At 49.3% G+C, this 70,458-nt stretch overlaps 1 protein-coding gene across 2 annotated transcripts, besides 5 other annotated features; it reads right to left on the bottom strand.

Annotated features, from left to right (window-relative positions):
- On the bottom strand, positions 10,470 to 45,537 carry SHOX (SHOX homeobox). 2 transcript variants are annotated; one of them, NM_006883.2, is made up of 6 exons: positions 45,279 to 45,537; positions 38,707 to 39,415; positions 35,055 to 35,263; positions 29,003 to 29,060; positions 28,794 to 28,882; positions 10,470 to 11,096 (listed from the first exon to the last, which is right to left on the bottom strand). In NM_006883.2, exons 2-6 carry the CDS (start codon positions 38,981 to 38,983, stop codon positions 11,052 to 11,054), a joined length of 678 nt encoding a protein of 225 aa, NP_006874.1. In that variant the 5' UTR covers positions 38,984 to 39,415; positions 45,279 to 45,537; the 3' UTR covers positions 10,470 to 11,051. The 2 variants fall into 2 exon arrangements, with proteins under 2 accessions (NP_006874.1, NP_000442.1); NM_000451.4 differs by lacking the exons at positions 10,470 to 11,096; positions 45,279 to 45,537 and adding an exon at positions 18,297 to 25,490 and having other exon boundaries at positions 38,707 to 39,090.
- Positions 33,606 to 36,605: a meiotic recombination region, noted in NCBI's record as "crossovers mapped in sperm cells of males of northern European ancestry". NCBI's record gives the evidence for it as "EXISTENCE:DNA detection assay evidence [ECO:0005519][PMID:12089524]".
- Positions 33,606 to 36,828: a biological region, named in NCBI's record as "meiotic recombination hotspot SHOX".
- Positions 33,747 to 36,828: a meiotic recombination region, noted in NCBI's record as "meiotic double-strand break mapped by DNA meiotic recombinase 1 chromatin immunoprecipitation followed by single-stranded DNA enrichment and sequencing in the germ cells of some male individuals with the PRDM9 A/A, PRDM9 A/B and PRDM9 A/C genotypes". NCBI's record gives the evidence for it as "EXISTENCE:chromatin immunoprecipitation-seq evidence [ECO:0000229][PMID:25395542]".
- Positions 35,511 to 35,527: a nucleotide motif, noted in NCBI's record as "nucleotide motif; similarity to the predicted 16-mer PRDM9 C-type binding motif, CCNCNNTNNNCNTNNC".
- Positions 45,702 to 46,569: an enhancer, noted in NCBI's record as "OCT4-NANOG-H3K4me1 hESC enhancer chrY:534047-534914 (GRCh37/hg19 assembly coordinates)". NCBI's record gives its function as "activates a minimal SCP1, AML or CMV promoter by ChIP-STARR-seq in primed H9 embryonic stem cells {active_cell/tissue: H9 hESC(primed)}" and the evidence as "EXISTENCE:reporter gene assay evidence [ECO:0000049][PMID:30033119]".

Below are 70,458 nucleotides of genomic sequence, written 5' to 3'. Positions count from 1 at the left end.
TTTACTTTAAGTTCTGGGGTACAAGTGCAGAACGTGCAGGTTTGTTACATAGGTATGCATGTGTCATGGTGGTTTGCTGCACCCATCAACCCATCATCTACATTAGGTATTTGTCCTAATGCCCTCCATCCCCTAGCCCCTCACCCCCCAACAGGCCCCCAGTGTGTGATGTTCCCCTCCCTGTGTCCATGTGTTGTCATTGTTTGACTCCCACTTATGAGTGAGAACACGTGGCGTTTGGTTTTCTGTTCCTGTGTGAGTTTGCTGAGAATGATGGTTTCCAGCTTCATCCATGTCCCTGCAAAGGACATGAACTCATCCTTTTTCATGGCTGCATAGTATTCCATGGTGTCTGTGTGCCACATTTTCTTTATCCAGTCTATTGTTGATGGACATTTGGGTTGGTTCCAAGTCTTTGCTATTGTGAATAGTGCCTCAATAAACATACGTGTGCATGTGTCTTTATAGCAGCATGATTTACAATCCTTTCGGTATATACCCAGTAATGGGATGGCTGGGTCCAATGTTACTTCTTGTTCTAGATCCTCAAGGAATCATCACACTGCCTTCCACAATGGTTGAACTTATTCACCTCCCACCATCGAGAGTAAAAGCTTTCCTATTTTTCCGCATCCTCAGAAAACCAAACACTGCATGTTCTCACTCGTAAGTGGGAGTTGAACAGTGAGAACACATGGACACAGGGAGGGGAACATCACACACCAGGGCCTGTGGGGGGATAGAAGGCAAGAGGATGGAGAGCATTAGGACAAATACCTAGTGCATGTGGGGCTTAAAACTTAGATAATGGGTTGATAGGAGCAGCAAACCACCATGGCACATGTATACATATGTAACTAACCTGCGCTTTGTGCACATGTACCCCAGAATGTGTTTAGTTAACACACATTTACTTACTTTTACTTAAGTAAAGTATGACTTTTTTAAAGTAAAATTTAAAAAATTAATTAATTAGCACATGTATCTCAGAAGTTAAAGTAAAATGTAAAAAATTAATTAGGCTGGGCGCGGTGGCTCATGCCTGTCATACCAGCATTTTGGGAGGCTGAGGAGGGCAGATCATGAGGTCAGGAGACCGAGATCATCCTGGCTAACACGGTGAAATCCCGTCTCTACTAAAAATACAAAAATTAGTCGGGTGTGGTGACGGGTGCCTGTAGTCCCAGTTACCCGGGAGGCTGAGGCAGGAGAATGGCGTGAACCCAGGAGGTGGAGCTTGCAGTGAGCCGAGGTAGCGCCACTGCACTCCAGACTGGGCAACAGAGCCAGACTCCATCTCAAAAAAAAGATTAATTAATTAATTAAAAAAATAAAAATAAGTAACAGAATCAGAAGGATGAGGTGGAAGGATCTCTTGAGCCAGAGAGGTGGAGGCTGCAGTGAGCCAAGATCGCACCACTGCACTCCAGCCTGGGTGACAGAGGAAGACCATTAGAAAAAAAAAAAAGAAGAAGAAAAAAAAGAAAAGAAGAGAAAAGAAGAGAAGAGAAGAGGAGGGGAGGGGATGGGAGGGGGGAGGAGAGTGAGAAGTGGGGGAGGGGAGGGGAGGGGAAGAGAGGAGGGGAGGGGAGGGGAAGATGGGAGGGAGGGGAGGATGGGAGGGGATGGGAAGGGGGAGGGGGAAAGGGGAGGAGAGGGAGGAGGGGAGGGGAGGGGAAGAGAAGAGGGGAGGGGAGGAGGGGACGGGAGGAGGGGAGGAGAGTAGGGGAGGAGGGGAGTGGAGGAGGGGATGGGAGGGGGGAGTGGGAAAGGAGAGGGGAGGGGAGGAGGGGAGGGGAGGAGGGGAGGGGAGGAGGGGAGGAACAGAGGGAAGGGGAGGAGGGGAGGGGGGAAGGGGAAGGAGAGGGGAGGAGGGGAGGGTAGGAGGGGAGGGGAGGGGATGTGAGGGGGTGAAGGAGAGGGGAGGGGAAGAGGGGAGGGGAGGGGAGGACGGGAGGGATGGGATGGGGGAGGGGGAAAGGAGATGGGATGGGAGGAGGGGGAGTAGAGGGGGAGGGGGAGGGGATGGGGAGGGCAGGGGAGGGGAGGGGGGAGGTCAGGGGAGGGGAGTGGGGAGGGCAGGGGAGGGGAGGAATTCAGCACTTGAACGGTAAATGTAGTAGCCGCAGGGAATAAAATCAATTTCGTGGCATCATTGTGAGGAAAGAGGAAATAGGGTGTGTAGCCCCACGTAAACTTTGCACACAAAAAAATCCTGCATTTTCCCTTGTGCATATCAAACGCTTTGGCTTCCCATTCCATTCATTCTTGGCAAAATAAAACTTCCTGTTTTTCAGGAAAACAAGCAAGCCGAAGACCTTCTTTTGCCAGGGTTACAAACTGACGGAGAAATGTGGGCTCTGACTTCGGATGTGAGAAGCACTGGAGACCTTCGAACTTCACTGCCAAGTTCACGACCCCCCCAAAGACGTCTACGGTTTTGTTTGCAGGATGACAGTGTCCACGTATCAAAAAGATAGACATTCAGCTTCCCTTGGAATTCATAGGATTGCAAGACTCAAGAACAAAAAGTACTTGGGAAAGAGGAAAAAAAAAATGGGCTTGGAATTCCATTCAAGCCAAAACCATTTGAAAACAGTAAGAAGCATGAGATGTATCCAAAATGTGGCCGGCCCATCATTCCGTGGGCTGCCGAAAGAGACTTTTCCATGGTTCTGCTCCCAAAGATGATCCTCTTTCGGAATAAAAATGCTTTCACAGCAGGACTCTTCCTCACAGAGAGCCACGATGCAAATGTTTTCGTTGGTCCTTGCGTCTTCCGGCTGCAGCTCTGGGAGGCAACCGAAATTCTCTGCACCATTACTCCCCGTAAGAGTGTCAGCCGCAGAGAAGATGGAAAAGCAACAAATCCACAGCCGGAGAAGCCACCATCCTGATGGGCAAAACCCCGCAGGTCAGTTTCTTAGATTCCTGAGTCAGCCGTAACAAAGGACCAGGAATGACGATGCATGCCGCAGGAATTCATCCCCGTCAAGTCCTGGAGACCAAGAGTCTGAGGTCAAGGAGTCTCAGGACCATGTTCCCTCCAGAGGCTCTAAGGGAGGGTCCTTCCTGCCTCTCCCAGGCCTGGAGACCAGGAGTCTGAGGTCAAGGAGTCTCAGGGCCATGCTCCCTCCAGAGGCTCTTGAGGAGGAGACTTCCTGCCTCTCCCAGCCATAGAGACCAGAAGTCTGAGGTCCAGGTGTCTCAGGGCCATGCTCCCTCCAGAGGCTCTAAGGGAGGGTCCTTCCTGCCTCTCCCAGTCCTGGAGACCAGGAGTCTGAGGTCAACGTGTCTCAGGGCCATGCTCCCTCCAGAGGCTCTAAGGGAGGGTCCTTCCTGCCTCTCCCAGTCCTGGAGACCAGGAGTCTGAGGTCAAGGAGTCTCAGGGCTGTGCTCCCTCTGGAGACTCTAAGGGAGGATCCTTCCTGCCTCTCCCAGCTCCTGGGGGCTCCAGGCATCCCTGGGCTTGTGGCTGCATCACTCCAGTCTCTGCCTCTGTCTCCACGTGGCCTCCTCCTCTGTGTCTGTGTCTCCTCTTCTGTCTCTTAGAAGGACACCTGTCATTAGATTTATGGTCCACCCTAATCTAGGATGATCTCATCTCCAGATCTTCCACTTAATCACATCTGCAGAGACCGTATTTCCAAATAATGTCCCATTCACAGATTCCAGATGATCAATACATGGACAGGTCTTTTGAGGGGCCACGGTTCACTTCACTTCAGTTGTATCCAGTTCCTTCTGGAGGCTCTAGGGGAGGATCCTTCCTGCCTCTCCCAGCTTCTGGGTGCTCCAGGTATCCCTGGGCTTGTGGCCCCATCACTCCAGTCTCTACCTCCTTTCACAGGTTCTTGGGTTAGAATATGAACATATTTTTGGGGGGTACCATAGTTCAATCCACTTCAACCATAAGAAGTTCCCTCTGGAGGCTCTAGGGGAGGATCCTTCCTGCCTCTCCCAGCTCCTGGGGGCTCCAGGCGTCCCTGGGCTTGTGGCCGGATCACTCCAGTCGCTGCCTCCGTCTCCACGTGGCCTTCTCCTCTGTGTCTGTGCCTGTGTCTATGTCTCCTCTTCCATCTCTTAGGAGGACCGTAGTCATTAGATTTATGGTCCTCTTCTGTCCCTTACAAGGACACCTGTTATTGGATTTAAGACCCACCCTAATCCAGGATGACCTCATTTCAGATCCTTCCCTTAAAGACATCTGCAAAGACCCGGTTTCTACATCAAGTCCAGAAGCTTAGAGTCCTCATCCCATTCCTCCTGTGGAATTTGGCTATAGATGTTTTGAACACACCTCAACAAACGGTTATGGTGATGAACTGACACACTCCGAGTGGAAGGACCCAAGGTCTTCCACTGGGGCTACGCTTTTTGAGAATGAATTTGTTGTCCATGAAACGGCACCACCCAGGATCTGGAGAAGGTCTCCCTTAAGACAGGCTGTGAGCATGAGCTCTTACTAAAAACTCCATGAGCCTGGGCTGGGTGCAGTGGCTCACATTTGTAATCCTAGCACTTTGGGAGGCTCAGGTGGGTGGATCACAAGGTCAGGAGTTCGAGACCAGCCTGGCCAACATGGTGAAACCCCATCTGTACTAAAGATACAAAAATTAGCCAGGTGTAGTGGTTCACGCCTGTAATCCCAGCACTTTGGGAGGCCGAGGCAGGCGGATCACAAGGTCAGGAGATCGAGACCATCCCGGCTAACATGGTGAAACCCCGTCTCTACTAAAAATACAAAAAATTAGCCGGGCGTGGTGGCGGGCGCCTGTAGTCCCAGCTACTCAGGAGGCTGAGGCAGAAGAATGGCGTGAACCCAGGAGGCACAGGTTGCAGTGAGCCAAGATGGATCCATTGCACTCCAGCCTGGGGGACAGAGCAAGACTTGGTCTCAAAAACAAAGGAAAAAATTAGGCAGGTGACGGGCGCCTGTAATCCCAGCTACTCGGGAGGCTGAGGCAGGAGAATCACTTGAGCCTGGGAGGCAGAGGTTGCAGTGAGCCAAGATCGTGCCATTGCACTCCAGCCTGGGCGACAGAGTGAGACGCCATCTCAAAAAAAAATAAAAAAAATAAAAATAAAAAACTCCGTGAGCCTGACCCAGGCGCAGTGGCTCACACTTGTAATCCCAGCACTTTGGGAGGCTGAGGCAAGATAATTGCTTGAGGCTGGGAGATCCAGATCAGCCTCAGCAATATAACAGGACCCCATCTCTATGAAAATTTAAAAATGACACACCTGTAATCCCAGCTCTTTGGGAGGATTATTTGAGGTCAGGAGTTCGAGACCAGCCTGACCAACATGGTGAAACCCCGTCTCTACTAAAAATACAAAAAAAAAAATTAGCCAGGTGCGGTGGCGGGTGCCTGTAATCCCAGCACTTTGGGAGGCCGAGGCAGGTGGATCACGAGGTCAAGAGATCGAGACCTTTCTGGCTAACATGGTGAAACCCCATCTCTACTAAAAATACAAAAATTAGCCGGGCGTGGTGGCGGATGCCTGTAGTACCAGCTACTCAGGAGGCTGAGGCAGGAGAATCGCTTGAACCCGGGAGGTGGAGGTTGCAGTGAGCTGAGATTGCACCACTGCACTCCAGCCTGGGTGACAGAGTGAGACACTGTCTCAAAAATAAATAAATGAATAATAATTAAAATAAGAGAAAATGACAGACCCCATGACCCGCCACAACATTCTAAGCTCCATGCCAGAGGAGAAGGTGCTTTTCAGAAACAGACCAAGTGGATGAAGTTAAGAGGCAAAAATGTGAAGCCGAACGCTGCTCCGTGCAGAGAAAACTGGCAAAGGCCATTCGAACCGGTGGCAACGCGGTCCAAGCTCATCATTAACTTGCCCTGGACCTAGAGGTGTCAATTAGAAGGAGCATCGTATCACCCATCTTCCCCGTGGTTCTCCCAGCGTCATCCACGCCACCCGTCACACCGCCATCGGGAGCCTGGCTGGCCGGCTCTCTTAACTGCATTTTCCGCTCACGGTAAGAGATCTTGCAAAGCTGACTTTTTTTTTTTTTTTCTTTTTGCCTGGGGAGACGTCCCTTCTGAAAGAAGGAGGGTTTGCATTGGCTGGCTTCAGAAATATGATTGCCTCATTTCGCAGTCTACATATTTCTTAATATAAATGAACATGGCCTGCCTCGTACTTATAGGCTGAATGGGAAAAAAAAGTGCATATATATACATATGTGCATATACATACATATGTACATATATATACACACATATATACACTATATATACATATATACACACATATATACACAGATATACATATATACACAGATATACATATATACACATATATACACTGATATATATACATATATACACATATATACATATATACACACATATATACACAGATATACATATATACACAGATATACACTGATATATAAACATATATACACATATATACATATATACACACATACATACACTGATATATATACATATATACACATATATACATATATACACACATACATACACTGATATATATACATATATACACATATATACATATATACACACATACATACACTGATATATATACATATATACACATATATACATATATACACATATATACACACTATATACACATACACACAAATATATACATATGTCCACACATATATACATATAAGCAGACATATATACACTATATATATGCATATATACATATATACACATATATTTACATGTACACACACATAGATGCACATATATACACACTATATATACACACATATACACATATATACATATACACATATATTTACACGTACACACACACATAGATGCACATATATACACTATATATACACACATATACACATATATACATATATACACATATATTTACATGTACACACACACATAGATGCACATATATACACACTATATATACACACATATACACATATATACATATACACATATATTTACATGTACACACACACATAGATTCACATATGTATACACACGTATATACAGATATATACACACTATATATACCCACATATATACACATATACACACATATATTTACATGTACACACACACATAGATGCACATATATATACACACGTATATATACATATTCAGAGTAGGAGAGGTGTAGAGAGATGGGAAGCAGGTTAATGGTTGCCCAGGCTAAATGGAGAAACCTGAGACTGATGGCGGAATGGGCTTGCGGTTTCTTTTCAGCGTGATAAAAACGCTCTGGAGTCTAACAGATGGTTACACCCTGTTGCAAATATCCTAAAAGCTACTGATCACGGTTTCCTACGTTATATGAATGATGCTGTAACAACAACAACAAAAAAAGAAATTTAAAAAATGTTGTTAAGATCAGGCAGGGCTGTCTGCCTCAGAGTATCATTAATGAGGTCATTAGCACACATGAGTCTGGGGTTCTCCGTGACGGCTAAAATAACCCAGAAAACGCGTCTCGTGTTTCTCCATCCGTATTGAGAAACAGGATATTCTGCAAAGCTGTGAAGGTTCGAGACAGATGCAGACGGCACGGCCACCCAAACAGATGGGACGCTTGCGTGAACAACAGAGTGCTGGGAAGATTTTAAAAGGCAGGACCCTAAACTCAGGGGGTCGGCGAAGGCGACCTTCAGCCTCACGTTCCTCAACGTCCAAACGCCTGACATTTAAAACAGACATCCACACCTGTGCCACGTCCCCGAGAGCCACACTTTCAGAACGGCAGCTTCTGGGAACCCCAGAAAATAGGCACGGGGTCCCAGACACTCAAAGTGTCATCAGATAGGCATGAGGGAGATCCAATATCCCGTGGGATTTCTGAGACAATTTTAAGTTTGCTCTTTGTTATTTATTTATTTATTTATTTGAGAAGGAGTCTCGCTCTGTCGCCCAGGCTGGAGTGCAGGGGCGCGATCTCGGCTCACTGCAACCTCCACCTCCCAGGTTCATGCCATTCTCCTGCCTCAGCCTCCTGAGTGGCTGGGACTACAGGCACCTGCCACAGCACCTGGCTGATTTTTTGTATTTTTAGTAGAGATGGGGTTTCACCATGTTGGCCAGGATGGTCTCGATCTCCCAACCTCGTGATCCACCCACCTCGGCCTCCCAAAGTGCCGGGATGACAGGCGTGAGCCACCGCGCCCGGCCTTAAGTGTGCTCTTTGCAAATGGTTCTCCAAGGAAATATATATTTGGGACCTGGCTCTCTTTTCTTTCCTTTTTGCTTTTTGTTTTGTTTTCCGGTGTGTGTGGGTTTTTTGTTTGTTTCTTTGTTTTGTTTTTTGTTTTTGTTTTTTGAGACAAGGTTTTGCTATGTCATCCAGGCTAGAGTACAGTGGCTGGATCACGGTTCACTGCAGCCTCTACCTCCCAGCCTCCAGCAATCCTCCCACCTCAGCCTCCTGAGTAGCTACAACTACAGACATGCGCCACCGCGTCCGGCTAATTTTTGTGTATTTATTTTAGAAATGGGGTCTTGCTGGCCGGGTACGGTGGCTCACGTACAGGTGAGCTACAGGTGAGCTGCTGCAGGTGAGGTACAGGTGAGGTACAGGTGAGCTGCTGCAGGTGAGCTACCAGTGAGCTGCTACAAGTGAGCTACACGTGAGCTACAGGTGAGCCGCTGCAGGTGAGCTATACCTGAGCTATGGGTGAGCTGCTTCAAGTGAGCTGCTGTAGGTGAGCTACAGGGTATCACTAGTAGTCAGATGGCCTCTTGCTGCAGCATGGTTTCCAAGGAATATCACTTGCATTTACGTCAGAAAAGAAGAAGAAATGTGGGGCACAAACACAAAAGTTAGGTGCCACCATTGGTGGTGTTGGGACAGGCGTGGCCAATGTACCATCTACACTTAGAGTAAAATACTCTGGCCCCTCATGGTTCCTTAAGATGTAACAAACATCTCCATGTCATTCTTTCTGTAACACTGAGTAACCCATGACCCTTGTCCGTAGCCTGGAGAAAGGCTTTGGAAATCTATAACTTCTCAGCATTAACAATTACTTAGATATTCTGTTTACAAGACAAGAAGTTACAGATTCCCAAAGCATCTTCCCCATGCTCCCTCCAGAGACTCTTGGCGAGAAGAGATGGGGAGGGAGACTGGAGCAAAGTCCACTGCACCGTATTTTATGTTCCCTTCCAACCCCAGCCCTGCCCACCCCAATGGTCTCCTGAGTTCAGTATGATTTCATTATATTAATTAATTGATTAATTAATTGTTTTCAGACAAGGTCGTGCTCTGTCACCCAGGCTGGAGTGCAGTAGCTTGGAGAGCTTCTCAGCATTAACAAGTACTTAGACATTCTGTTGAGAAGCTTGCCTGGCCAAATGAAGCACCCTCAGTTTCTGGCAATTGGCTCACTCACGATTGAGAACAGGCTACAGACAAGAGGAGACATCCTTTCACTCTCCTTTCTCTTCGCTGGACGTCTCTTTTTCTCCTCAGAGTGCGGAAACTACCCACTTTCTGATTTCCTAAGACATGACGTCTGGCCGGGCACCGTGGCTCACGCCTGTAATCCCAACACTCTGGGAGGCTGAGGCAGGAGGATCATCTGAAGTCAGGAGTTCAAGACCAGCCTGGCCAATGTGGTGAAGCCCCGTCTCTACCAAAAAAATACAAACATTAGGTGGGTGTGGTGGCGGGCACCTGTAGTCCCAGCTACTCGGGAGGCTGAGGCAAAAGAATTTCTTGAACCTGGGAGGTGGAGGTTGCAGGGAGCCGAGATTGCACCACTGCACTCCAGCCTGGGCAACAGAGTGAAACTCCATCTTAAAAAAAAAAAAAAGAAGAAGAAGAAGAAGGCTGGACGCGGTGGCCCTCGCCTGTCATCCCAGCACTTTGGGAGGCCCAGGTGGGTGGATCACCCGAGGTTGGGAGTTCAAGACCAGTCTGGTCAACATGGAGAAACCCCGTCTCTACTACCAATAAAAAATTAGCCAGGTGTGGCGGTGGGCGCCTGTAATCCCAGCTACTTGGGAGGCTGAGGCAGGAGAATCGCTTGAATCCAGGAGGCAGAGGTTGCAGTGAGCCAGGATCACGCCACTGCACTGCAGCCTGCAACAGAGCGAGACTCCGTCTCAAAACAAAACTAGCCGGGTGTGGTGGTGTGTGCCTGTAATCTCAGCTACTCGGGAGGCTGAGGCAGGAGAATCGCTTGAACCCAGGAGGCAAAGGTTGCTGTGAGCTGAGATCATGCCACTAGCCTGGGCAACAGAGTGAGACTCTGCCTCAAAAATACAAATAAATAAATATAAATAAATAAAATTTAAAAACAACATGTATCTTTACACAGTGAGGGTAAGAAGGAATGAGAGATGGAGGTGGTGGTAATAACAATTAAATACATGAAATCAGGAGACTGCACACACACACGCGCGCACACGCACACACACCCTCAAACTGTACAATTAACAAAGAAAAGACGAGAACAGGAAGCTAGAACATCCACGTAACAGTCCTTTTTTTGGAGACCACGGGCAGTGGTTCATGCTTGTAATTCTAACACTTTGGGAGGTGGAGGTGAGAGGATCTTTGGAGCTCAGGAGCTCAAGACCAGCCTCAGCAGCAAAGCAAGATCCCGTCTCTAGTAAAAATCAAAAAAATTAGCTGGGTGTGGTGGTGGGTGCCTGTAGTCCCAGCTACTCAGGAGGCTGAGGTGGGAGGATTGCTTGAGCCCAGGAGTTTGAGGCTGCAGTGAGCTATGATCGCACCAGTGTGCTCCAGCCTGGGTGACAGAGCAAGACTCTGTCTTTCTTAAAAAAAAAAAAAAAATTAAAAATAAAGTTACAAAGGCCGGGCGCAGGGGCTCACGCCTGTCATCCCAGCACTTTGGGAGGCTAAGGCGGGTGGATCACCTGAGGTCAGGAGTTCGAGACCAGCCTGGCCAACATGGTCAAACCCCATCTCTACTGAAAATACAAACATTATCTTGACATGGTGGTGGGCACCTGTAATCCCAGCTACTCGGGAGGCTGAGGCAGGAGAATCGCTTGAACTCGGGAGGCGGAGGTTGCAGTGAGTCGAGATCATGCCATTATACTCCAGCCCGGGCGACAAGAGCAAAACTCCATCTAAAAAAAAAAAAAGGCCAAGTGCAGTGGCTCACGCCTGTAGTCCCAGCACTTTGGGAGGCTGAGGCGGACGGATCATGAGGTCAGGAGATCGAGACCTTCCTGGCTAACACGGTGAAACCCCGTCTCTACTAAAAATACAAAAAATTAGCCGGGCGCGGTGGCGGGCGCCTGTAGTCCCAGCTACTGGGGAGGCTGAGGCAGGAGAATGGCGTGAACCCGGGAAGAGGAGCTTGCAGTGAGCGGAGATCGTGCCACTGCACTCCAGCCTGGGTGACAGAGCGAGACTCCGTCTCAAAAAAAAAAAAAAAAAGAGTTCTTTTTGAGAACATGCCTTATCCTAATATTGCATGCAACTGCTACAAAAAATACTAACCATCAATGATAGGTCGACTTTTTCTTATTTTTATAAAATTACAACTCTAAAACCCATACACTGAGTCTGTCTATCTTCATGGTTTAAGGCTCAGAGAGAAAGCTGCTTTAATACCCGCTAAAAAGACCACCTGGGGCCGGGCGTGCTGGCTCATGTCTGTCATCCCAGCACTTTGGGAGGCCGAGGCAGGCGGATCACCTGAGGTCAGGAGTTCAAGACCAGCCTGGCCAACATGGTAAAACCTCATCTCTACTGAAAATACAAACATTAGCCAGGCGTGGTGGTGCACACCTGTGATCCCAGCTACTCGGGAGGCTGAGGCAGGAGAATCGCTTGTACCTGGGAGGCTGAGGTTGCAGTGAGCCGAGATCACGCCATTGCACTGCAGCCTGGGTGACAGAGTGAGACTCTGTCTCAAAAAAAGAGAGAGAGAGAGAGACCACCTGGAGAAGCTAAACTTCCAAAGTAATCCTCTTGGTATTCCCATATATGGCCTTCCAAAGGAAAACAGCAGTATTCATTTCCATCTGCCCCTTCCACTCGTCAAATAAATCAACCCAAATGTGTGGTCATACCCCATTTAGCTTCCTGAATGTGTTCCATTCAAACACATAATTTGCATGGGTGACATTTCTCTACTCTGTGTGTGCACGTCGTATTTTATCTTTTCCAACAATCGTTCAACTCGCTTCTGAGAAGGGCATCTTTTCAGACGGGTTACGGTTCCCTGGGGAAAGAGAAGGTTTTTGTACATCTTTGCATATGGCCAAATCCTCAGAGAGTGCATAGGAAACAAACCTGTGCTTTTATGATAAAACATACATCCTGTTAATTCACCTGTGTGTGGGGGTGTGGGGGGAGCAGGTTCTTTGTGCAGGTTCTTCTCTGAAAAAAACTGGTTCTTGTGATGTATTTTGTGTGGCTTTTGTCTTCTAGAAGGATGGGCAGCATTTTCTCACCATAACATCCACTCCCTTTAAATACATATCTTCCTCCCAAGGGTGCATTGTGATTCCAAGAATGTGGGACAGATACAGGAGCTTCCAGACAGACCCCATGCAGAGGCTGGAAGCTTTATTTAAACAGGCATCAGTGAGTAAATCTGCCCTGCAGTTACAGGGATGTGTTCTTCTGAATGGGGCTCAGAAACAGTTCCTCAGGTGGAAAACTCATTGGTTTTCTGAAGAGGTCACTGCACGATGCACTGATTTCTGTGTGAATTGCTTTCTTGGTTGTGGAGATGGCAGAAAGCTGAGGCTTGCTCTGTTGCCCAGGCTGGAGGGCAGTGGTGCAAACACAGCTTGGGCAGCATTTTTTTTTTTTTTGAGACGGAGTCTTGCTCTGTTGCCCAGGCTGGAGGGCAGTGGTGCAAACACAGCTTGGGCAGCATTTTTTTTTTTTTTGAGACAGAGTCTTGCTCTGTTGCCCAGGCTGGAGGGCAGTGGTGCAAACACAGCTTGGGCAGCATTTTTTTTTTTTTTTTGAGACGGAGTCTTGCTCTGTTGCCCAGGCTGGAGGGCAGTGGTGCAAACACAGCTTGGGCAGCAGTTTTTTTTTTTTTTTTTTGAGACGGAGTCTTGCTCTGTGGCCCAGGCTGGAGGGCAGTGGCGCGATCTCGACTCACTGCATGGTCCGCCTCCCAGGCTCACGGCATTCTCCTGCCTCAGCCTCCTGAGTAGCTGGGACTACAGGCGCCCGCCACCACGCCCGGCTAATTTTCTTTGTATTTTTAGTAGAGACGGGGTTTCACCGTGTTAGCCAGGATGGTCTCGATCTCATGACCTCGTGATCCGCCCGCCTCGGCCTCCCAAAATGCTGGGATCACAGGCTTGAGCCACCACAGCTGACTAAATGTTTTATTTTTTGGAGAAACAAGATCTCACTTTGTTGCTGAGGCTGGTCTTGAACTCCTGGGCTCAAGCAATTCCGCCTCAGCCTCCCAGAGTACCGGGATTACAGGCATCAGCCAGCACAGCTGGCTAAATTTTTGATTTTTTTGGAGAAACAAGATCTCACTTTGTTGCTGAGGTTGGTCTCGAACTCCTGGGCTCAAACGATTCTGCCTCAGCCTCCCAGAGTACCGGGATTACAGGCATGAGCCAGCACAGCTGGCTAAATTTTTGATTTTTTGGAGAAACAAGATCTCACTTTGTTGCTGAGGTTGGTCTCGAACTCCTGGGCTCAAGCCATTCTGCCCCAGCCTCCCAGAGTACTGAGATTACAGGCATGAGTCACCACAGCTGGCTAAATGTTTTATTTTTTGGAGAGACAGGGTCTCACTTTGTTGCCGAGGCTGGTCTTGAACTCCTGGGCTCAAGCAACTCTGCCTCAGCCTCCCAGAATACCGGGATTACAGGCATGAGTCACCACATCTGGCTAAATGTTTTATTTTTTGGAGAGACAGGGTTTCACCATGTGGCACGGGCTGGTCTTGAACTCCTGGGCTCAAGTGATCCTCCTGCCTCAGCCTCCCAGAGTGCTGAGATTACAACAAGCGTGAGCTACCACGTCCAGCCTAACTTGCTTTCCAATTTCTGAATTACAAATCCTGGTCTCCTTTCTCAGCGTGTCTTTTGGAAGTGCAGTTTTATGGGAAACACGGCAAACGCACTGCAGCTCTTTAAACACGAACAGATTGAGTTTGTTTCTCATTCAATACAACTTCCTTGGAAATCTTCAATACATGACAATTTCACTTTCCCAAGGGGAAAACCAGTAGATGAGCTGGTCACCCAGCAATTTTTGAAACTCATATATATATATATATATATATATATATATATATATATATATAGAGAGAGAGAGAGAGAGAGAGAGAGAGAGAGAGAGAGAGAGAGAGACAGAGAGAGAGTCCTTTTTGCTGAGGTTGGTCTCGAACTCCTGGGCTCAAGCAATTCTGCCTCAGCCTCCCACAGTACTGGGATCACGGGCAGGAGCCACCACAGCTGGCTAAATTTTTGATTTTTTGGAGAGAAAAGGTCTCACTTTGTTGCTGAGGCTGGTCTTGAACTCCTGGGCTCATGCCTGTAATCCCAGCACTTTGGGAGGCTGAGGCAGGCAGATCACAAAGTCAAGAGATCAAGACCATCCTGGCTAACACGGTGAAATCCCGTCTCTACTAAACATACAAAAAATTAGCCGGGCGTGGTGGCGGGCACCTGTAATCCCAGCTACTCGGGAGGCTGAGGCAGGAGGATTGCTTGAACCCAGGAGGTGGAGGTTGCAGTGAGCTGAGATGGCACCACTGCACTCCTGCCTGGTGACAGAGCAAGACTCCATCAAAACAAAACAAAAAAAGTTTCTGCCTGTATTTATTCATTTATTTAGAGATGTGGTCTCACTCTGTCAGCCAGGCTGGAGTGCAGTGGTGCAATCATGGCTTCCTGCAGCCTCCACCTCCTGGGATCAAATAATCCTCCTGGGCCAGGCGCGGTGGCTCACGCCTGTCATCCCAGCACTTTGGGAGGCTGAGGCGGGTGGATCACCCGAGGTCGGGAGCTCAAAACCAGCCTGGCCAACATGGGGAAACCTCGTCTCTACTAAAAATACAAAAGAAATTAGCCAGGTGTGGTGGCGGGCACCTGTAATCCCAGCTACTCGGGAGGCTGGGGCAGGAAAATCGCTTGAACCCGGGAGGCAGAAATTACAGTGAGCTGAGATCACGCCACTGCACTCCAGCCTGGCAACAGAGCGAGACTCTGTCTCAAAAAAAATTAAAAAACAAAAACAAAGTATCCTCTTGCCTGCTGAATAGCTTCAACCGTAGGAGAGCACCACCATGCCTGCCTAATTATTTGACTTTTTTTAATTGTTATAAAATGTTTATTCATTTTGTAATTTTTATTGGCTGCATTATATTTCAGCACAGGATGCCCAACAATGATTTATTCAATTTTTTATAGCCTTTTTAGAAATCAGTTTATTATACTGTCTTCTCAGAATACTTTCAAGGATTCTTCCATTGAATTGTTTTATAAGTTTATGCAAGTCCTTATGTGTTAGGTGAGTCTCTTGAAGGCACCAGCAGGCAGTTGATTGGTGAATTTTTTTTTAATTTTTTTATTATTATACTTTAAGTTTTAGGGTACATGTGCACAATGTGCAGGTTTGTTACATATGTAACAAACCTTTTTTGTAGAGATGAGGGTCTCGCTATGTTGCCCAGGCTGGTCTCAATCTCCTGGGCTCAAGGGATCTGGCTGTTTCGCCTCCAAAAGTGCTTTGATTACAGGTGTGAGCCACCGAGCCCAGCCTGTATTTTTCTTATTATGCTATAGTGCAAAAGTAACTGTGGTTTTGGCCACTATTGTTCATGACAAAAATTTAACTTTTAACTCTCAGCATCTGTGAGTTCAAACAAAAGAAATTAAAATACGTCTGTTTTGGGAAAACGTGTAGAGTAGACGACCGACACTATTTTTCTTGGCTCTCTTGCTTATGAGTTCAATATAGGCATGCTTGCAAAGTTTAAAACAACTTTTTTTTTTTAACGACAACTCCAAGAACAAAGGCTTTAGAAAGCTTATCTCCGTGTGTTTGGTCAGTGTTTTTGCTTTCTCTGCATTTTTCTTTAAATCCCTACATTGTCTGCTATTAAACATGAAAGTCTAACACCAACAGAAGCCTCAGAAACAGAAGGACATGTTAGCAGGAGGCGAAGTCCGTGGCTTTTTGTGTGTAATTTGGGAATCTGAGAACTGATGGTAAGAATCTGTTACATAAAAACTCAAAGATCTCATTCCTATTGAAACCGTGTCCGTGTGAAAAAGTTAATTTTTTTTTTTTTAAATGTGGTCAAGTCCAGAGAAGTCTGCAAGACAACCCATGGAAAAATCAGAAAGAAATTCAGGGCTGAGACACTTACTTTTCAGGTTGAACTATGCAAAAAAAATGAAGATCTGGAAGCGATATCCAGGAAGATTCCATTCATTTTTGAAAAACATTCTTTGTGATTGGCAACAAGCTATTTCTAAGGGAAAAGATCTCTCAAACCATTTGAATATTCTGTTCATTTTTGAAACAGATTCATTACAATTGGCAACAAACATCTATTTCTAAGGGACAGAGTCTCTCAAACCACGTAAAACAATAGGAGTGGATTTGCAGAACAAAGCTGAACGTTTTATTTTATTTAGTTCCTGTTATTTTATTTTATTATTCATTTTTTTGAGACAGCGTCTGGCTCTGTCGCCCAGGCTGGAGTGCAATGGCGCGATCTCGGCTCAGTGCAACCTCCGCCTCCTGGGTCCAAGCGATTCTCCTGCCTCAGCTTCCTGAGTAGCTGGGATTACAGATACACACCACCACGCCCGGCTAATTTTTGTATTTTTAGTAGAGATAGAGTTTCACCGTGTTGGCCAGGCTGGTCTCGAACTCCTGACCTCAGGTGATCCACCCGCCTCGGCCTCCCAAAGTGCTGGGATGACAGGCGTGAGAGCCACACTGCGCCCGGCCAAAGCTGAATAGTTTAACCATGAAATAACTGTGTGCATTCAGAACTTGCCTGCGTTTGCCCCTAAAAAACAGGCTGGAGATGGACGCGTTGAGGTCAGCCATGAAAAGCACCTCTGCTAACACGCAAAAAGCACCATTTTTCTTCTGTCCGGCAAGACACACACAGGCTGGGTGAAGAGAGGGCTCTGAGCTTCAGACCACGCAGGCCAGAAAAGGAAAGGAACGGTCAAGTTGCACTTTGCAGAATGGCCTGGACACACGGCCTCTGAAACCCCTTCTCTGGCCAAGAGAAGCTTTCAGGAACTACCAGGAGTCAGCAGGAAGAACGGACGGTACAGACAACGGACGGTTTAGACTCCAGGCAACTGGGGAGGTGTCGGAGAGGCTCACCTGTCCTCAGGCTCTGAGCCCCCCACAGAGAAAGCTCCCCCAGCACTGCCCACCCTGTAACCGCGGTGGGAACCCTGTGTGGGCAGCTGTGTCCCTCCCCCACTTCCCTCCCAGCTCACATGTGTTTTTTATCACAGCCGGGAAGCAGTCAGGCCGGCCAAATCCAATCATGAACTTTCCTTTACATAAAGAGAGAAAAATCTATGCAAAAAAAAAAAAAAAAATTTGTCATTTTTAAAAGTCGATTTCTTTTTCCATTTATTATTATTATATTTTTTGTCTCAAAAATGACTCAATCATCCTTGCAAGACCGTGCTGGAAAATCCGTGCCACTGTCGAAAACTGGAACAAAATAAAAGTTAAAAGCACACACATCACCGGCCGGGCCCAGACGCGGGTGGATCACGAGGTCAGGAGTTCGAGACCAGCCTGACCAACACGGTGAAACCCCATTGCTACTAAAAATACAAAAATGAGCCGGGCGCGGTGGTGCAGGTGACTGTCATCCCAGCTACTCGGGAGGCTGAGGCAGGAGAGTCGCTTGAACCCGGGAGGCGGAGGTCGCGGTGAGCCGAGATCGCGCCCCTGCACTCCTCCGGCCTGGGCGACAGAGCGAGACTCAGTCTCAAAAAAAAAAATAAATTAATTAATTAAAGAAAGTGGAGAATTAGCAGCTCTGACTTGATTCAAATCAGGGCTTTTTCCTCTGTTTTTTTTGCCACCTTCTGGGGGGACGTTGGCTGAGAAGCGGGGAGGTAGGTTTCAGTAAAGGAAGGGGATGGGATACAAGCAAAAGTCAATGGTACCTCCCGATCTAAGGCTGGGGGGCAACACTGGGTACCCACCCTGGAAATGCACGGAGCAGAACAACACTCTGTGTTCAGCCACGGCCGACTCAGGATTTTTTTTTTTTTTTTTTTTTTCCAATAAGCCTGTCCTCAGGGGAGAGGTTGAGAATTTTTTTTTTTTTAACACTTGAATACAAATATTTATAAGTTTATTTATATCTCAGTTTTACAAGATGTACATTCATACTACGGGGCGTCACAAAAATACAGTCTGTTGCTGCAACTCAACATTGAGATTATTGAACGTTAGGAGAATGAGGGCGTCACCAGAGAAACTCAGGGTGGTTTTTTTTGGTTTTTTTTTCTGTTTGTTTGTTTGTTTTTTTTCTACCCCTCACCGCCTGCCGACAATAACAGAGGGATAGAAATGTGAAGACTGTTGGTTTGGGAAACGGTGTGTGATTTGTTTTCATCTGAAGCAATCCCTGAAAATATCTGTAGATGTATTTGTAACCCGGACGCGGGGGCCGCTATGTCGTCAATGGGGGAGGGAAAAAGAAAAAGCAACAGTTTTCAGAAATATAAAAATAAATGCAACGCGATGTCAAATTTACACTCGACATAATTAAAATAGTACATATTTATGAACGTCCGACCAAGGAAAAAAAAATAAATAACAAATGCACATACATCACAAAGTAAGAAGCAGGGGCTTTTGCCTCCTTCCCACGGGACCTGCACGTACAATGGGCTGAACTCGTGAAGCCACATCCCCTTTCAATAAATAGCACATTTCATAGCTTTGAAACGGGATATTGTCTACATTCCTTAACCGGCTTCTCATTAAATATCAAATTTCAATAAAACATTTATAAATGGCATCAACTTACCCACGTGTGTCGAAGAATATCAGCATATACTCGCTAAGCTAATTCTCTTTAATAAATTAGGCACCAGTTTTTTTTTTTTTTTTTTTTTTTTTTTAATGTCAAACGTGTCCACCGAAAGCCTCTCTCCTCCCCAGACCTCCCAAAGCTGGAGGAGACAAGCGGCTTCCAGCAAAGTGCCTCCGAAATGTGTGTCGTGGGAGTGGCTGCCGTGTGCCATCCTCGCTATGTCCCCGGGAAAACTGTGGAGCTAAAGGGAGCTGGAGGCTTCTGCTTGTTCTTAGGGGAAAACAAATGTTAGAAAGGTCAGCATGAAACCCAGAGGCGAGGACAGAGGACTCTGGTATTTCCCTTTCATCCTGACCAGAGCTTGGCACCAAAACCTGAAACCCGTCTCGGCTTCATTTCGGTTAAACGCCCAGCTGTCCCCAGACTCTGCGGTATCCACAGATGCTCCCACGTGCTGACGTGGCCAAGGACAGCAGCAAGACCAGAACAGAAACTCAGGCTTCCAAGGAAATGGGACCATTTCGGGGGCCTGGCTGGACTTTGGCGGGATGGAGAGGCCATTCCTACGACAGGGCGTCTTTGGAGCGGCCCAAAGGCCTCCTTCCCGTACGGGAGACACCAAGCCCGTCGCACCACCAGCTTTGTAAGTGGAAAAACGGGTGTTGGACGCGGTCAGTTACGCTCTAAATCGTACAGAGGCACAGAATCTGTCCCATCTCTTTATCCACGGCGCTGGAGAAGACAGCCACAGCCAAGGGGCCCTGTCACCACTGCCTGTGAAACAACACCCCAACGGCCACCAGAGAAGGTGCATTTTTCTAACTCTTGGCAATTGCCAGGAACACACCTTTGCAAAGTATGCACCAGTCAGAGACTCGAACGGAGAAAGAAAATCTAATAGCAACATCCGATACATCCAATTCCTTCTCCCTGTGGGTGCTTCGCAGTCAGAGAGAGAGAAAAGAGAGAGAAAAGTGGATATGTCAGAAACAGATTTCACCAGAACAGCCACTCAAAGGAAGAAGTGTTTTTTGCTCAACTGCGGCGACTGACAACCCTCCACGGACTATTTGGCCAAGTTTTGGGGAGAGGAGGGAAGAAAATACGTATCAATCAGGACCCAACCCAGCATCGTTCAGTTCGGCCAGCAACGTGTTCCTATCAGTGTGCTGGAGCTGGTACGGATCTCACACACCAAATCCTCTCTCTGCAACGGCGTTACATCGGAACACAGCCCACGTTGCTCTCTGGGTGGTATTCCTTGCTCTGCGAGCGAGCTCACCGGGAAGCCACAGGGAAAGCAGGAACGTGACTTTCAAAAGAACCTTGTTTTGAGCAAAAAGCACCAAGAATCGCCAGCGTACACCCACCCCATAAATTCAATTTCTCACCTCCTGTGGAGAGACGTATGTTGTTTCCATGCTGAATGTTCACGCAAACGTGTCTCTGGAGGGCCTTCCGGGAAACCAAACCCACGCACATCACATACAGAGGGTCCCCATCAGCCCAGTCCTTCCTAAACATCTCAGAAAAAGAGAGAGGAGGCCGGGCGCGGTGCCTCACCCCGTAATCCCAGCACTCTGGGAGGCTGAGGCGGGTGGATCATGTGAGGTCAGGAGTTCAAGACCAGCCTGGCCAACATGGCGAAACCCGGTCTCTACTAAAAAATACAAAAATTATCCGGGAATGGTGGTGGGTGCCTGTCATCCCAGCTACTTGGGAGGCTGAGGCAGGAGAATTTCTTGAAGCCAGGAGGTAGAGGATGCAGTGAGCTGGGATTGCACCACTGCACTCCAGCCTGGGTGACAGAGTGAGACTTCATCGAAGAAAGAAAGAAGAAAGAAAAAGAAAGAAAGAAAAAGAAAGAAAGAAACAAAAAAGGAAAAGAGAAAGAAAAAGAGAGAAAGATAAAAAGGAAAGAAACAGAAAGAAAGAAAAGAAAGAAAGAGAGAAAGAAAGAAAAAGAAAGAAAGGAAGGAAGGAAGGAAGGAGAAGGGAGAGAGAAGAGGGCGTTGGTGGTGAGAACTGGTCACAGCCCAAGCTGAATTTCTTACTTCCTTCCATCCGAGAGTTTCAGGGAGAAAGAAGCAGCTAGCATACACGTACCCCACACTCATTCAGGGATCACTCATCCACCTACAGAAAGTCACCCAACTTCTCTCGCAGGAGAAAAGCCAAAGGCAGCCAGTGTCCACAGACACTCGTGTCCCACCCTCACAGTTCTCTGCGTTTGATCTGCTTCGGGGACCCATTTGTGAGGATGACACTTGGCCCTCTTTCCATATTAAATCAAACTGAAACCGTCCCCGCACAGTTGAGAGTCAGTAACTCCCTTTTAAAAGTTCAGATTCAGGCCAGGTGCGGTGGCTCACGCCTGTAATCCCAGCACTTTGCGAGGGACAAAGCGGGCAGGTCAACCTGAGGTCAGGAGTTTGAGACCAGCCGGGCCAACACAGCAAAAACCTGTCTCTACCAAAAATGCAAAAAAATTACCCAGGCCTGGTGGCAGGTGCCTGTAATCCCAGCTACTCGGGAGGCTGAAACCCTGTCTCTACTAAAACTACCAGAAAGTTACCCAGGCCTGGTGGCAGGTGCCTGTAATCCCAGCTACTCAGGAGGCCGAAACCCTGTCTGTACTAAAAATACCAGAAAGTTACCCAGGCCTGGTGGCAGGTGCCTGTAATCCCAGCTACTCGGGAGGCTGAAACCCTGTCTCTACTAAAAATACCAGAAAGTTACCCAGGCCTGGTGGCAGGTGCCTGTAATCCCAGCTACTCAGGAGGCCGAAACCCTGTCTCTACTAAAAATACCAGAAAGTTACCCAGGCCTGGTGGCAGGTGCCTGTAATCCCAGCTACTCGGGAGGCCGAAACCCTGTCTCTACTAAAAATACCAGAAAGTTACCCAGGCCTGGTGGCAGGTGCCTGTAATCCCAGCTACTCGGGAGGCCGAAACCCTGTCTCTACTAAAAATACCAGAAAGTTACCCAGGCCTGGTGGCAGGTGCCTGTAATCCCAGCTACTCGGGAGGCTGAAACCCTGTCTGTACTAAAAATACCAGAAAGTTACCCAGGCCTGGTGGCAGGTGCCTGTAATCCCAGCTACTCGGGAGGCCGAAACCCTGTCTCTACTAAAAATACCAGAAAGTTACCCAGGCCTGGTGGCAGGTGCCTGTAATCCCAGCTACTCGGGAGGCTGAAACCCTGTCTCTACTAAAAATACCAGAAAGTTACCCAGGCCTGGTGGCAGGTGCCTGTAATCCCAGCTACTCGGGAGGCCGAAACCCTGTCTCTACTAAAAATACCAGAAAGTTACCCAGGCCTGGTGGCAGGTGCCTGTAATCCCAGCTACTCGGGAGGCCGAAACCCTGTCTCTACTAAAAATACCAGAAAGTTACCCAGGCCTGGTGGCAGGTGCCTGTAATCCCAGCTACTCGGGAGGCTGAAACCCTGTCTCTACTAAAAATACCAGAAAGTTACCCAGGCCTGGTGGCAGGTGCCTGTAATCCCAGCTACTCGGGAGGCTGAAACCCTGTCTCTACTAAAAATACCAGAAAGTTACCCAGGCCTGGTGGCAGGTGCCTGTAATCCCAGCTACTCGGGAGGCTGAAACCCTGTCTCTACTAAAAATACCAGAAAGTTACCCAGGCCTGGTGGCAGGTGCCTGTAATCCCAGCTACTCGGGAGGCTGAGGCAGGAGAATGGCTTGAACCCGGGAGGCGGAGGTTGCGGTGAGCCGAGATTGTGCCACTGCACTCCAGCCTGGGGGACAAGATTGAAATTCCGTCTCTAAAGAGAAACGTTCAGATTCTACAGGGACCAGGTAGATGTCTTTCTACTCACGTGGAGTGAGCTTTTTCTTGGGAGGAAATGATGACACACTGTTATGTTTCGATTTTTCAAAATTACTCAGCCTTTTTGGTTAAAAAAAAAAAATCTAGGGCTGTACATATCTTACCAACCACTTTTCCAAAGGGTTACATACTCTGATGAATGAACCTACTTCCCAAAGATTCAAAATGCAATTCTTCTTTTCGATAAAAATTTCAGCTTAACTATTAAAGCCTCTCTCTCTCTTTTTTTTTTTTAATTTCCAGCTTTTAAGAAAAATGGATGAATGAGGCAAACTCTCTAATACCGTTAATGTCTGGGATTCTTTCTCTCTCTCTCCGTCATTTTACAGCGGTTGTAACATTTTGACATAAAAAATGTTGAAGGGGACTTTTGGTTTGTATAAAGAATATCAGAAGATACAAATGAGACGGGTCCAAATGGATCTACAGTTCAGCTCAGTGACAAGATAGAAAGTGTTATGCGGAAGAAAAAAAGAAGTTGTTTTTTTTTTTCTTTTATCCCCACCTCAGGGAGAAGTATCTAAATCAGAAGTTAGGAAAGAAAACCACCAAGCTTGAATCCAGAAAGATGCAAATGTGTTATGGAAATAAGAGAGTTGACCAGTGGATGTTAGTAAATGTTGGGAGAAGATAGTTTCTCTCTGGGCAGGCTGTGGTAACTAATGCCAATCATGCAGATGGATCTTCTCGGAGGTCACCAAACCCCTTGCTGTGTTCCCAGAAAACCAATCAGAACATGGAACGTGGATCTCCCGAAATCTGGGGGCAGAACCCTTGAATGTTTTTGGTTAGGTCATTTCAAGCAACTGTCCAGCCCATGCCAGCTGTGACGACAAGTTGCTATCTGCTGTTTATAAAACTGGGGGCACGTTGGGAGGCCGAGGCGGGCAGATCACCTGAGGTCAGGAGTTCGAGACGAGCCTGGCCAACACGGTGAAACCCCGTCTCTACTATAAATACAAAAAATTAGCCGGGGGTGGTGGCAGGTGCCTGTAGTCCCAGCTACTCGGGAGGCTGAGGCAGGAGCATCGCTTGAACCCGGGAGGCGGAGGTGGCAGTGAGCTGACATTGCGCCACTGCACTCCAGCCTGGGCGACAAAGCAAGTCTCTGTCTCAAAAATAAAAAACAAAGAAATAAAAGAACTGGGGGAACGCAGAAGATGGAGTAGGGGAGAAAGAAAAGCTGGAACCACCTACATCTGCAAAAACTTGAAAACTCTCTGGATCTCTCCCTGGCTTTTACGCTTCCCAACCAGAAACAGCTCAGGTACCAAACTGATATCTTGGCACCACCGTGCCCTCTTTTATCCCCTTCAGAAACACAACCACACTCCCAGCGCGCCCAGGGCCATCTCTACACCCGTGATTTTTGCAAAGGGCCCTCAGTGGCCAGGCGGCCAGCGCTGGGAGAAGAGGTAACGCCTTTTCCACGTTGGACGCTGACGGGGTCAAGAGTGCACGGCTATTTTTTTTTTAATCTATAATATTTATAATATTGCACTTCACTCCATGTCAGTAAAGTTAATGCTGCATATCAGTATGACACCTTGCAACCACGCGTCCGTCTCTTATGCAAGTCTTTTGCGTCTGAATCCTGTAACACAGCAAAAAAAAAAAAAAAAAAAAAAAAAAAAAAAAATACCAATCCAAAACAAAACCAGACCCAATTTGGGAATCAAACACTGGAAAAGTTATAAAGTCGGTCCTCATTCAGGTCCCCGGAACGTGGGAGTCCCAACGTGGGAGGTTCGGGTCTCCCTCCCCTCCCTTTCCAAAGCCCGCGGTTCACGTCCTCAGCCTCAGCCAGAGAACTATTTCCTTATTGCTGCCTGGGAGGCTCCGGGGGAGCGGTGGAGGAGAGCCCGGCCCCTGCCTCCTGGGATTCCGAAGTCCACATTCAAATCCACACCCGTTCCGCAGCCTCTCGGGATGAAGGAAGGAGCATGGTAGTAAAGAAAATCGTTGGCAACGAAGAAATGGCATTTTCATCGGAGACCAGCTCCGGGATCTTTGCAGTTTCAATAGACTCTAAGGATCTTCCAAACGTGTGTAGTTAACCGCATGCATAGGGTATAGCAGAGGAAGACGCAGCCAGGCGGGGGTTTACCCTTCTCCAGGGTCCCAGGACGCACGGGCAGCCTTGGAGAGGCCCGGGCTGGACGCACGGCCGCTCACCCGCTCCGCCTTCTGCACCATCTCCGCGAGGGTCTGGCTGGGTCGTGCGTGGACGGTCCCGGGAGCCTCCCTCCTCAGGCCTCTTGCAGGAGCTCCCGGGGTGCCCGGAGCACGGTGGCCGCGGAAGGAGCTCCAGGCGGGGTTGAGTGCAGGACGCGCGGTGCAGGCGGGGTGCGCGGAGCCCGGGAGTCCGGGCGCGCGGGGGGCTGCGCGGCGGGTCAGAGCCCCAGGGCCTCCGCGTGCTTCCGCGCCTTGAGCCGCAGGTCGGCGATGCTGGAATTCTTGCTGTTGCTTTTGGCGGCGGCGGCGACCACGGCGGCGGCCGAGGCGGACTCGGCCAGCGACGCGATGGGCAGCCCGAAGGGCGGCGGGGGGAACATCAGGTAGGGCGCGTGCGCCGCCAGGTGCGGGTGCAGGTGCGGGTGCGCGTGGGCCACGCCTTCCAGCTGCAGCTGAGCCTGGACCTGCGGGAGCGGACCCGGCGGGGTGAGGGCGCAGGATGGGGACTGGGGGGCCTGCTCCGCCCCGCGCCCCCGGAAACCTCCAACGTGCCTCTTCTCCCCTAGGGAGCGTCGCCCCTTCTCCAGCCGTGGAGACCACCCCACACCCGCCTTTCCTCCTTCCCCCTGGCCCAGAATTGGCGCTGCCACTGGATGCATCCGCGGGAGCCGGGCCAGGGGAATCCGAACAGCTCCCTGCAAAGCGCATGGGAGGGGGGTCCACAAATGGAACGCCCTCAGGGGGAGCTCCCGATGCGCTCTCTTCGCAGGGATTCAGGGACTTTGGCTCACAACGTTCTCTCCCCCAACCAGCCCCCGTAACCTCTCCCGGGGACACCAGGTCCCCAAGCCTCTCCCGGGTCCCCAGGTCACCAAGGCTCTCCCGAGACACCAGGTCCCCAAGCCTCTCCAAGATCACCAGGTCCCCAAGCCTCTCCAAGGTCACCTGGTCCCCAAGGCTCTCCCGGGACACCAGGCTCCCAAGCCTCTCCCGGGACACCAGGTGTCCAAGCCTCTCCCGGGTCACCAGGTCCCCAAGGCTCTCTCCCGAGACACCAGGTCCCCCAGCCTCTCCCCAGGACACCAGGTCCCCAAGGCTCTCCCGGGTCACCAGGTCCCCAAGCCTCTCCCGGGACACCAGGTGTCCAAGCCTCTCCCGGGTCACCAGGTCCCCAAGGCTCTCTCCCGAGACACCAGGTCCCCCAGCCTCTCCCCAGGACACCAGATCCCCAAGGCTCTCCCAGGACACCAGGTCCCCAAGCCTCTCCCGGGACACCAGGTCCCCAAGCCTCTCCCGGGTCACTAGGTCCCCAAGGCACTCCCGAGACACCAGGTCCCCAAGCCTCTCCAAGGTCACCAGGTCCCCAAGGCTCTCCCCAGGACACCAGGTCCCCAAGGCTCTCCCGGGTCACCAGGTCCCCAGGCCTCTCCAAGGTCACCAGGTCCCCAAGCCTCTCCTGGGACACCAGGTGTCCAAGCCTCTCCCGGGACACCAAGTCCCCAAGCCTCTCCCGGGACACCAGGTCCCCAAGCCTCTCCCGGCTCACCAGATCTCCAAGCCTCTCCCAGGACACCAGGTCCCCAAGCCTCTCCCAGGACACCAGGTCCCCAAGCCTCTCCCCAGGACACCAGGTGTCCAAGCCTCTTCCAGAGACACCAGGTCCCCAAGCCTCTCCTGGGACACCAGATCCCCAAGGCTCTTTCAGGACACCAGGTCCCCAAGCCTCTCCAAGGTCACCAGGTCCCCAAGCCTCTCCCAGGACACCAGGTCCCCAAGGCTCTCCCGGGACACCAGATCCCCAAGGCCCTCCCGGGTCACCAGGTGTCCAAGCCTCTTCCAGAGACACCAGGTCCCCAAGCCTCTCCCAGAACACCAGGTCCCCAAGCCTCTCCCAGAACACCAGGTCTCCAAGCCTCTCCAAGGTCACCAGGTCCCCAAGCCTCTCCAGGGACACCAGGTCCCCAAGCCTCTCCCAGGACAACAGATCTCCAAGCCTCTCCCAGGACACCAGGTCCCAAAGGCCCTCCCAGGACACCAGGTGTCCAAGCCTCTTCCAGAGAAACCAGGTACCCAAGCCTCTCCCGGGACACCAGGTCCCCAAGCCTCTCCCGGGGATACCAGGTCCCCAAGTTTTTCCCGGGGACACCAGGTCCCCAAGACTCCGGTGCGCAAAGCCAGGCAGGCCTGCGGGCTCCAACGGCCTAATTTCACTGGGTCCCGCCGTCGGCAAAAGACGGTACAAGAAGTAGGCTCGTTCCCCCACCTCAAGGCCAGGTACCCAGGAGAGGAGAACCGCGGAGGGATGCGGACCCCTCTCCTTCGGGCCTGGGCCAGGGAGAGCTGGAGAGCTAGCGGCGACCAGCGCTCGGGGTCCATTTCTGAGTTGTTTACTTATGATTTATACGTTTATACCTTCCGCGCTCCCCACCGCCACCCCCCAAGTCCCTGCACCCTCAGCCAAACACGCGCCCAAATACAATCCCCAGCCTGTCCCCTTGGAATAAAACGGTGAAGAAGGGAGGCCACGCGTCCGCCCTGCCAGAGCCCCCCCCCCAAGCCCGTTCCGCCCGCGCATGCACTCCCGACCCCCAAATTAGGGACCGAAGGGGCAAGGGGCACCGCAGCCGGGCGCTGCGCTGCGCGTTCAGGCAGGGCGCACGTGGGCGCTGCGCTCTCTCCTCCTGTGACCCTTCACCTCCTTCCACGCAGCTCCCCGCTTCCCCCCATCCCATCCCCACCACTAAGCCAGGGCAGGGCGGGGGCGCCCTTGGGAAGCTTGGGCTCCGCGACCGAACCCCGACTCCCTGGAAGCCCCAAATCCACGCTGGGCACCCAAGCGCTGCTCACTCCAAAGTAAGTGGGGAGCTGAGTAGGGTGTCTCCAGCTCAGAGGTGCAGAGCCCAAGCCAGGGGCCAGGGGCCAGGCAGACGCCCCAGGCCCTCGGGCACTCGGGGGTGGTGATGAAAAGGGAATGGGTGTCTGTCCCATCTCTGGTATCCAGGCACAGGCATCTGCGCCCTTCTTAACCAGGCAGCAAGCCAGGTGGGGGTGCCTGACTGTGTGGACTTTTCACCCCTCTGGTTTTTGTCAGATTTCTGTTTGGGCTTGTGTGTGTTCACCTTCCCAAAAGTGGATTTTTACAGCCTGATTTTTTTTTTTTTTTTTTTGAGATGGAGTCTTGGAGTCTCACTCTGTCACCCAGAGTGGAGTGCAGTGGCGCGATATTGGCTCACGGCAACCTCCACCTCCCAGGTTCAAGTGATTCTCCCTCCCAAGTACCTGGGATCACAGGTGTGCACCACCACGCCCGGCTAAGCTTTGTGTTTTCAGTAGAGACGGGGTTTCAGCATGTTGGTCAGGCTGGTCTCGAATTCCTGACCTCAGGTGATCCACCTGCCTCGGCCTCCCAAAGTGCTGGGATGACAGGCGTGAGCCACCACACCCATTTTGTATTTTTAATAGACAGGGTTTCGTTAAGTTGGCCAGGCTGGTCTTGAACTCCTGATCTCAGGTGATGCACCCTCCTCAGCCTCCCAAAGTGCTGGGATGACAGGTGTGAGCCACCCCGCCTGGCCCAGCCTGATTTCATAGGTGCCAAGGTGCCTGTAAATGCCTCCTCGGAAAAGAGGCTTTTTTTCTAAGGGCCAGCTGAGAAGTCTGCAGGGGCAGGGAGGGACTAGGAGTGTCAGGATGCGGCAGCAAATAGGGGAAAGGGGAAGGGAGCAGCAGGTCCCTAGGGATCTTCAGAGGAAGAAAAAGTGAGCTACCTGTTGGAAAGGCATCCGTAAGGCTCCCATGTTGACGTAGGGTGCCACTCGGCAGGCGTCTAGGTGGTTGGCTGTGCCCAAGATGACGCCTGTGTCCAAAGGGAGCAGGTGTCAGTGTGGTGGTCCTGGGTGTAGCCAGCACCTCGTCGACCCCATCCCTCCTGGAGCAGGATCCCCCAGCTTCAGGTCCCCCCAGTCCCGACACCCACCTTTATGCATCTGATTCTCTTGTTTGCGGCACTTGGCTCTCCGGTTCTGGAACCAAACCTTGGGGAGAAGCAGAGAGAGATGTGAAGAGCCCTGTGAACCCAGCCCAGCCTCCCCAGGGAGCATCCTTCCCATGAGGCTGAACCAAGCACTTTGCACCTCTGGGAGCTGGGAGGTGACTGATGGTGGGCGCCCAGACACTTACCGCCCCTCTGTCTCCAGCCCTGCATCACTGACTACCTAGTACTGGAAATTGGGGTTTTTTTGGATTTTTTGTTTTGTTTTGTTGTGGTGGTGGTGGTTCTGAAATCAAGTCTCGCTCTGTCGCCCAGGCTGGAGTGCAGTGGCACTATCTCGGCTCACTGCAAGCTCCACCTCCCAGGTTCAAGCCATTCTCCTGCCTCAGCCTCCCGAGTAGCTGGGACTACAGGTGCCCACCACCATGCCCGGCTAATTTTGTATTTTAGTAGAGACGCGGTTTCACCATGTTGGCCAGGCTGGTCTCTTGTTTTTTGTTTTTGCTTTCTTTTGTTTTTGAGACGGAGTCTTGCTCTCTGGTCCAGGCTGGACTGCAGTGGCACTATCTCGCCTCCCTGCAACCTCCACCTCCCAGATTCAAGCAATTCTCCAGCCTCAGCTTCCCGAGTAGCTGGGATTACAGGCGCACACCACCACACCTAGCTAACGTTTGTATTTTTAGTAGAGATGGGGTTTCACCATGTTGGCCAGGCTGGTCTCGAACTCCTGACCTCAAGCGATCCACCCTCCTGGGCCTCCCAAAGTGCTGGGATGACAGGCGTGAGCCACTGCACCTGGCCTAGAACTGGAAATTGGGTTTTCTTTTTTGATTTTTGTTTTGTTTTTGTTTTATTTTGTTTTTGAGACAGAGTCTTGCTCTCTCATCCAGGCTGGAGTGCAGTGGTGTGATCTCACCTCACTGCAACGTCCACCTCCCAGGTTCAAGCGATTCTCCTGCCTCAGCCTCCCGAGTAGCTGGAATTACAGGTGCTCACCACCATGCCTGGCTAATTTTCGTATTTTAGTAGAGACGGGGTTTCACCATGTTGGCCAGGCTGGTCTCAAACTCCTGACCTCAAGCGATCCACCCTCCTGGGCCTCCCAAAGTGCTGGGATTAGAGGTGTGAGCCACCGCACCTGACCTAGAAGTAGAAATTGTTAAATCATCCGTGCCCTGCCTAAGTGAGACCTATGCGTTACCGCTGATGAACTTAAGGTGAAAAAGTGAGTTCCGAGCCAGTGGAAGTGGACTGTCGAACTTTCCAGCGTTCTGTGTGGGCGCCCCGCCCCCCAACTCCTGTAGACCCTGTAGGAGAACCGAAGTTTCCACCTTCAGACTTTAGCCACAAACGGAGAGGGTGAGCTGATGGCTAAAGAGTTCCAAATCCAGCCCCTTCTCCAATCTAGCTCTTGACACACCAAGCCCAGAAAATGTCTTTGCCCTTCTCGGCCTCCTCGGAAGTGTCTTTGCCCTTCTCGGCCTCCTCGGAAGCCCTGGGGAGCTGAAGGCGTCCCATTCATATTACCAAGGGTCCCCATACATGAAAGGGTCCCATTCATGACCAAGGGTCATGAGGACGCCCAAGGATAGCAGGCTTTGTGGTGGGGGCATTCTGCCCCTCTAAGGACTTCTGAGTCTTGGGGTAAACTATCAAGAAGTTGAGTGCAATAGCGCAGGGGACCCTCAGGAGGCTGGAGAAATTCACACAGGCCTCATGTGAAGATTTGCATGCAAATTCCACCCCCTCTCACCTCCTACGAGCCTCCTCTGCTCTCCCAGTATTGACAATCCCCTCCTCCACAGACAGACCAGCTGGAGAGTGCAGGCAGTTTAGCCTATGCCTGGTAATCTGGACACCACCCCCTCCTCTCCCCCACCACCACCTCCCTGACAGTCTTAGTCGCTTAATTCCTCCTAACAGGTTTTCTGTGGCAGAAAACCTGCACCTTGACCCACAAGGCAGTCACCACCCAAGAGAAATGATTCGTCCAGAGAACAGGCGTCCTCCGCCAAGGCGGTGAGTGAACCAGTCACTCCGGCTGTTGTGGGCAAAACACGTGCTGGGTCCCTCGGCCCACAGCCACCCTTACACACTGTGCATGGCCCAGGGCCGGTGCCCCTATGAAGGGAACCTCAGAAAACCCTCAGAGTTTGGGAGCAGCCAGGAGTCTACACAGCGCAACGTGAACTTGCTCTTGAACCCAACACGGAAGCTTCCAGCCCAGCTTTCGGAACTGGCTTTTCATTTCCAAAGTGGGTCCTACCGGGCTGCAGTGCGCCTGGAGAACCTGATCCTGTTTCCCAGCAAAGTCATCCTCCCTCACACCCCCGCCAAAAAGGCCCCTGCCTGGTGCTGACATCGAAATTCACCAATAATTTCCAAAGCTGGCGCCTTCAGACCTCCACCTCCACTGACCATCCAGGTGACCTGCCACTGTGCCTCTCCATGCCCACCTGGACTCTCCGCCTGTCTCCTCCAGGGCCCAGAAAGCAAGCCAGCCACCCAAAAGCCTCTGGAAGGGCATTTTTCAAAAAAGAAAATCCTCCTGAAACGTGGAAAGCCTCATTCACTCTCCCTTCAACACGGCGAGAGGAAAAAAAAAAATGATGAAGAATACAAGTGATGAATTAGCCGCTGCGTGAAGCGCTAATAAATCAGTCTTGGAGTGATTCACGATCCATTCCAATTAGGCCCGAATATGGTAAGTGAAGTGTGTGACACTGCTTAAGACAGTTATTTCTTCATTAAAGAGCACTCCCCGCTTTCTTTCCCAAATGCCGTAATGCGATTTCCTTTTGATTTCCATTACAGACAGTGAATAATGACATTTAATTTAGCTCTGCGCCATAAACCCAAAGATATTTGTTGTAATTAAATTACCGCCTGCCCCTCACCGTGGTCTCATAACTTTCGATTAGAAGCCTGACAGCTGGGTGATACGACTTTGCAGGGCCACGCTAAAAATAAAAGGTTAATCAGCAACAGCTTCTATCGGATGCTCAATTTATTTACAGCAAATTTCCACAGTAAATTGAAACTCTATCCGGTCACAGCACGGGACGGGCTGTACTGAGACGCATGTGACCCAAGAATTCACAGAGAGATGGGATTCAAATATGGTTTCTTTTTCTGTCCCTGCTCGTCCCCGTCCCCTCAACGCGGGACGTGGGTGTTGGAACTAATTGATTTTTATGACCCCTCAAAGCGCACTCGCCTTTACTATAGGATCCTTTCCCCCCGCGGCGATGGAGAATTATGTCTTTTATTGCATTCCCATGTTTGTTGTTATTATTATTTACCGTCGTTAAATTTTCATGCGACCCCTGCAATCGATAACCCCCAGCTTGTCCCCGATTTGTCTTTATTTTAGGGCGTTCTCGGGGTCCGCACACACCCCACAACCAATTTTCCGCAGCTGAACTAACGTGCTCTCGTCGGTAATAGACTACGGAAAGAAATAGTGTGGAATTAAATTACAAGTAATTTATTTTTATAGAAACAGTACATCAAGGGCTGGGATATATTGCAGATCCCAGGCACACAGACACCAGGAGATGACACATAAACTCGATGTCCCCTTTAGCGAAACTTTAATCTTTTCATTAATTTATACGGGGCAGCCCAATCCATCTTCTGCCAGAGGGGTGGACAGCGAGGAAACCCCTGTCTGATGCAGCTTCCTTCCCTCACTGAGGCCACAGACGCCCTAAGGAGGGACACAGTCCTTCCTCCAAGTCACCAAAGCCTCTCTCCCTCCTGGGCTGTATCGCTTTGGGGACCACAGCCCTCGGTAAAGATGCCTGGGGAGGGTTGATTTAATCCTAACGATCTTAGGGAAGCCTTTTAAAATGCAGCCACATGGGAAGACGGAAGAGAATCAGGAGCCAAAATATATATATATATATATATATATTTTTAAATGAAAGAGCTCGTAAAACCCTCTCCATCAAACGCATCTGTATCCTCATCTCCTAAGCAACATCGATGGAAAAGTTGTGTTTGAATGTGTTGACTCAATCACCCATCCCACAGGAACCGAAGGGAATCAGGGGCCAAAAATATATATATATTTTTATATGTATATATATGTTAATATATATATTTTTATATGTATATATATGTTTATATATATATTTTATGTATATATATGTTTATATATATATTTTATGTATATATATGTTTATATATGTATATTTTATATGTATATATGTTTATATATATTTCTTTATATGTATATATATGTTTATATATGTATATTTTATATGTATATATGTTTATATATATTTCTTTATATGTATATATGTTTATATATATTTTTATATGTATATATATGTTTATATATATATTTTATGTATATATATGTTTATATATGTATATTTTATATGTATATATGTTTATATATATTTCTTTATATGTATATATGTTTATATATATTTTTATATGTATATATATGTTTTTATATATATTTATATATATACAATATGTTTGTATATATTTATATATGTTTATATATTTATATATGTTTATATGTTTATATATATTTATACATATTTTATATATGTTAATATATTTATATATTATATATGTTTATATATTTATGTTTATATATTATATATGTTTATAGATTTATATATTATATATGTGTTTATATATTTATATATGTATATAGATTATATATATTTACATACATTTATGTATGTTTATATATTTATATATGTTTATATATAGAGACACACATATAATGAAAGATGTAACACACTTTGGATCAAATGCATCTGTATCTTCCTCTGCTCAGCAAAATCGAGAGCAAGCTGTGTTTGAATGTGTTGACCTCATAACCAGTCCTACGGGAACGGGCTTTCAGTTCGTCTCTTTGCTTTGAACGCCGTTTGCTTTGTCACGGTTCTCTCTCTGGTCGGCAATCTTAATTTCATTTATTTTTGACGGGGTCCCCAGGGTCCGGGGATCCTGACCGTCTCTCTCTCTCTCTCTCTCTCTCTCTCCCTCCCCCCACTTCTGTCCTGCCCAGAACCAGGAGAAAGGACTAGAGGAGTTGACCTTCCAGGGGAGCTGAACTGTCAGGCAGGGGCTGGAAGAAGCCATTTGGAGGCTCTCCCAGCAGCACCCCTGAAATAAACTCATACCTTTAAGTGAATGTTTAGAATGCGGAGGAAGGCTCTGCCCGCCCGTCCCTCTGCGCACACCCAAGGCCCCTCCGCCCCCCAGTGCCTGGTCTCATGGGGCAGCGTGAATTCGCGCGCTCCTCGGGGAGCCCCCGTGCCCCGCTAATAGTCTCCGCTCATCCAGATGCCCAACGTGCTCCTGCGCTCCCCACAGCCGGAGGGAGGAGGGGGTGGTTTGTAGCAGAGGACAGGGCTGGAGAGGGGAGGAGGGAGATAGAAACGGTAGGTGAAAAAACGGAGGAAAGAGAAGACCCTGTTTCTCTCCACCTAGGGACAGAGGACACCCCTCTCCTTTCATCCTAAGGAAACCTTTTCAATGCAGCCACACGGGAAGACGGAGGGGAATCAGGGGCCAAAAGACACATTTTTTTTTAAATGAAAAATCTTGTAAAACACTCTGGATCAAACGCATCTGTAGCTTCGTCTCCTAAGTATAATCCAGGGAAAGTTTTGTTTGCATGTGTTGCCCCTATAACCAATCCCAGGGGAACCGAAGGCAGTCAGGAGCCAATATATGGGTTCACCGGGTGTCTTTGCACCAAGGACGAACAAATATCTATAATATATACAATATACCCATCTGTATAACATATATATTTATTTGTTATTTGTATAATATATATGTATATATATTTGTTTGCTGTTGGTGAAAAACAAACGCAATGAACCCATCCTACAGGCCTCAGGCGTCTCCAAAAGTCCAGGAACCCCAGCCCGTCCCTCACCCAACCTCCCCGCGCTCCGGGAAGGGGACGGCGGCGGCCCGGGCGCAGGTGGCTGTACGCGTGCTGTGCGCTCCCGAGGACCAGGCGATGGCTCCGGGCCCCCCGCCCCCGCCCCCGGGTTCCTACCTGCACGCGCGCCTCGGAGAGCCCCAGGCGCTGGCTGAGCTCCTCGCGCATGAAGGCGTCGGGGTAATGGGTCTCGTCGAAGAGTCGCTCGAGCTCGTTCAGCTGCTCCAGCGTGAAGTTGGTGCGGCTGCGCCTCTGTTTCAGCTTGGTCTGCCCGTCCTCGTCCTCCGACTTCACGTCCTCGCGCTTCTCTTTGCATTCATAAATCCCTGCGTGGGGAGCGGAGGGCACAGGGCTGAGGCCGGGGAGGTTTTGCGCAACGTGGCGAACCCCTTCGTGCATCCCGCGGTGGAAAGGGGGCCCTCGAAAACCAATGCGCTTTGACGCAAAAACTGCGTGGGGTCCATAAGGCAAAAGCCGAGGAGGATACTCGCTGCTTTCCCAAAAACCTGGGCTTTGCACGAGCGTTGTTTTCTTGGCCTCATCTCAGAATCGTTTCCTCAATTATCCACTTCACCTCTGTTGACATAACCTAACCTTTTTTTCTTATTTTTTTTTTTAAGGAGAGTGGGGTGTCAAATCCTATTTTTAAGGGAAAGAATTTGAGGAAGAGCTGCCAACTGTGGGATCCCCGGCGGGACGCCCGGGAAGGACACGGGGAGGACCCGGGGCGGGTTGCAGATTCTAGGCCTACGGAGAGACGCTATCCCCACCGCTGCAGCGCAGGAGGGCTGGGGGTCCCTCCGCGATCTGGCGGAGCTAGGAGCCCCTACCCGAAGCCTGTTTCTCAGCAGAACAGCAGAACCGCGTCTGAGTACCTGAATGCGCCACCGCGCCTGGGGGCTGAACCGCGTGCGCAGAAATCTCTCCTTCCCACTTTTTCACACGCGGTCGGGCACCTACCCCACCAGAGTGTGCCAAAAATGGCACTTTCTCATCTCCAGTAGTTGGTGACCTGTCTGTATTTGCTGGGGGAGTCAGAAGGGCAGAAGACTCAGCCCTCAAGCGTTTCCAGGTGAAAAACCTTTTCTTCCTCATTTTAGACATTCAGCCTCTCTGACCAAGCTCAGGGGTTTAAGTAAAAGGTGTCTCCCTCGCTCCCCTTCAACCCAGGGCTGGTGGAAGTGGCATCTCCAACGCCCCTCTGTTCCTATCTCGGGCCTGCTGAGCACAGATGAGAAGCACGCGATGCCCTAATGAGATGTCCCTTGCTGTCAAGGGTAAGGGGCTGACATTTGGAAGTTTAGTCTGGAAACAGTCTCAAAGGGGCACAGGCAAGGCCGCTGCAACCAAGAAGCTTGCAAAGCTGACAAATCCAGGGTGTCTACAGGGAACGGGGTAAATACTAGCACCCTGTTCTGTCTTTCTTCCTTCCACGATCCACACCAGGGCCCTCCCACCCCACCCCGAGCTACATTCAGCGCTGGACGCTTACTCCAACGTGGATTTCACATTCTGTTTCACCTCCTATCAGACACGTGCCTGCAAGAACACTCCATTCCTTCCCCCCAAGTGAATCGTTTCCTGGAGACGACCCCAGCTCTCCCTCCTTCATTTCTCTAAGTCTGAACCCCAGGAATTGAGCCCAACTGACAAACTGGTCTTCAAAGTCCTCAAACACCCGCAGGCTTTGCAGAACCCACGGGCTCCCAGGCTCGGCGGGGACACGCTGTTCCCAAAAACTCCAGGCTTCCACGGTAACCTCAGACTCTCCCCTGCCCTCCAACCTCGATTTAACTTGGATCTGATGAATAAATAGTAGCCTGGGTGGCAGTCCTGGCCCGGGGGTCTTTCTGCACCCAGCCAAGGGGAAAATGTAACGGGGACTCTCTGTCTCCTCTCCTGTGGCCCTGGGTCTTTGGCCTGGTCTTTATTTTCCTCTCACTTTCGAAAGGTCTGGAGGACACTTTGCTCTCCCGGGTCCACGGCCAGGGGGAGAAGAGAGAGTTCAGAGGAGCAAAACGGTGTCTGCGAAGGACAACCAAAAAGCAACCCCACAGAAGCGGCCGCCGGGCGCTGCGAACCCTCTTAAATTACACGCAGGCCCTCAAGCGGCTCCCAGCCTTGCGTCCAGGAAGGCCAACTCTCTGTGTATGAATTACAGTGCCGGGTGCCCGCAGCAGTGTGTAGGGAGGAACTCCTCTCACTGTCAAAGGCAGGCTGGGCTCCTGCCTCTTAGACGGTCAGAAACCGGGGACTGCTTTGTAAACCGTAGCCACAGCTTTCTGCTTCGACAAAGTCAGGGCCTTGGGAAGCTGCCTGGTGCCTCCTACGAATACAAGGGCTATTTCCCGGGGCCACTCCACACCCCAAATGCAGGGCCCCGGAGAGCAGGTAGCCCCAGAGTCTTAGGAAGAATTACCTTTGGGGCATTCACCCTCGCACCTCAACTCTGCGAATCAGCAAAAGCCGAGGCTAGATTCTCTGCGTCTTTGTAATGAAAACATAACAGGCGTCCATAGCCGTCTCCAGCTGTGCCCCGACACAGCCAGCCCATTTTATTCTTAAGATGTATGCCGCCCAGTTGTCGTGTGTGCACAGAGATCCCCGGGGCCAGCCCCTCTCTCTGAGCCTCTTACTCCCCGATTTCCACCACGGGACGACCCACCACTGAGGTCTCAGGAGGAAGGGCCAGAGGGGAGCTCCCCCGGGCCGCGCACAACCGGCTGCGCTCTGACAACCTTGACTTAGGACGCGCCCGCGAAGCCGCCAGCTTCCCCGGGGCCCCTCGCGCCCCATCCAGATCCCGGCCACCTCCGCTCACGGGAGTGGTTTTTATGGACCCAACAGCTTTCGCCAAGATCAAGCCTCGACGTTCAAAGGAAAACAATGAAATAATAATGAAGGGTTCCTTAAAGGAAACAGAACCGAGCTGACCCGGGGCCTTCCCGTCTCCTACCACGCAGCCTCGAGTCTTCCCGTGATCTCCGGGGGCCCGGCAGGCGCTGAGCGCTGGGAAGGCGCGTGGAGACGGCTCCTCTGTGCGTCTGGGTGACCGTAAATACAAGGCAGACAGGCAGAGACAGAAACACACATCCTAAGCCGTCAGGACCCAGGCCGGGCGCGGTGCCTCACGCCTGTCATCCCAGCACTTTGGGAGGCCGAGGCGGGTGGATCACCTGAGGTCAGGAGTTCGAGACCAGCCTGGCCAACATGGTGAATCCCCGTCTTTACTAAAAGCACAAAAATTAGCCAGGCGTGGTGGTGCATGCCTGTAATCCCAGCTACTGGGGAGGCTGAGGCAGGAGAATCGCTTGAACCCAGGAGGCAGAGGTTGCAGTGAGCCGAGATCGCACCACTGCACTCCAGCCTGGGGGACAGAGCGAGACTCTGTCTCAAACAAACAAACAAACAAAAAAAGGAAAGGAAAGAAAAAGAAAATGAAAAAGACATCTCAGGCCCTACGGCTTCAGGCACAGCCACCCGGATCCACCCCAGCCCGGGACCTTCCCGTGTCGGTGCCCACGCGCGCGGCCCCCGCTGCGACCCTCCCTGGGTCCCCCCGCACCCCGCTACCCACCACCCGCGTCTCCGGTCGGGTCCACTCCTGCCTTCCTTCCTTTCTTAGGCAAAGCCTGACGGCCCGGGCCTTACCCTGGCGAGACGGGAGCTGCAAATGTGCACAGCGAGGGGCGCGCGGGGCCGACTCCGTGGCGAGGAGGCGCCGAACCCCAGGAGGGCCCCCCTGGAGCCGGAGCGCAAAGGAACTTACCTTCTGCCACTCTCGCGGTGCCGAATTCTTTCAGTTTCTCCTTGTCATTGTCTACGTGGTCCTTGAACAAATGCACCGGGCAGTGGCCGCCGCCCTCCGTGATGTCCTGGAGGCTGGAATCCGACGTCCCCAGCTCCCGGGAGCGCGCCAGTCCGCTCTCCAAAACTTCCCGGTACGTAATGGAATCCTTCTTACCTCCGCCGCCTCCGCCTCCGCCGTTACCGTCCTTGCTTTTCTGGTCAAAAGACTTGGATACAAAAGCCGTGAGCTCTTCCATGGCTGGGGCCGGGGCTGGCGAGCAGCCGGGGCTGGTGGATGCGCGCGTCTCCCCGCGCGGAGAGGACGGCCCGTGCGCGCGGGTGGATCACCAGCGCTGTTATTTACGCCTTTCCATTGGAAATCTCACTATTTATACGCGGCGACCTCGCCCAGCCCCCCATGCGCTGCCTGTCTGGTGCAATTACTGGTCTCCGGGCTCCGCGGCGGACGCACGCAGAGACGCTGTGTCTCCCCCACCCCCCAGGCCGGCAATTGGCTTTCTTCTCATTTCATCACTGTTTGGCGTCCGTACACCTTGGTGCGAAGGGGGAAAGATCCCATTTTTGGAAGGGAGAGCGCGCGCGCAGGAGGGGGGCGCAGGCGCCCGAGCCCCCCACACAGGTTACCCGCGTTCTCTCCGTGGCCGGAGGAAAAGCAAACTCCAGTTTTCCTGCAGAGAGAGACAGAGAGACAAGGAGTTCACGGCTGGAGAGAGGAGGGTCCCAGTCGTCCGGCCGCCCTCGCTCCCGGGAGGAGCGCAGAGCCCGGCGCCTGGATCTTTCCAGGAAGCGCCCGGGTCGCGCCGGGGTTGAGATGGCGAGGGGGGGATCCGGGCGCCCCGGGGACGCACGATCTTGGGAGAAGATGAGCTCCAAGTTGGTGGCGGCGCGCCCTTGGATGGAGAGTTGGTGAGATGGAACGCGGCTGGAGAATCCCCGAAAGTGAGAAGAAGGGGCCGGGTGTCCCCAAACCGGGACGCGGGCGCTTGGGAGGCGGCGGCGGCGGAGGCCGAGGATCCCCGGGGCCGCCTCCCGGGTCTCCAGCGCCCGCAGAAAGAAGCCCAGGTCCCCGGGAGATCCGGTTCGTAAAGATCTATATTCTTTCCGCCCGCGCCAGATCCCGGCGGACCCCGGCGCGAGGCCTCCTCCCTTAGCGCCGCGCTGTCACCCTGGCGTCTGGGGTATTTACCGGGTGAAAAAAATACTTGTGTTTTTGGTTTTCATGGTGGGATGCTCCTGCTCGCTCCCTCCCGCCTCTCGCTATTGAATGTGCTTCAGGGGAAGCCGGTGCTCGCCATCGCGACCTGAAATTCGTTTTCCAAGTCCTGGAAACCAAACGCGTCACGGTTCCTGCCAAGGACCTTCTGCAAATAAAGTGGGGCACCAGGAGGCCCGGAGTCCCCTTCCTCCCGTAACCCCACGGCGCATCTTCCTCCCCGGCGGGGCCTGGGGACCCAGGATGACAGCTGAGCTGTGAACTTGTGTGAGATGGCACAGCAGTGGGGGGACATGAGTGACGGTGGGTTGGGGTGTGTGTAAGACACAGAAAGAGAGAGACAGACAGGGAGAGGCAGAGAGAGAAACGGAGAGACGGGGAGATGGAGAGAGAGAGACAGGGAGAGAGAGAGATGGAGAGAGAGAGAGAAAGAGAGAGACAAGGAAAGACAGAGAGAAAGGGAGAGACAGAGGGATGGAGACAGAGAAAGAGACAGAGGGGGAAAGACGGAGAGAGATGGAGAGAGAGAAAGAGAGACACAGACAGGGAGAGACAGAGACATGGAGACAGAGAGAAAGAGAGTCAAGGAGAGACAGAGAGAGATGGAGACAGAGAAAGAGACAGACAGGGAGAGACGGAGAGAGATGGAGAGAGAGAAACACAGGGAGAGACAGAGAGAGATGGAGAGAGAGAAAGAGAGACACAGACAGGGAGAGAGAGGGAGAGATAGAGAGAGAGAAAGAGAGACACAGACAGATGGAGAGAGAGAAACAGACAGGGAGAGACAGAGAGAGATGGAGAGAGAGAAACACAGGGAGAGACAGAGAGAGATGGAGAGAGAGAAAGAGAGACACAGACAGGGAGAGAGAGGGAGAGACAGAGAGAGAGAAAGGGAGAGACAGAGAGATGGAGAGAGAGAAACACACAGGGAGAGACAGAGAGAGATGGAGAGAGAGAAAGAGAGACACAGACAGGGAGAGAGAGGGAGAGACAGAGAGAGAGAAAGGGAGAGACAGAGAGATGGAGATAGAGAAACACACAGGGAGAGACAGAGAGAGATGGAGAGAGAGAAACACAGGGAGAGACAGAGAGAGATGGAGAGAGAGAAAGAGAGACACAGACAGGGAGAGAGAGGGAGAGATAGAGAGAGAAAAAGAGAGAGACAGACAGATAGAGAGAGAGAAACAGACAGGGAGAGACAGAGAGAGATGGAGAGAGAGAAAGAGAGACACAGACAGATGGAGAGAGAGAAACAGACAGGGAGAGACAGAGAGAGATGGAGAGAGAGAAACACAGGGAGAGACAGAGAGAGATGGAGAGAGAGAAAGAGAGACACAGACAGGGAGAGAGAGGGAGAGATAGAGAGAGAAAGAGAGAGACAGACAGATGGAGAGAGAGAAACAGACAGGGAGAGACAGAGAGAGATGGAGAGAGAGAAACACAGGGAGAGACAGAGAGAGATGGAGAGAGAGAAAGAGAGACACAGACAGGGAGAGAGAGGGAGAGACAGAGAGAGAGAAAGGGAGAGACAGACAGATGGAGAGAGAGAAACAGACAGGGAGAGACAGAGAGAGATGGAGAGAGAGAAAGAGAGAGACAAGGAGAGACAGAGAAAGAGATGGAGACAGAGAAAGAGAGAGACAGGGAGAGATGGAGAGAGAGAAAGGGAGAGACTGGGAGATGGAGAGAGAGAAAGAGCGACACGGACAGGGAGAGAGAGGGAGAGAGAAAGAGAGAAACGGAGAGACAGAGAGATGGAGAGAGAAAAAGAGAGACACAGATAGAGATACAGAGAGAGACAAAGAGAGGCAGAGACACAGAGAGGGAGACAGGGAGGGGGAAGAGAAAGAGGGAGAGAGGCAGAGACAGACAGAGAGGGAGATTCGGAGAAGGGTCTCTGGCTTAGAGCAACTTTCTGGGTCCTCAGAGGCCGGGTAACTTTTCTGCTTCTAAAGGCCTCCCCATCTCTGCCTCTGCTGGGAAACTGGGTCCCCAGGGACTGCGCCGTAAACCTCTCACAGCTGCTCACTGTCTCCCTACCGAAAACCCTCCGTCCTCCCAGCTCAGCTGTCTTCTCCAACCCCAAGGACCAGGCTTTCCTGGGGGGTCCCGTGAGGCCCAGGCTTTCCCCGACCTGAGGTTCCTTCTTGGGCCGCAATCTGGACCCCTTTGTCTAGTAGGAAACTCCGCTCTACCAGGGTGTCCGAGCCTCCAGGAATGAGCATGGGGACACCAGTCAGGAGCTGTGTGGCTATTCAAGGCCCCTCGGCCTCGGAGAAAAAGCAAAGGCCCTTTTTCAACTGAAGCCCCAATTGTAATTCTCACTGCAGACAAGTGGCTTTGAAATCACGCACGTCCGATTCATGGCACACTTTCTGCCTTTCCAACACCCCGCTTTTCCTAAGAGTTTCTGGCTACGCGAAAGAGATCTCATCTTTCTGTAAAACTCCAACTCTTCCTGTGGGATGAGCACGGAGGCGGCCTCACCCCTCTCACCTAAAGACCTTTCCCTTCTCTGACCAGAGCTTTTACGTTCTCTCCCTGCCCTTCCCTTTAAAGACAGGCAGGAAACACCCAGCGTTTGAGTGCTTGATAACATGTTAGAAATCCAGACGAGAGCTTTTTCTACCCCACACGTTTTTCGTTGCCAATTCAAGACGCTGTCCGAGAGGCCGCAGCTCCAGTCTGCAGAGTGGGTGGACTGTATGAAATGTTTTGCATTGACATTTTACAGCAGGCGGCTGCAGGCAGAAAGCAGGGTCTGCACCTCTCTTGGCCTGGGCTGTGTACAAGGGGGTGCTTGTTGGAGGTTTTACTGATGCTTCCCTGAGACAGGGAGAGAGAGAAAAAGAGAGAGAGAGGAGAGAGGGAAAGAGTCACAGAGATAGAGAGACAGAAAGACAGAGAAAAAGAGACAGAGAGAGAGGAGAGAGAGAGAGACAGAGGTAGACAGAGATACAGACAGAGAGAGAAAAAGAGAGAGGAAAGAGAGACACAGGTAGAGACACAGAGAGAGACAGAGAAAAAGAGACAGAGAGGAGAGAGACAAAGAGAGACAGAGACAGACAGAGAGACAGAGACAGAAAAAGAGAGAGAGGAGAGAGAGAAAGAGAGACAGAGATAGAGATACAGAGACAGAGAAAAAGAGAGGAGAGAAAGAGAGACAGAGGTAGAGACACAGAGAGAGACAGAGAAAAAGAGACAGAGAGAGATGAGAGAGAGAAAGAGAGACAGAGATAGACAGAGATACAGAGACAGAGAAAAAGAGAGAGAGGAGAGAAAGAGAGACAGAGACAGAGATACAGAGAGAGGAGAGAAAGAGAGACAGAGACAGACAGAGATACAGACAGAGACAGAGAAAAAGAGGAGAGAGAGAGACAGAGGTAGAGACACAGAGAGAGACAGAGAAAAAGAGACAGAGAGAGAGGAGAGAGAGAAAGAGAGACAGAGATAGACAGAGATACAGAGAAAGAGAAAAAGAGAGAGAGGAACGAAGACAGAGAGAAAGAGAGACAGAGATAGAGATACAGACAGAGACAGAGAAAGAGAGAGAGGAGAGAGAGAGACAGAGATAGACAGAGATACAGACAGAGACAGAGAAAAAGAGAGGAGAGAGAGAGACAGAGGTAGAGACACAGAGAGAGACAGAGAAAAAGAGACAGAGAGAGAGGAGAGAGAGAAAGAGAGACAGAGATAGAGATACAGAGAAAGAGAAAAAGAGAGAGAGGAACGAAGACAGAGAGAAAGAGAGACAGAGATAGAGATACAGACAGAGACAGAGAAAGAGAGAGAGGAGAGAGAGAGACAGAGATAGACAGAGATACAGACAGAGACAGAGAAAAAGAGAGGAGAGAGAGAGACAGAGGTAGAGACACAGAGAGAGACAGAGAAAAAGAGACAGAGAGGAGAGAGAGAAAGAGAGACAGAGATAGACAGAGATACAGAGAAAGAGAAAAAGAGAGAGAGGAACGAAGACAGAGAGAAAGAGAGACAGAGATAGAGATACAGACAGAGACAGAGAAAGAGAGAGAGGAGAGAGAGAAAGAGAGACAGAGATAGACAGAGATACAGAGACAGAGAAAAAGAGAGGAGAGAAAGAGAGACAGAGACAGAGACACAGAGAGAGGAGAGAAAGAGAGACAGAGACAGACAGAGATACAGACAGAGACAGAGAAAAAGAGACAGAGAGAGAGGAGAGAGAGAGACAGAGATAGAAAGAGAGACAGAGGAAGAGAGAAAAAAAGAGAGAGAGGAACGAAGACAGAGAGAAAGAGAGACAGAGATAGAGATACAGACAGAGACAGAGAAAAAGAGAGAGAGGAGAGAGAGAAAGAGAGACAGAGATGGACAGAGATACAGAGAGACAGAGGAGAGAAAGAGAGAGACAGAGATACAGAGATAGACAGAGAAAAATAGCGACAGACAGGGGACAGAGAGACAGACAGAGAGAGACAGCGAGAGAGAGAAGAGAGCAGCACACCAAGCCGATGAGAAGAGACTTTTCACCGTGTCTTGTTAGCGTATGTGACCGCCTCCCTGTATGAAATGCCTTTTGCCAAGCGTCCCAAAAGAATCAGGTTTCAGAGAAGTTAGTGGATGGACAAAAACAACGACTGCGAATAAAAACGCAAAGGGGAAAGAGACAAATGGCAGAGGGAAGAGGAGGAAAAGGAGTAGAAGGAGGAGGAGGAGGGAGAAGGAGGAGGAGGAGGAGGAGAAGGAGGAGGAGGAGGGACGATGAAGGGGGAGGATGGGGGAAGGAAGAGGAAAGAAATGAAAGAGAAAGAAAAAAGAAAGAGAAAGAAAGAAAGAAGAAAGAAAGGGAAGGAGGGAGGGAGGGAGAGAAGGAGGGAGGGAGGGAGGAAGGAACAGAGGGAGGAAAGGAAAGGAGGGAGGGAGAGAAGGAAGGAAGGAGGGAAGGAAGGAAAAAGCTTTCTGGAAAAGAAAAGGAAAGCTCCAAAAGCAATCTTGCCAAGTGAAAGAAAGAAAAGAAAGAAAGAAAGAAAGAAAGGAAGAGAGAAAGAAAGAAAGAAAGAAAGAAAGAAAGAAAGAAAGAAAAGAAAGAAAGAGGAAGAGAGGAAGGAAGGAAGGAAAGAACGAAGGAAGGAAAGAAGGCAAAGCTTTCTGGAAAAGAAAAGGAAAGCTCCAAAACCAATCTTGCCAAGTGAAAGGAAGAAAGAAAAGAAAGAAAGAAAGAAAGAAAGAAAGAAAGAAAGAAAAGAAAGAGGAAGAGAGGAAGGAAGGAAGGAAGGAACGAAGAAAGGAAAGAAGGCAAAGCTTTCTGGAAAAGAAAAGGAAAGTTCCAAAACCGAGCTCACCAAGCTCTGAGCGCAGGCCCCGAGCGCGCCCCGGAGGTTCATTCGCGTCCTGGCGTCCCCAGCGCGGTCACCACCTCCCGCAAACCCTGTGCGGACTCGGGCTGCTGCGTCCTGGGCGTCTGATCCGCTCCTACCCGCCTGTCCACCCTCCCATTTCTGTTTGCAGTAGAAAGAGACGCGCGGAAACGAAATAAAACAAAACCAAAAAAAAAAAAAGTGTGGGGAGCCCCTGTTCTCAGGACCCGGGCAAAAGCAGGCGGCCGCAGGGTGACTCGAAGACCCCTATTGGCTCCTGGGGGCCCCCCAGGGACCTGCCCTGGTTGCATTGACCCCAATGCCCAGGGTGCTGACCCCTCGCGCGCGCGCGCCAGCCCCGCAGTCGCAAAGGAAAAGCGAATCTCCGGATCCGGGACAGCGCTCTCCGCGGTCCGCCCGCCGGGGCTGGGGGTCCCGCAGCAGACGAGCCAGGATCCCAGGGGCTTCTCCTCGCCTTTGCACCCCGTCATGCAGCCCACAGCAAGCCGGAGCCTCTTATCCCGGCCTGGTTCCCCCCTTCCCTGAATTCCTCCCCAACTCCCCGCAACAGGCCCGAAGCTGCGGGGAGCGCGGCAGGGCTGAGGCTGCAGAGGGTCCCGGAGTTCCTCGACCTGAACTCGGTCCCAGCAAGATTTGCTTCTTATTTCGCCCCTGGAGACGCAGGCGGGGCTGGGAAAAGCTCAGACACGCAGCTCAGGAGCTGCAGGACGCGGCCAGCCCCGGCCTCCCCGCCGTGCGTCTTGCTGGCTGGGAGCAGTTGCTGGTGGTGACGTTTCTCCCCTTCTCTTTTCTCTCCCCAGGGGCGGAAAAGAAACCAGAGAGGAGACTCAGTAGCTGCTGTATCTGTTGTAGGACCTTGGAGGCTGGAGGCTTGCGCTTGGGCGTCCAGGCGTCTCTCACTCCCGTCCCCAAGAAATCTATGGGGCAGCCATGCGTCCTGACCAGCGCTTTCTAGAACGCACCTGCTGGGGGGAAACTCGAGGAACGCGCTTAGGATGGCTGCGAAGAGGAAGGAACTCTGAGACTGGCCCACTTTATCAAATAATCTGGCTTTTTCTATGTGAATTAGGTACGTTTTAAGGAATAAGTCATTTGCTCTCTCTCTCTCTTCTCTCTGACTTTCTCTCTCTGTCTTTCTCTCGCTTTCTGTCTCTGTCTTCTCTCTCTCTTCTCTCTCTTTCTCTCTGTCTTCTCTCTGTCTTTTTCTCTCTCTCTGTCTTCTCTGTCTGTCTTTTTCTCTCTCTCTGTCTTCTCTGTCTGTCTTTTTCTCTCTCTCTGTCTTCTCTCTCTGACTTTTTCTCTCTCTCTGTCTTCTCTCTCTCTGTGTCTTTCTGTCTTCTCTCTCTCTTCTCTCTCTGTCTTCTCTCTCTTTCTCTCTCTCTCTGTCTTTCTCTCTCTCTTCTCGCTCTCTTTCTCTCTCTCTGTCTTCTCTCTCTCTGTCTTTCTCTCTCTCTTCTCGCTCTCTTTCTCTCTCTCTGTCTTCTCTCTCTCTGTCTTTCTCTCTCTCTTCTCTCTCTGTCTTTCTCTCGCTCTCTGTCTTTCTCTCTCTTCTCTCTCTGTCTTTCTCTCTCTCTCTTTCTCTCTCTTCTCTCTCTGTCTTTCTCTCTCTCTCTGTCTTCTCTGTCTCTCTTTCTATCTCTGTCCTCTCTCTCTCTGTCTTTCTCTTTCTCTCTCTCTTCTCTCTCTGTCTTCTCTCTCTCTCTTTCTCTCTCTCTCTGTCTTCTCTCTGTCTTTCTCTCTCTGTCTTCTCTCTGTCTTTCTCTCTCTTCTCTCTCTCTGTCTTTCTCTCTCTCTCTGTCTTCTCTGTCTTCTCTCTCTATCTTCTCTCTCTCTGTCTTTCTCTCTCTGTCTTCTCTCTGTCTTTCTCTCTCTCTCTGTCTTCTCTCTGTCTTTCTCTCTCTTCTCTCTCTCTGTCTTTCTCTCTCTCTCTCTGTCTTCTCTCTGTCTTCTCTCTCTCTATCTTCTCTTTCTCTGTCTTTCTCTCTCTCCTCTCTCTCTTTCTCTCTGTCTTCTCTCTTTCTCTCTCTTCTGTCTCTGTCTTTCTCTCTCTCCTCTCTCTCTTTCTCTCTGTCCTCTCTCTTCTCTCTCTTCTCTCTCTCTTTTCTCTCTCTTCTCTGTCTGTCTTCTCTCTCTCCTCTCTCTCTTCTCTCCTCTCTCTTTCTCTCTTCTCTCTCTCTGTCTTTCTGTCTTCTTTCTCTCTCTCTTCTCTTTTCTTTCTCTCTCTGTCTTCTCTCTCTCTCTCTGTCTTTCTCTCTCTCTCTTTCTCTCTGTCCTCTCTCTTCTCTCTGTCTTTTCTCTCTCTTCTCTGTCTCTGTCTTTCTGTCTTCTCTCTCTCTCTCTCTTCTCTTTTCTTTCTCTCTCTCCTTTCTCTCTCTCTGTCATTTGCAGCACCAAGGGGAATAGAAGCCGTGAACCTTCAAATACTGAACACTTGATTTCTTTAACTCCCGAAAAGTATGGCTTTGATTATATTTTTTCAGTTTTAGCTCCAACGAAGCTCCGCTCTCTGGAACCTGATGTATTTACTTTAAATCAAATTTCACGCCCAGAGCTCTTAATTGCAGAGAGGCATTTGTACGGGGCCCTCTGGGGCCTCCAGCCCTCCTGATGCAGAACCTAAGGCCCTCATCCCTTCCCCGCCCCCTACTCCACGCCCATCCCCACCGGAAAACTGGGACCTCCTCCTGGGTCCTCCAGCCAGGGAGGAAACACTTTTCTTTTTATTTTATTTATTTTATTTTATTTTATTTTATTTTATTTTATTTTATTTTATTTTATTTTATTTTATTAGACTTTAAGTTTTAGGGTACATGTGCACAACGTGCAGGTTAGTTACATACGTATACATGTGCCATGCTGGTCTGCTGCACCCAAGAACTCGTCATTGACGTTAGGTATATCTCCTACAGCTATTTCAAGAAATACCCCTTCCATGTGGCCCACTTTTTTTTTAAGCACATAATTCGAAAGGCCATTTCTATTCATGATAAGCACGGAAGGGTGGGTATTCATGGTCTCGGACCAAGGTTCGGCCCCTATAACAACCACCAACCCCTCCCCGCACATTAAATATGTATAAGGATGTATTTAGGGTTTCAGAATTTTACAGACGTCTCAACACGTTTCCTAGACGAACTCTTGTTGTTTTTTTTTTCCTTCCCCCTCCCCTTTTAAAGTCAGAAACCTGGATTTGTACTCCCTCCGACGCTGTTTATTGATTGACGCAAACATCCACGTTGCCCGCGTGAAGCTAATAGATTTTCATTAAAGTGAGGTTTGTCAGTCTGGCTCGTGAATGGCTGAGACTGATCCAGTGGACAAGGGCAACCTCTATAATATTTAAAAAGGGCACGTAGGCCCTGGTTGGTTTTTTCTTCTCTCTAGAGGCCTGGCTGACCATATGTGTCTAAGGACCTGCCTTGGGAATGTAGCTTTGTTTTTCTGTGGGGTTTTTTTTTTTCTATTTGTTTCATTTTATCTCGCTTTTTCTACAAGTCCTAGTACCTACGTGTGTGTGTGTGCAGGAGAGGGTGTCTCTAAAATACCCCACCATGCAAACTTGCAATTTTTAAAGTAAAACTTCCTAGGAGAAAACGTTGTTTGCTTTTTCTCAGGGACCTTCTGTGGAATTTGCTTCTCTCTCTCTCTCTCTCTCTCTCTCTCTCTCTCTCTCTTTTAAACCTTAGCATGTACTTTGCAACATATGGTGGGCATTAGACCTCTTTCCTTTCGGATTTAATCACAGGGCCTCTATGTTTTATTTAAGAAAACTCTTATTTGTTTAAGAAAAACGTTATGTTTTTCAGGGAGCAAAGGCCTTTGTCACGAAGAAGAAACCCAGCAAGGCCGTTTGCTGGAGGCCACCGCTGCACAAAGAAGGGGCGGCCCTCCCTCGCCAGGAATAAATTCAGCCCCCTTTCTGCGGTCATTCATGTTCTGAGGAACACATCTTGGAGGTGTATTTCGACTGTCATTTCCACTTCTGGCACGGGCCTCCGCAAGGGGACAGAAAAAGAACTGGTCCTTCCTTCCTCCTGCCCGTGCCCCAGACGCGGGATTCGCGTCCCCAGGACGCACCGGCTTAAGAAATTGGCAGGACTCCCAAACAGGCTCCCAGTCTTTGGCCACGTCTCTCCAACGTCAAAACGCAGATGAAAGGAACGAAGACCTCCACCGCGCAGAGCCAGGAAGAGGCACACTTTGCTTCCCAAGACTAGAAGCTTCGGCAGAACGCGAATGGCACCCAGGGGCGCGGCGGGGACACGGGGCCCCGAGCCTCCGGAGAGCGAGGAGCGCGCACAGGGCACCGTGCCTGGTTCACCGCCTTCCTCCCCGGCTGAGGCCTGAGGTGAGGACCTGACCCTTGGGTAGGGCCAGCCCTGGGGCGACCAGGCCTTGGACAGCCCAGAGCGCGCCTATCCACCTGCCCCAAGCCCCCAGAGGTTTCCCATCGCTCCCATCCCCCCAACTCCAAGGAACGGGAGGATTCCCTGAGGTGGGGACCTGACTCTTGGGTAGGGTCATCGCCGGGGAGACCAGGCCTTGGACAGCTCCGAGCGCGCGTGTCCACCTGCCCCGATCCCCCAGAGGTTTCTCATCGCCCCGACCCCTCCCACTCCAAGGAACGCGAGCATTGCCTGTCGGGTGGAATCAGCACCGCGCAGCCTCTCCATCCTTTCCCTTCCCCTTCCAGAAGCTGTGTCTTTGGAAACGTATTCCAGGACAGAAACTTTGCCTTCTCTAGGAGCAGGCAGGAATTAATGGCCTAATTTGTGCCGCAGACCTGGCCGCCTCCTCCCCATCCTCCTGCCTCCGGGGGCTGGCCTGGAACAGAACTTCCGCGGGGACAAGGCCCAAGTCCTGACCAAGCGCAGCTTCTGGAGAGACAGCTCGACCCCGCGGGTGAGCGCAGGGGTTCTGGGGCCCCCACGTGCCGGTCCTGGAACCCCCACCCCCACCCCTGCCCCAGGCTCCTGGGCGCTCCTGGACCAGCCCGCGAGGCCACGACCCTAGGGGTCCCCCACGGTGCCCGGACTGGGGGCGCTTATCCATGCTCAGGGCCTCGGTGGGTGGGTGGGTGGGGGCTCGCCTTGCGTCTCTCCGGGGAACCCTTCATCCCACCCTACTAATGAGGCGCCCGCGCTGACCGCCCAAGGCTGCCTGTTGGGGGGCCGGGGATGCGCCCCGGTCATGCCCTGCGCTCACTGGGGAACTTGACCCGCGGTGGCTGGGAAGGCGGGGAGCGCAGAGCGCGCGGGGTCTCCAGGCAGGAGCGTGCGGGGCAGGGATCTGGGGGAGGGATTTGGGGGAGGTCCGAGTGCAGCCGGGCTAATTGGGGAGCTCAGGCGCCGGCCCGGGCCGGAGTGCGGGGGAGGGGGCCCCGGGGCGAGGCAGGGGAGGGCGGTTTCCACCCGCAGCTCAGCCTCCTGGCCCGAGGCGAAGCTTGGGGCGAGAGACCTGAGCTCGACCGGGCTGGACTCTCGCCCGGAGCCCAGCTCTGCGCTCTGCGCACCGCCCCGCTCTTCTCCCCCGCAGCGCACGGGGCAGGGGGCGCACCCGGGGTAGGGGTGGGAGCAAGCGACAGCCCAGCCACCCCCACGCCCCCAGCCACGCAGGATAAACCACCCGGGCATGTCTGCTTCTGCAGGCGTGGGCAGGAGAGCTACTCTGTGCCACTGGCTGAGGGTCCCGGGGGATCTGAGCGGACAGCTGTCTGCACTGGTCACTCAGGGAGTCTAGCTCAGGGCACTTGTCCGCTCGCCGCAGCTAAGAAAGCCCTGAGGTGTGTGGGGAGATACTGCAGGCAGGGGACTGCCCTGGGTTCACTTCATTCCTTCATCCATTCATTCCTTCATCCATTCATCCATTCATCCATTCATCCATTCATCCATTCATCCATCCATTCATCCATTCATCCATTCATCCATCCATTCATCCATCCATTCATCCATTCATCCATCCATTCATCCATCCATCCATCCATTCATCCATCCATTCATCCATCCATCCATCCATTCATCCATCCATTCATCCATTCAGCCATCCATTCATCCATTCATCCATTCATTCATCCATTCATCCATCCATCCATCCATTCATCCATCCATTCATCCATTCATCCATCCATTCATCCATCCATTCATCCATTCAGCCATCCATTCATCCATTCATCCATTCATTCATTCATCCTTTCATCCATCCATTCATTCATTCATCCTTTCATCCATCCATTCATTCACCCATCCATTCATTCATTCATTATGCTGTGTGCCTGCTGGCCTCAGCTGTCATCCTACCACACCTGTTGAGGCTGCCTCCGTGACCCTGTAGCCCTGGGTCTGGCAGCGGGGAGGTGGGAGTGACTCCCACCCCTGTTTTCAGAGGAGTCACAGTTCCTGGGGTTTCAGGAGCTTGGCCAGGGGAGTTCTGAAACGCCCAGGGCCTTCCCAGCGGGTCTGGGGTCTGTGTGGGAGTCAGGAAGGCAGCTTTCCAGGTTGGGAGTGGGGCCCCTTGCACCAGGGCGCAGTAAGGTGTCTTTGGGGGACATGTTTTGGGGTCTCTAGGTCTCCGTGACTTCAGGGTGCAGCCAGGTTGGACCAGAAAGACTGGGGTCCCCCGTGTGGCCAGGTGATTTGGGGACTCTGGGTCTCCAAGGACGAGAGGTTCTTCTGCACACAGGCCACGATGCCCAGGGCTATGACAGCGTGGGTGTGTGGAGGGGACATGAGACATGAGAACGTAGGGGTCTGGAGGGGAGGTGACAACCTGGGGGTCCAGAGGGTACCTGACACCATTGCGGTCTGGAGGGAGACACCATCATTTTCACCCTCTGCAGCTTTTATTCTGCTCATTTGCTTTCCCAAAATCCTTTCTGCTGCAAAACGGGCTGCGGTGCTTTAGGAGGATCTGATCTCCCAGAGTGCTGGAGACATTCCTGTGTTCCCCGGAGGAAAAAGACTCACAGAGCTCTGAAGGCATCACTGCCCGCAGGCAGGCATCAGGATCAAGCCAGCTGTGAAAGGGTCCTGTTTGCAGATTCTGTGAGTGATTAAATAGTACCTGAGCCCTGTGGGGGATGGAATGACGCCAGCCCCCATCTCCCCACCCCCCTCAAAAAAAGAGATATCCAGACCCTCATCCCCGGAAGCTGTGACTGTCTTACTGTGGGGGCCAAGGGAGCTTTGCCCTTTGAAAGTTTGCTGAAAAATTAATTTGCAAAAGGCAGAAGAATAGGAGAGGTCAGGCGCGGTGGTTCACGCCTGCAATCCCAGCACTTTGGGAGGCCGAGGCGGGCGGATCACCTGAGGTCAGGAGTTCGAGACCAGCCTGGCCAACATGGTGAAACCCTGTCTCTACTAAAAATACAAAAATTAGCCAGGCGTGGTGGTGCGTGCCTGTAATCCCAGCTACTCGGAGGCTGAGGCAGTAGAATCACTTGAACCCGGGAGACAGACGTTGCAGTGAGCCAAGATCTCACCACTGCACTCCAGCCTGGGCGACAGAGCAAGACTCCGATTCAAAAAAAAAAAAAAAAAATAGAATAGGAGAAAACACATACACATTTATGTCACGTGTGTACACAGGAGGCTTCAAAAGGAAGACCCAAAGATAAAAGGGAAATTATCCATTTTTGTGCTTTGGTTTAACAAAGCCCTGTAGAAACAGGATTGCACAAAAAGGGCTTTGACCTAAGGCTAATGGACTAAGTGGGGAAACAGAGCCAGGCCTGTCTGTCTAGAATCTTCTCGGCCTCTCTGAGCGGCGTTCCTTTCTTTTAGGTGTGGGGCAGGGTCTTCTCTGAAATGGGGGTCGTAGGACCTTCAGTCAAACAATGTATGTCAGCGAATTTCCTTATGACCGGTTTTTATACAGATACGGTAGAGGGAAAGTTAGAGTCTTATTTTTGGGTTTTATGGCTGGTTTTGGGGAAAAGGGGCTCCTGTATCTAGGATCCATATGGGGGAAGAGGAATTCTTGTTTCTCTGGTGTCTTTGGGGGAAAACAGCTCCTGTTTCTTTCTTTTTTTTGAGACTGACTCTTGCTCAGTCGCCCAGGCTGGAGTGCAGTGGTGTGATCCTGGCTCACTGCAACCTCCGCCTCCCGGGTTCAAGCGATCCTCCTGCCTCAGCCTCCCGAGTAGCTGGGATTACAGGTGCTCACCAACACGCCTGGCTATTTTTTCTATTTTTGGTAGAGACGGGGTTTCACCATGTTGGCCAGTCTGGTCTCGACCTCGTGACCTCAGGTGATCTGCCCGCCTCAGCCTCCCAAAGTGCTGGGATTACAGGTGTGAGCCACCGCGCCCGGCTTGGGGGCTCCTGTTTCTAGGACCCATGTTGAGGAAGATGGATTCTAGTTTTTCTGATGTCTTTGGGGGAAAAGGGCTCCTGTTTCTTTTTCTTTCTTTCTTTCTCTTTTTTTTTTTTTTTTTTTTTTTTTTTTTTTTTTTGAGACTGAGTCTTGCTCTGTCACCCAGGCTGGAGTGCAGTGGCATGATCTTGGCTCACTGCAAACTCCGCCTCCCGAGTTCAAGCGATTCTCCTGCCTCAGCCTCCCCGGTAGCTGGGATGACAGGTGTCCGCCATCACGCCCGGGAGTTTTTGTATTTTTACTAGAGACAGGGTTTCAGCATGTTGGCCAGGCTGGTCTCGAACTCCTGACCTCAGGTGATCTGCCCTCCTTGGTCTGCCAAAGTGCTGGGATGACAGGTGTGAGCCACCGTGCCCGGCTTGGGGGCTCCTCTTTCTAGGACCCATGTTGGGGAAGAGGGATTCTAGTTTCTATGGTGTCTTTGGGGAAAAAGAGCTCCCGTTTCTTTTTTTTTTTGAGACTGAATCTTGCTGCATCACCCAGGCTGGAGAGCAGTGGCACAATCTCGGCTCACTGCAACCTCTGCCTTCCAAGTTCAAGCGATTCTCCTGCCTCAGCCTCCCCAGTAGCTGGGATGACAGGTGCCTGCCACCACGCCTGGGAGTTTTTGTATTTTTACTACAGACAGGGTTTCACAATGTTGACCAGGCTGGTCTTGAACTCCTGACCTCAGGTGATCCACCTGCCTTGGTCTGCCAAAGTGCTGGGATTACAGGTGTGAGCCACGGCGCCTGGCTTGGGGGCTCCTGTTTCTAGAACCCCTGTTGGGGAAGATGGATTCTAGTTTTTCTGGTGTCTTTGGGGAAAAAGGGCTCCTGTTTCTTTTTTTTCTTTCTTTCTTTCTCTTTTTTTTTTTTTTTTTTTTGAGACTGAGTCTTGCTCTGTCACCCAGGCTGGAGTGCAGTGGCACGATCTTGGCTCACTGCAAACTCTGCCTCCCGAGTTCAAGTGATTCTCCTGCCTCAGCCTCCCGAGTAGCTGGGATTACAGGCATGAGCCACCGTGCCCGGCTTGGGGGCTCCTGTTTCTAGGACCCATGTTGGGGAAGAGGGATTCTAGTTTCTATGATGTCTTTGGGGGAAAAGAGTTCCTGTTTCTTTTTTTTTTTTTTTTTTTTGGAGACTGAGTCTTGCTGCATCACCCAGGCTGGAGAGCAGTGGCACAATCTCGGCTCACTGCAACCTCCGCCTTCCAAGTTCAAGCGATTCTCCTGCCTCAGCCTCCCCGGTAGCTGGGATGACAGGTGCCTGCCACCACGCCTGGTAGTTTTTGTATTTTTACTAGAGACAGGGTTTCACCATGTTGACCAGGCTGGTCTCGAACTCCTGACCTCAGGTGATCCACCTGCCTTGGCCTCCCAAAGTGCTGGAATTACAGGTGTGAGCCACAGTGCCTGGCTTGGGGGGGTCCTGTTTCTAGGACCCGTGCTGGGGAAGAGGGATTCTAGTTTCTATGATGTCTTTGAGGAAAAGAAGTTCTGAATTCCAAGACCCATGTGGGGGGAAGAAAAATTCTAGTTTCTCTGGTGGTGTCTCAGAGGAGAATGGGACTGAGAGGCAGGAGGATAAGAGAAGGTCAAAGAGAGAAACATTTGCCTCTCAGGCTGCTGATAAAGCCTTCATTTAGGGTATCATTTTCTAAGCTTCAATATGACCTTGGATGGCAAAGGGGACTTTAAAGATGGGATTCAGTTTGCCAAACTTATCCAAGTGGGTCCAATCTAATCAGATGCGCTCTCCATAGCAAAGAACTTTCTGTGCCTGGAGTCAGAGAGACAAGGAGAAGACGGCATCAGGAGGGTTCCAAGCACAGAGAAACTCAGCCTGCCCTTGCTACAGGGGTCCCAGGTGGGGGCAGGAGAAGGACCATGAGCACCTCCAAGAGCAAAGCCAGGTCCTGCATTGGGAACCTCATTCCTGCAACCCCAAGGAACTGAGCTTGGGCAAATGACCTGCCTGAATGCGGACATGGACCATCTCTTAGGACCCTCAGTCAGAGCCTACTGCGTGGATCTCATAATTGTGGCCATAGAAGGCTCTGAGGAGGGGATGCAGCTGGCGACGCTGTGCCTGATGTCTGACTCACAGTGACCGTAGGATGATGAAGAGGTGCCGTTTGGAACCATTGCATTTAGGATCACTTTTTACAGCAGCAAGAAGAAACAGATCCACCCACTTAGACGAGCACCTGCTTGTCTTCCAGGCACACGAGAGGGAAATACAGAAGTACATTCTCTGTTCTCACCGAGTTCCCATCTTACTGGAGGACACAGCCAATCAGGAAATACATCAGTCGAAAATCAGATACAATCTCACAAGACGGTAAGTAGACTGAAAGGCTGGGAGTCTGACAGTGATTGGGGCTGGGTGAAGTGGCTCACGCCTGTAATCCCAGCACTTTGGGAGGCTGAGGTGGGAGGATCACTTGAGCCCAAGAGTTTAAGACCAGCCTATGCAATATAGTGGGACCCTCCTTCTCTACTAGAAATTAGCCAGGCATGGTGGTGTGCACCTGTGGCCCCAGATACTTGGAAGGCTGAGGTGGGAGGATTGCTTGAGCCCAGGAGTTTAAGACCAGCCTGGGCAACATAGGGAGACCCCCCCTTCTCTATTAAAAATTAACCAGGCTTGGTGGCATGCACCTGTGGTCCCAGCTACTCGGGAGGCTGAGGTGGGAGGATCACTTGAGCCCAAGAGTTTAAGACCAGCCTGTGCAATATAGTGAGACCCTCCCTCTCTACTAGAAATTAGCCAGGCATGGTGGTGTGCACCTGTGGTCCCAGCTACTTGGGAGGCTGAGGTGGGAAGATTGCTTGAGGCCAAGAGGTTGAGGCTTCAGTAAGCTGTGATTTCACCACTGCACACCAGCCTCGTTGACAGAGTGAGAGCCTGTCTCTAAATACAGAGAGAGAAAAAGTGAGAGAGAGAAAGAGAGATGGAGGGAGAGAGAAGGAGATGGGGTGCAGGAGCTGTTTAGAAGGAGCTGGGAGTCAAGGATATGATGGAATACTGCTCAGCCATAAAAAGGAACCAATTAATGGCATTTTTAGCAATCTGGATGGAACTGGAGACAATTATTCTAAGTAAAGTAACTCAGGAATGGAAAACCAAACATTGTACGTTTTCACTCATAAGTGGGCAAAGCATAAGAATGATACAATGGACTGGGCCGGGTGCAGTGGCTCATGCCTGTCATCTCAGTGCTTTGGGAGGCCAAGGTGGATGGATTATGGGGTCAGGAGATGGAGACCATCCTGGCTAACATGGTGAAACCCTGTCTCTACTAAAAATACAAAAAATTAGCCAGGCATGGTGGTGGGCACCTGTAATCCCAGCTACTCGGGAGGCTGAGGCAGGAGAATCACTTGAACCTGGCAGGTGGAGGTTGCAATGAGCCAAGATTGCACCACTGCACTCCAGCCTGGGCGACAGAGCGAGACTCTGTCTCAACAACAAAAGAATGATGCAATGGACTTTGGGGACTTGCAGTGAGCCAAGATCGCACCATTGCATTCCAGCCTGGGCAACAGATTGAGTGTCCATCTCAAAACAAAACAAAACAAAACAAGGATGCAATGGACTTTGGGGTCTTGGGGAAAAGAGTGGGAAGGGGGTGAGGGATAAAAGACTACAAATTGGGTTTGGTGTATACTGCTCAGGTGATGGGTGCCACAAAATCTCACCAGTCGCCACTAAAGAAATTACTCATGTCGGTATAAAATGAACAATCACTGCAACAGATTAATGAAAATGTGTTGAGAGGGTCATTTATTAAAAGATTCAAATATTCTACTAAAATATTACAAATGTGTTCATCTCACTAATAACCAAAGAAACAAATTCAAATGGAAAATCGTTTTACTTACTAAATTGATTATAGCTAAGTCATTAATGGTCCAGGCTCTCAAATTATACTGACTCACTTTTTGCTATGACTCAATGTCTTTATAGAGATGTACTGGGGAAATAATGCCAATAACATATAGTGTTTATGGAAGGACTTCATTAATATTTATGATGCCATTGTTGACTTGCCTTGGATATTATCTGGGTCAATAAATGCCAACTATTGTTAAAAAAAAAAAAAGACAACCACCACCACCAACAAAAAAAACACACACACACACAAACAAAAGAAAAAAAAAAGACCTTACTCATGTAACCAAACACCACCTGTTCACAACAACCTATGGAAATAATTTTTTTTATATAAAAAGAAAGAGTTGGAAGTTAAAGTGACATTTAGTGCAGAATCTTGGGGAAGTGAGGGAAGGGGTTATGAGACCCTGGAGGGAAGTGCATGATAAGCAGATAAAACAAGGACAGGAGAAATTCCAAACAAATCCGTAATGAGATACCATCGCACACCAGCAGAATAGCCATTATTAAAAAGTCAAACAACAACAGATGTTGGTGATGATATGGTGAGAGGGCAACGCTGTACACTGCCAGTGGGAATGTAAAGTATTACAACCTCTATGGAAAATAGTATGGAGATTTTTCAAACAACTAAGAGTAGAACTAGTGTTCCATCCAGCCATCCTCAGAAAGGGTTTCTACCCAAAGGAAAAGAAGTCATTATATGTACTTGGATGTTGACCACAGCACCGTTCACAACAGCAAGGGCATGGAATCAACCTCAGTGTACATCAATAATGTACAGGATTAAAAAAAAGTGGGCCAGGCATAGTGGCTCAAGCCTGTAATCCCAGCACTTTCAGAAGCCGAGGCGGGTGGATCACCTGAGGTCAGGAGTTTGAGACCAGCCTGGCCAACATGGTGAAACTCCATCTGTGTTAAAAATACAAAAATTAACTGGGCGTGGTGGCATGCACCTGTAATCCCAGCTACTCGGGAGGCTGAGGCAGGAGAATTGCTTGAAACTGGGAGACAGAAGTTGCAGTGGGCCAAGATGGCACTACTGCACTCCAGCCTGGGCAACAGGGTAACACTCTGTCTCAAGAAAAAAAGAAAAATGTGGTATCTATACACCATGGAATACTATGCAGGCATGAAAAAGGAATGGTATCAAGTCATTTGCAGAAACACAGATGCAGCTGGAGGCCCTCATCCATGCACCTGGAGATTTGTCTGGGAGCAGGCTCTTCATCACAGCCCCTAAGTACATTAGTGCAGAATCAGAAAACCAAAAACTGCATGTTTTCATGTGGAAGTGGGAGTTCAACCATGTGTGGATATGATCACAGAGAGTAGAATACTAGACATTAGAGACTTGGAAGGTCAAGAGGGCCTGAGGGTAGGAGAGGGGTTGAGGGTTGAAAAATTATCTGTTGGGTACAATGTTCACTATTGGGTGACAGTTACACTAAAAGCCCACACCTCACCGCTACACAACACGCCCATGTAACATAGTCACTTGTACCACCTAAATCTATGAAAATATATTTTTTTAATTTAAAAAAAAAAAAACAAGGAGAGACAGGAGGCTGGAATAAACGTTTCACATTCAGAAGTAACCAAAGGGCTTCAGTGACCTACGTGCATGACCACATACAAAGTGGCACATTCACCAAAATGGCAGAGGATGTGAAGGGGAGTTTTAGGGGGATGAAAGGTGGCCTGTTTTGGGCTTGTTTTATTTGTGATGGTTACTGGACCTCTGAGATGTGGAGTCATTGGTTGGATTGCTGAGTGGGAGCTCCATGAGGAGACTGGGATGAGATAGACATGGATATATTTGGGAATTATTACATTGGATTGAATGAGATCCCCCAAGGCTTAAACATGCATAGGGAAGAGGAGAGGTCTGTCCACTGAGCCCTGGGCAGTGCAATGTTTATAGGGCGAGACAAAGGTTGGGATGCAGCAGGCTCAGAGGGGGTGGCCACGGATGTAGGAGAAAAACCAAGAGGGAAGTTATAAATGCCAACACTATTCAAAACATGACAAGAGAATTTCATCCACAACCTTATGGCGATGAATTTAACTGACGTGAAGCAGACAAATTCCTTGAATGACACAGGTCACCAAAGCTGACATCAGAAGAAGTAGAAAATGTGGATAGTCCTGTTTAGCATTTAAAAATCGGGGCTGTGATGAAGAGTCTGCTCCCAAAGAAATCTCCAGGCCCAGGTTGTCTAGTGAATTCTGTCTAAGGAAATACAGCAAACTTTCACAAACTTTTTCAGCAGTGGAGGGGTGGAGGCACTCCCTAAACCATTCTGGGAGGCCCGTAGGACCTCAACACTAAAACCACAAAAAAGCAAAGACACTGTGAAAAGAGATGGAGACCAGCATCAGCCACAAACACGGACACAGAAATCCTTCATAAAATGTTAACAAATTGGGTCACGTGTGCGTGTGTGTATGTGTGTGTGTGTGTGTGTGTGTGTGTGTGTGTGTGTGTGTCTTATCTATAAAGATACATCTAAAATGTTAGCAAATTGGATCACATATATATATGACATGATATATATAGGTATCTACATATATGACATATATACGATGATATATATATACACACACACACATATATATATTATATATATATATTTTTTTTTGAGAGATGGAGTCTCCCTCTGTCACCCAGGCTGGAGTGTAATGGCTCAATCTTGGCTCGCTGCAACCTCTGCCTCCCAGGTTCAAGCGATTCTCCTGCCTCAGCCTTCTGAGTAGCTGGGATTACAGGTGCATGCCACCACACCTGGATAATTTTTTGTATTTTTAGTAGAGACGGGGTTTCACTGTGTTAGCCAGGCTGGTCTCGAGCTCCTGACCTCGTGATCCACCCGCCTCAGCTTCCCAAAGTGCCAGCATTACAGACGTGAGCCACCGTGTCCCGCCTACATGATATATTAAGATATATCTAGATAGATGATAGATAAGATAGATAAAACAGATAGATAATATAGGTAGATAGATAGATGATATAGATAGATGGTAGATACATAGATAATATAGGTAGATAGATAAATAATATAGATAGATCTATAAAGCATATATAAATAATATAAGTAATATAGATACAGATAATATAGATATAGATAATATAATAGATATTATAGATAATAGATTATAATAACAGACAGATAATATAGATATAATATAATGTAAATATATCTATAATAGTTATAGATATAACATAATAATAGATCATAATATAGACAGTATAATATAGATAATATAGATAGATCCATAAAGGATAGATATCCTTTATATGTATTTTATATAATAATATAAAATAAATATATCTATGTCCTTTAGATATTTATCTCTTATATTTATATATTTTTATATATCTCCATTTTATATATATATATAGAGAGAGAGAGAGAGAGAGGGAGGGAGAGAGAGAGAGAGAGAGGGGAAATACATAAAGGACAGAGATATACATTTATTTTATTTTATTATTATTATTTTTTTAGACAGGGTCTTGCTCTGTCACCCAGGCTGGAGTGCCGTGGCATGATCATAGCTCACTGCAGGCTTGACCTCCCAGGCTCAAGTGATCCTCCCACCTCAGCCTCCCAAGTAGCTGGGACTACAGGTGTGGGCCACCATGCCCAGGTAATTTTTTGTATTTTTTTGTAGAGATAGACTCTTGCTATGTTGCCCAGGCTGTGAGCCGAGTTTGCACCACTGCACTCCAGCCTGGGCGACAAGAGCGAAACTCCATTGAAAAGAAAAGAAAAGAGAAGAGAAGAGAAAGAAGAGAAGAGAAGAGAAGAGAAGAGAAGAGAAGAAAAAGGAGAGAGGGAGGGGAGGGGGAGGGGAGGGGGAGGGGAGGGGGGGGAGGGGGAGGGGAGGGGAACGGGAGGGGAGGGGAGGGGGATGGGAGGGGAGGGGAGAGAAGGGAAGGGAAGGGAAGGGAAGGGAAGGGAAGGGAAGGGAAGGGAAGGGAAGGGAAGGGAAGGGGCTCTATTTGCCTTCAGTGCTCTCTGAGCTCAGGAAGATGTTGGTGCTATATGGACTTGGATGACCAAGATGACGTGGAGCAGCTCCAAGCCATTGCATGGCAGCTAGAGAGACAGAGCAAGACCCCATCTCTATAAAAGTTTCAAGCAGCCGGGTGCAGTGGCTAACACTTGTAATCCCAGCACTTTGGGAGGCTGAGGTGGGTGGATCACCTGAGGTCAGGAGTTTGAGACCAGCCTGGCCAACACAGTGAAACCCTGTCTCTACTAAAAATACAAAAATTAGCCGGGCGTGGTGGCAGGCACCTGTAATCCCAGCTACTCGGGAGACTGAGGCAAGAGAATCGCTTGAACCCAGGAGGTGGAGGCTGCAGTGAGCTGAGATTGCATCACTGCACTCCAGCCTCAGTAACAGAGTGAGACTCCGTGTCAAAATAACCCCAAAAAGCTACAAGCCAGGTATCTGCAAAATGCATACCTTTCCATTGATAAACAAAGATGATAACCAGGCCAGAGATAGTAATCCCAGCATCTTGGGAGGCTGAGGTAAGAGGATCGTTTAAGACCAGGAGTTTAAGACCACCCTGGGCAACATAGAGAGTCCCCATCTCTACAAAAAAAAACAAAACATTAGCTGGGTGTGGTGGTGGGCACCTGTGCTCCCAGCTACTCGGGAGGCTGAGGCAGGAGGATCGCATGAACCCAGAAAGTCGAGGCTGCAGTGAGCTATGATTGCACCACTGCACTGCAGCCTGGGCAACAGAGCCAGACCCTGTCTCTAAAACCATAAAAATTGAAAAGTAGTAATAAAACAAGAGTCTATTCACGAGACGCAGAAACAAGGTCTCCAAAGTGAGCCTTCTCTCCTTATTGAAAATCTCTCTTCCCCTCCCACCTGCCTGTACTGAAAACCTCCAAAACACTCATTTTTAGAGCAATCTATTTTTGTTTGCATGTGAAATTCTGTTTAAAAAAAAATGCCAGGGGCAGAAAATTTGGGCTCCTCTCGTTGTAGCTGGTGAATGACAACAGAAGGAACGCGACCTCGTTAAACTAGAAAATTACTGTAATTTCTTCATTTCGTTTCTGCCGACCGTGTGGCCCTGGGTTCTGGCGCTCCCAAGAGATTTTCACACACCGTCGTGGCATCCGAGGTGACAGCTTTGGATTAAGAAAGATGCTGCCTCCACAGCGTAAATCCCCCCACTTCGAGCCATGATCAAGTTTGGAAACACTGGGCATTAAATGGCTGTTTAATGAGCTGCTGCTGAGGGCTGTCCTCAGCTGCAAATGAGACTTCTCTTGGTCCCTTTCGTGCACTTCTGAAAGTGCATAAAAGTGCATGAAATCAGGCCTGAGATTGGGGACAGCAGCTGAAAAAGAAGATTCCAGAAAAAAAAAAAAACAGACAAACATTTCTGCAGAGGTTTGACCCAAGTCTTGGGAATCCGGAGAGATGCTCGCTGGCCTGTGGCTTCTGAGCTGGGCCGTCTTCCTGATCCTCTGGCAGAACTGCAGAGACCCTATAATATAGTTCAGCCCAGGCCAGGAGAGGCGGCTCACGCCTGTCATCCCAGCACTTTGGGAGGCCGAGGCGGGCGGATCACCTGAGGTCAGGAGTTCGAGACCAGCCTAGGCAACATGGTGAAACCCTGTCTCTACTAAAAATACAAAAATTAGCCAGGTGTGGTGGCGGGTGCCTGTAATCCCAGCTACTCGGAGGTGCTGAGGCAGGAGGATCACCTGAGCTTTGGGAGGTCGAGGCTGCAGAGAGCTGTGATTGTGGTATTGCACTCCAGCCTGGGGGACAGTGAGACCCTGTCTCAAATCACAGATAAATCTATATATATATGAAACATCTTCAGAGACTTGTCAGTAACCTGGGCGTCCTCAGATAATTGTCCTCTAGGCTGAAATATATACATATAAATACATATATAATAAATATATTTAATATGTAAATATATAAGATATGTTAGAAATTAAATATACTATATATTGTAAATTAAATATATTATATTACAAATTAAATAAATTATATGTTATAAATATATAATATGTAAATAAATTATATACTATAAATATATAATATATACATATATAAAATATTATATATCACAAATATATATTTCAGCCTAGAATATATATTATATATAGAAAAAACAGAACAAACATTTGTATATATTATACAAACATATATTAGTCTAGAATTATATATAATATATATAACATATATATTATGTATTAGCCTGGAATTACATATATAATATATGCTATATATTATATATAGTATATACTATATTATATATTATAATATATAGTATATACTACATTATATATTATAATATATATTATGTATAATATACTATATTATATAATTACTATACTATATATAATATACTATACTATATATTATATATTACATGTAGTATATATAGTATATATAGTATATATAATTATTCTATATAATATATACATAATGTAAGATAATATATAACATAACTATTATATCGTTTATATAATATATAGTATATATACTACATATAACATATTATATAGTGTAATATACTATACATAACATATAGTATATATACCGTATATTATGTGTGCATAATTGTGTGCATAATTATATATAATATATGCTATACGTATGCATATATTATGTGCATAATATATAAAATATATATTATGTGCATAATTATATATAATATATGCTATATATACTATATGTTATATATTACACTATATATAATTTATATATAAATTATATTATTATATATAATATATGCTATATATTACTATATATTATTTATAATTATATATATACACATATATACATTATGTATGTATGTGTATATACACACAATTATCTTAGGACACCCAGGCTACTGACAAGCTTCTAAGAATATTTCATTAAGAGCTTCCCTCCAAGCCCTAAGCCATTTCACTCCAGCCTGGGCAACAAGAGCAAAACTCTGTCTCAAAACAAACAAACAAAAAAAAAATGGTGAGGGTTTTATGTAGAATTCAGTCAGACCAGTAAGCATGTTGGAAAAAGGAAGGCTTCTGTCAGAAAAAGAAATCTAGGCTGCTCAAAGGAAACCAGATTTTCACTGAAGTGATTGTGGAATATCATCAGCTGGGTACATTTTATCTTTATTTTTATTATTTTTTTTTATAGAGACAGAGTCTTGCTCTGTTGCCCAGGATGGAGTGCAGTGGCCTGATCATCGTTCATAGCAGCCTCCAGCTCCTGGGCTCAAGTCATCCTCCTGCCTCAGCCTCCCAAGTAGCTGGGAATACAGGCATGCACCACCATACCTGTTTTTTTTTTATTTTTGTAGAGATGGGGTCTTGCTCTGTTGCCCAGGCTGGAGTGCAGTGACCTGATCATGGCTCACAGCAGCCTCCAACTCCTGGGCTCAAGAGATCCTCTTGCCTCAGCCTCCCAAGTAGCTGGGACTACAGGCATGCAGCACCATGCCTGGTTATTTATTTATTTATTTATTTATTTATTTATTTATTTATTTATTTTGTAGAGATGGAGTCTGTCTCTGTTGCCCAGGCTGGAGTGCAGTGGCCTGATCATGGCTCACTTGCAGCCTCCAACTCCTGGGCTCAAGTCATCTTCCTGCCTCAGCCTCCCAAGTAGCTGAAACTACAAGCATGCACCACCATGCCTTGATAACTTTTTTATTTTTGTGGAGATGGGATCTTGCTCTGTTGCCCAGGCTGGAGTGCCGTGGCCTGATCATGGCTCACAGCAGCCTCCAACTCCTGGGCTCAAGTCATCCTCCTGCGTCAGCCTCCCAAGTAGCTGGAACTACAGGCAAGCACCACCATGCCTGGTTATTTTTTTTATTTTTGTAGAGATGGGGTCTTGCTTCTGTTGCCCAGGCTGGAGTGCAGTGACCTGATCATGGCTCACGGCAGCCTGCAACTCCTGGGCTCAAGTCATCCTCCTGCCTCAGCCTCCCAAGTAGCTGAAACTACAGGCATGCACTACCATGCCTGGTTAAATTTTTATTTTTATTTTTTTGAGACAGAGTCTCTCTCTGTTGCCCAGGCTGGATTGCCGTGGCACAATCTTGGCTCACTGCAACCTCTGCCTCCTGGATTCAAGCAATTCTCTGCCTCAGCCTACTGAGTAGCTGGGATTACAGATGCATGCCACCGCGTCCGGCTAATTTTTGTATTTTTAGTAGAGACAGGGTTTCACCATGTTGGTCAGGCTGGTCTCAAAATCCTGACCTCGTGATCCACCCGCCTCGACCTCCCAAAGTGCTGGGATTACAGGCATGAGCCACTGCACCCGGCCTAAATTTTTTATTTTTGTAGAAATGGGATCTGACTCTGTTGCCCAGGCTGGAGTCCAGTGGCATGATTGTGGTTCACTGCAGGCTTGAACTCCTCGGCTTGAGCAGTCCCACTGCCTCAGCCTTCCGGGGAGCTGGGACTTCAGCCACACACCTGGCTAATGTTTTTGTTTACGTTTTGTAGAGATGAAGTCTTGCTATGTTGCCCAGGATGTTCTCAAACTCCTACGCTCAAGCAGTCCTCCTGGCTCAGTCTCCCAAAGTGCTGGGTTTAAACATATGCAACATTGCTCCCTGCAACTGGGTACATTTTGGAAATGTTTACACACTTCATTTTTTTTTTTTTTTTTTTTTTGAGACAGAGTCTCACTCTGTTGCCCAGGCTGGAGTGCAGTGGTGTGATCTCGGCTCATTGCAACCTCTGCTTCCCAGGTTCAAGCAATTCTCCTGCCTCAGCCTCCTGAGCACACTTCATTTTTTAACTGACAGAAGAAAATTGCATATGTTCAGGTGCACCACATAACTTTTTTTTTTGCTTTCTTGTTTTTTTGTTTTTTGAGATGGAGTCTCGCTTCTTTGCCCAGGCTGGAGTGCAGTGGCACGATCTCAGCTCACTGCAACCTCCACCTCCCGGGTTTAAGAGATTCTCCTGCCTCAGCCTCCCGAGTAGCTGGGGGTTACAGGTGCCCGCCACCATGCCCGGCTAATTTTTGTGTTTTTAGTAGTGACGAGGTTTCACTATGTTGACCAGGCTGGACTTGAACACCTGACCTCAGGTAATTCTCCCACTTCAGCCTCCCAAAGCGCTGGGATTGCAGGCATGAGCCACCATGCCTGGCCGCACGTAAAGTTTTGATGTGTATAAATATTGTGGAATGGATACATTGAGCTAATTAACATTGGCCTTTGCTCACATACTTACCATTTTCCTTTGTTGAGAACAGTTGACATCTATTGTTAGCAATTTTCAAGAATACAGTAAATGGTTATTAACTCTATTGCATATCTCTCTTTTTTTTTTTTTTTTTTTTTTTTTTGAGGGAGTCTCGCTCTGTCGCCCAGGCTGGAGTGCAGTGGTGCGATCTGGGCTCACTGCAAGCTCCACCTCCCGGGTTCACGCCATTCTCCTGCCTCAGCCTCCCAAGTAGCTGGGACTACAGGTTCCCGCCACCACACCCGGCTAATTTTTCTGTATTTTTAGTAGAGACGGGGTTTCACCGTGTTTTCCAGGATGGTCTCGATCTCCTGGAGTCATGATCCACCCGTCTCGGCCTCCCAAAGTGCTGGGATTACAGGCATGAGCCACTATGCCAGGCTGCACATCTCATTTTTAAACATTTGTAGATTAAATTAAGTGTGTGCCCGTGTTTAGAAAACTGGCACTCTTGGCCAGGCACAGTGGCTCACGCCTGTCATCTCAGCACTTTGGGAATTTGAGGTGGGCGAATCACGAGGTCAGGAATTCAAGACCAGCCTGGCCAACACGGTGAAACCCCATCTCTACTAAATATACAAAAATTAGCTGGGAGTGGTGGCGCATGCTTGTAATCCCAGCAACTTGGGAGGCTGAGGCAGGAGAATCGCTTGAACCCAGGAGGTGGAGGTTGCATTGAGCCGAGATGGCGCCTCTGCACTCCAGCCTGGTGACAGAGCAAGACTCTTAAAAAGAAAGGAAGGAAGGAAGGAAGAAGAGAGGGAGAGAGAGAGAGAGAGAAAGAAAGAAGGAAAGAAAGAAAGAAAGAAAGAAAGAAAGAAAGAAAGAAAGAAGGAAGGAAGGAAGGAAGGAAGGAAGGAAGGAAGGAAGGAAGGAAAGAGAGAGAGAAAGAAAGAGAAAGAAAGAAAGAAAAATGGAAGGAAAGAAGGAAGGAAGGAGAAAGAAGGAAGGAAGGAAGGAAAGAGAAAGAAAGAAAGAGAAGAAGAAAAAGGAAGGAGGGAAGGGAAGGAAGGAAGGAAAGAAGGAAGGAGAGGAAGAAAGAAAGAAAGAAAGATGGAAGGAAGGAAGCAAGGAAGGAAGGAAAGAAAGAAGAAAGGAAGGAAGGAAAGAAAGAAAGAAGAATGGAAGGAAGGAAGGAAGAAGAGAGAGAGAGAAAGAAAGAAAGAGAGAGAGAGAAAGAAAGAAAGAAAGAAAGAAAAATGGAAGGAAGGAAGGAGAAAGAAGGAAGGAAGGAAAGAAAAAGAAAGAAAGAAAGAGAAGAAGAAAAAGGAAGGAAGGAAGGGAAGGGAAGGAAGGAAGGAAAGAAGGAAGGAGAGAAAGAAAGAAAAAGAGAAAGAGAAAGATGGAAGGAAGGAAGCAAGGAAGGAAGGAAAGAAAGAAAAGAAAGGAAGGAAGGAAAGCAGGAAGGAAGGAAAGAAAGAAAGAAGAAAGGAAGGAAGGAAGGGAGGAAGGAAAGAAAGTAAGAAAGAAAGAAGGAAAAAAGAAAGAAAAGAAAACTGACATCCTTCATGCATTTGAATATCTACGCCTAAATATGCATGCAAACTAGCGCCTGCAGAATTCACCGTTGTGTCTAAAGCATCTTCTTGGAGACTGTCCCTGCACGGCTGGACAGTCCACAACCCCTTAATGTTAGTCCATCCCTCTTGGGTTTCTGAGGGATTCATCAGGTCCTGTGATTTCTAGTCACAGACTCGTTTGTAAAGCATGACTTTCTCCTTAACTGCCTGCTGTTAGTCATACGACAATCACCTCCATGGGGTTGGTACGTGGGTTGTAAGCAGGTTGACCTCAGTAAGTTACAGCTGCTGTCTGTGGCATGTCCAGAGGTTTGCAGAGAGGAGTCCAGAGTGGATATCAAAGATCAGCCCCTATGCATGCAAAGAACCCCAGAAACAAGAAAATGCCCACACACAATTGTCAGTTCCAGAAAGACTCGGAGCTTGTCTTGCCAAGCAAGAGACAGCAGCAAAGCTTAGCACCTCTTGACACCGTAGGCTTTTAACCTAGTGAAATGGTACCAGCCTACAACCTCTTGGAGAAAAGACTATAAATGAGACAAAAACAGACTGGATCTTGATCCCTAATTTGTCTTTTATTATTATTATTATTATTATTATTCGCCGTTATAGTCCTTGTTCCTTTCCATGCTGGAAACACCTGTCAAGTTTTAAATCCGTTTGCGTTCAGCCACGTTCACAGGCTCCCCAGTGACAGTCTGCGAATTTCAGGGGTGGTGGTTGAGAAGCGAGGAGATACGGTAACAAGTGAACGTCCTGTTCACTCTCTTGTCTCAGATGTTTGAATGATTCCAGCTGTCAGTAGAAGCATTCAGCTAATGATGCCAGGAAAAGCATCTGAAATGTTGTTTAAATAACCGGAAAAAATCTATGCTGACCCACAGCCAATATCCATTTGCTGAAATTAAAGGAATTCGGAAATCAAACATCGTCAGGTAGGGGCAGCATGGGCTGGGATTTTGGAAACTCACCTGTAATCTTCTCTATAAACATGGGACTGCAATGCAGAGAGTGTGTGTGGTGATGTGTGCAGGACAGCCTCAGGCTCCTTGGGGCGGGCCGCCGGGCGGACGCTCCCTCTCCTCACATCCCGGGGTATTCCTTGGGGTTCTCATTAGGACACAAGAAAATGTTTGCCAGCGAGGTGAAAGGGTGGGCTCTCTTTCCAAACAAGGTAAGCGATCCTTCTGCAGCGTCTTTTGCTGTCTTGTTGCAAGAAACAAGAGGCAACCTGGGTTGGTAGGGACCAACCTTTGGGGAGTGTCTCAGGACTCTGGTTTGCACAGGGCAATGAGCAGGCAGGGGGGACAGGTGAGCAGCTCTCCTGAGAGGCTGCAAAGCTCTTCCAAAGAACGCAGGTGGAGAATGCAGGTGATGCCTCATTCAGGAGGAGAGCTAGACAACACATTTGCAAGACAAGGACTCCCAGGGTTGCCCCACAAACCAGCAGGAGCTGGGGAAGAGGCAGGTGCCTTTTGGTTGGATACGTGTCTCTGGTTCCTGGTTCCTGGCAGGTTGCTATCATGTGACGTTGGTCAAAGAGAGTCAGTTCCTCCTTTTGGAGGCATCTCCCTCGACGCCTCCAGGAGGAATCAACCCTTCCATTCATGTGCCCAGCATGAGCCCTTGAAGCAGAAAAATCCCCTGCTGATGGAGTCCTGGAAGTAAGTCCCAACGGAGACTCATCAGTGAGTAAGCAGTGCCTGTCAGGCCTCTGAGCCCAAGCTAAGCCATCATATCCCCTGTGACCTGCACGTATACATCCAGGTGGCCTGAAGCAATTGAAGACCCACAAAAGAAGTGAAAATAGCCAGTTCCTGTCTTAACTGATGACATTCCACCATTGTGATTTGTTCCTGCCCAACCCTAACTGATCAATTGACTTTGTGACAATACACCCTCCCCGCCCTTGTGATAATGTACTTTCTGATAGTCCCCCACCCTTGTGAATGTATTTTGTACAACACACCCTCCCCACCCTTGAGAAGGTACTTTGTAATATCCTCCCCCGCCCTTAAGAAGGTACTTTGTAAAATCATCCCCACCCTTGAGAAGGTACTTTGTAATATCCTCCCCTGCCCTTAAGAAGGTACTTTGTAATATCCACCCCCACCCTTGAGAAGGTACTTTG

Source organism: Homo sapiens, chromosome Y (assembly GCF_000001405.40).
Source record: "Homo sapiens chromosome Y, GRCh38.p14 Primary Assembly".
NCBI classification, from domain to species: Eukaryota; Metazoa; Chordata; class Mammalia; order Primates; family Hominidae; genus Homo; species Homo sapiens.
This window is presented reverse-complemented; position numbering and strand designations above follow the sequence as displayed.

Bases quoted from the DNA above. Each gene is read 5' to 3' on its own strand.
- SHOX (NM_000451.4), bottom strand. From the start codon at position 38,983: ATGGAAGAGCTCACGGCTTTTGTATCCAAGTCTTTTGACCAGAAAAGC. The intron at 35,264-38,706 runs GTAAGTTCCTTT...CTCCCCACGCAG, and splicing joins CACCGCGAGAGTGGCAGAAG to GGATTTATGAATGCAAAGAG. The intron at 29,061-35,054 runs GTAGGAACCCGG...CTTCTCCCCAAG, and splicing joins TCTCCGAGGCGCGCGTGCAG to GTTTGGTTCCAGAACCGGAG.